Source organism: Epinephelus fuscoguttatus, linkage group LG18, assembly GCF_011397635.1.
Source record: "Epinephelus fuscoguttatus linkage group LG18, E.fuscoguttatus.final_Chr_v1".
In the NCBI taxonomy this organism is placed as follows: Eukaryota; Metazoa; Chordata; class Actinopteri; order Perciformes; family Serranidae; genus Epinephelus; species Epinephelus fuscoguttatus.
Window position 1 is genome coordinate 32,040,179 of NC_064769.1, and position 60,948 is coordinate 32,101,126.

The 60,948-nt window shown below is 42.4% G+C and overlaps 1 protein-coding gene across 2 annotated transcripts; it reads right to left on the bottom strand.

Annotated features, from left to right (window-relative positions):
• Positions 1-9,069: 9,069 nt before the first annotated feature.
• On the bottom strand, positions 9,070-57,410 carry phf24 (PHD finger protein 24). 2 transcript variants are annotated; one of them, XM_049603517.1, is made up of 9 exons: positions 56,931-57,410; positions 40,226-40,653; positions 36,856-37,041; positions 30,127-30,205; positions 27,723-27,925; positions 23,922-24,088; positions 16,373-16,405; positions 13,265-13,342; positions 9,070-10,586 (listed from the first exon to the last, which is right to left on the bottom strand). In XM_049603517.1, the coding sequence occupies exons 2-9, from the start codon at positions 40,649-40,651 to the stop codon at positions 10,490-10,492; spliced, it is 1,269 nt and encodes a 422-aa protein (XP_049459474.1). In that variant the 5' UTR covers positions 40,652-40,653; positions 56,931-57,410; the 3' UTR covers positions 9,070-10,489. The 2 variants fall into 2 exon arrangements, with proteins under 2 accessions (XP_049459474.1, XP_049459475.1); XM_049603518.1 differs by lacking the exon at positions 16,373-16,405 and having other exon boundaries at positions 9,072-10,586.
• Between the last annotated feature and the right edge of the window lie 3,538 nt (positions 57,411-60,948).

Genomic DNA, 60,948 nt, shown 5'->3' on the forward strand with positions numbered 1-60,948 from the left:
GAGCAATATCTAAAGTTCCCTCTTGGCAAAAGTTGGAAAACTTACTCAAACTAAGCTTCTATAAGGCAATGAATATTGCGGAGGGCGTGGCTCATCACATAAAGGTGTATAACATCTCAAGGGTTTCACCCATCACCACGCAACTTTGTAGGCATATGACCACACATAATCTGAGGGGACCCCTCCATTATTGACCCCATCAAACAAAATGGGGGCGCTAGAGAGCTAATTTCTTATCTAGGCCTAACTGCCATATGGATTTTTACTAAACTTGGTAGATATGTAGAACAGGACGCCTCAAGGTGACTGGAGAAATTTAACTCTAACTGGCAACTGGGTGGCGCTATAACAACAGAAAAATGCTTAAAAATGGCTAAAATGTGACCGATCGCTGTGGCTCCCCCTGTGGACCATTGTTGGGTTTGTCTTCTAATTTTTGGTATGACTAAGTCATGGTATGGTATGCTGTACATAATCACGGAAACTGTCAGTGTGTCATTCTGTCAGTCAGTCATTCTGTCTGTCCCGTGTTTTTCTACTCACTGACGTGGTCAATCTATGTGAAACTGCACATAGGCATTGAGGACTGGCATAGGTAGAAGGTGACAAAGCTACCAATGGGTATGGACTAGTTTGAAATTAACTTTGATAAACTGGAGCTTCTGTGCTTCGATTACCTGCTGTGAAACATGACCCTCATCCATTTTAAATGCCTATTAGTTTCTCTGAGGTCACTTTAGTAATAGTAACGCAAAAGTAATGTAAAAAGTAACTTATTATTCTACACAGAGAATAATATTTTAAAGTCACTGATTACTTTCAAATAAAGGTAACTAGCAATATGTTATATACTGCTTCTGCTTCTGGGAGCAGTATGTTAACGGTGTTGGCTCTGTCAGCACTGTTATGGTTGCACGTGCAGCGTCATCAACAGCTCCTCCCACGAGTCATCAACAGCCCCACCCGTTGCGGAAGGCCGCCTCGGTCTGTTTAAACTTTAAGGGTTACGCCAATATGACTACCCTACGAGGCGGAAAATTGGGCATCTCGGATCAACTCGCCTTTCCACCTCTGTGTGTAAAACGCTCACAGCTGGCCAGCAAATCAGCCCAACATTCACGGATAATCTGGCAGCGTAAAAGGGGCTACTGTTAGCACCGTTAGTTGCTTGCCACTGGCTCAGCCAACTCAATGCTCTATGTTTAGAGCCATGCACAGACAACCTCTAAATCATGGATGAGCAAAACATTAGGAACAGACTGTTAAATAAAACAAGAGCAACTGGGTTTAAAGGTGTAACAAAATATACAAAAATGAAACTTGAAGGAAGGTCAGTTGAACTGGTAAAATGTTATAATTGCCCCACACTGGCAGATTTGTTCATTTGTTACAGACTGTAGAAATTTGCAGTGTATTTTAAGATTTGTACAGTCAAACAAAGTGTATTTTTATAAAGATGTTAGAAAAAGAAACAGACAAAAACATATTCTTGTGCCTTCTATTTCTTTATGTGCTGCTGTTTTCATCTCTAAAAGACAGATTCTGCCTTTAATCAACCCAGAGAGTCTTTCGACTTTCAACCCTTTCCAACATTTTGTTTCAGTCGTGCATAGTGTACTGAGCCTTTGTTTGGAGACACGAAGTCTTGAGTCATCAGCTAAGTATCCCAAATGACATGAAGGCTGCATCACAGGGCTTTAAAAACAATCTTTCTCATTAGCCCCGTCATTTGTGAGGCTGTTTGGGTGGGACAACCTTGGACTAATTCAGTAGCTCAAGATCCACATTTGACTCAGCATTTAATGTCGCAATTAGCCCGGTCAAGAACGCCATCATCCAATCTGTTATGAAACAATTACATAACATCCTCATCTAAACGATTTCTCTCCCACACACACACACACACACACACACACACACACACACACACACACACACACACACACACACGCTCTCATCCTTTGTGTCCTTTTATCTCCATTTCCTGTTTTGTCTCTGTGTGACTTTCTCTGTCTCTCTACTGTGTGTGTTTTTCTCCCTCTCTCTCTCTCTCTCTCTCTCTGTGTTTGACCTTCAGTTTAGCATTTGGGGAGATGCTACCGCTGGACTCCATTCAGCAGTAGCATCTTCTATTCTTTGTTTTACTGACAGATAAAAAAGTAAGACACGCTTCAGGGCAGCAGAGGCTTTATAGCCACACTGTCTGATACCATTTTAAAGCTTGACGAGCCTTCAAAGCTGCAAAGCGCTGTTCAAAACACAGTTTCTGTCTCTCCCTGGCGAAGCTCTCGGTGAGAAAGTGACCTCTTGGTGGTATGAGATACTTCTTCATTTTAATTGTTGGCAGGTTGAAAGGTCCAGTGGCCATGATGCTCTAAGAGCCACGTTCTGTCCTCTTGATGTGAGCTTGAGCAGACACTCGGCTCTTATCTGCGCTGCAATTGCAACTTGTGACCGTCCCTGTGCTCCGACCCTCTTGACATTCGTGCTGTATGTTTGAGATTGTATGGGTAAGGTTTTCAGGGAGGGCCCTTTGCCCTTTGTGGACTATATAATCTGGCAATCGTACTCGATGAAGATGACGTTTTCTGCTCCATCCACTTGGAATAGTGAGCAGAAGGCAGTCACACTGAGGAACTGGGTAACCAGCTGAATTCTAAGATTAAATTCCTACTTTATTGCTGCTGTAATTGACTGTTTGTTAATCTCCACCCCCCAGAGTTACAGTTCCTATGCCTGTCGAGCTTTCCAGTCTAGCATGGTGTGCAGTTTACACTTTAAAAGGTGGCAGAATTAAGGTCCGGGGTTCGGCTTTATTGACATTAAACAAAACATGATTGTACAATGTAATGGAGACACAGAAAATGTATGAAGAAGATAGAATATTTGAAAGGTATTCACACAACCAACTGTCTCAGATGCAAATGCATTGGAAAACCAAACTGACATCAAAGGACTAGCGGCGATGAAATGAAACTGTTGCGTCATCTACGTCGCCGCACGTCGCACTGTGTCAGTTGCATTTGAACACACTACATGGACTACATCCAATGGCCAAGTGGCACGTACGTTCTGCGTCAGTGTGAGAGAGAGCGGAGTGAGAGAGCGGTACATCATGACAGTCGAGGGGTTTCCTATCTGTGCAGCCGAGCACCGCAGCACCTTCACGGACTATTACATCCAGACGGTCCCGGTGTTTCCTTGCAGGCTCCACTTCACTCAGCTGCCCGATAAACCCGCTGCTTCTTCCCACTTTAACCTGAATAACAAACCAGAGCTTGGTGCTCCGGTTGGATCCAAACGGAGAGCTGGGGCTAGCTGAGAGACTAGCGGAGGCTAACTGGCTGTGCTTCCCTCCGGTCATGCTGCGGCTAATGCTTCCAGCTAGCTCAGGTTTGTTATGCAAGTTAAAGTGGGAGGAAGCACCGGATCAGTCAGGCAGCTGAGTCAAGTGGAGCCTGAGGAGGAAGCACCGGTTAGCCCCGGTTTCACTACAGGCAGATTCACTCGATACAGTAGCGAGGAAATAAAATCTGAACAGCCAGTCAGAGTGATCTCTTTCACCGACTAGCTCCGCCGCCGATTCAACATGCTCAATCGGCTGAAAAGCTGCCAACGCCGAAGGTGCGGGACACACCACAAAAACTAGGCCGACAGACGCTCACCGACGGCCCAGCTTTGGTCGACGGCCGACCATCGGCTTGGCGTCTCAGGGCCTTAATGGTGCAGCATGATCACCTAATCATTATCAGGTGTGTGACAAAGGTGTGGTCCATTTAACAGATCAGTGTGCGTGGGTCTCAATATGCTTCTTGATTTCAAAGGCCCAAAAGCACTTGTTTTCTACAATCAGACTCTTGGACTTCTTGGACATGTGGGTTGAAAAAATCTTCCAGTACACTGAGCACTACTCTCTACAGAAAAGAAACAGCCATTTGCAAGGAGTAAAGTATTTCGATCTGTCACCCCACACCCCTTAAACATGGTCTACCAAGGAGTCGGTTCCTCAGACTCAGACCTATTTGTCAAACCACTGAGGATTTCGTCAATAAATCAGTGTTATCCAAGTGACTGTGTGGAGGAAGTCTATCAGGGAGCCTTTCAGGAACAAAGAAATAAACTGTTAAAAAAGAATTTCCAACAGAAAAAGAAGAAACACTCTATCACGTTCAGTACAACATATACCCCCGTTTGCCACAGACTGGGCTCTGTTATTAAAAAACACTGGCACATATTATCATCAGACCCAACAGTATCCATGCATTTAAAATAACCACCAAAGAGGATGTAATCTTTTGCTGATGCAAGCACACAGTCTTTGTTAAAACCTCTTCCAAATGGGTGTAGAGGATGTGCTCAGTGGAACAGAATGGTCAAAGGAAAGTATTTTACCCATCCACACACTGGGAAAAATGTTTCATCAACAATGTCATCACATGTTCAACCACGCGTGTAATTTATACGATCAAACGTCCTTGTGGGTTACGCTATGTTGGTAAAACGTCACGTGCACTGAAGCAGAGAACAAGTGAACACATGAGCTCCATAAGGAGAAATGAAAGAGATTACCAACATCCTCCAGCAAATAGCCAGCAAGAACAACGTGACAATGATCCTATCACAGGAGACCCACAAGGAAAATGAGAACATCTTGAAGGTCCCGGGGTTTACCTTGGTCGGTCACATTGCTAATAAACATTGCGGCATTGCTACGTTTGTCCGCAAAGACATGGCCTGGTCAGCTGCTCCACAGAGATCACCCAGTAGTGGTACGTTTCAATGACTTAAAACAAATGTATCTCATCCTGTAGGTTTCAGGGCATTGAAAAAGTTTGTCAATTTATGGTCTATGGTTCATTTGCAATAAGACTATACAATGTTGAAAATTGTGACAGATTTATGAAAGCTGCACCGCTGATGTGTTCATTCATGAGATCAACATTTTTTTGTGAATAATCTTGTAAATAGCATGTATTGTGAAAGCTTGAGGTTTCTAGGTTTTTTCCTATGTTTCCTTGCTCTTTCATATGTGGGATATGTGACATATGGTGCACAGGCTGTTGTCAGTTATTGAGAAACACACCCCAGCTGATTAATTCCCTCACACCTGTGCACACCTGTGCACACCTGTGCGAAATGGGTGGGGCAGTTTCTATTTAAACTCAGTGTTGGACATAATGGCACTCTTGACGAAGGTCCAGGACAACCGAAATGTTAGCGTTATTGAAAATTGGTTGCTTAGGAGTGTTTCATTTTAAAAACAATACTTACATGTTGAAGCATGAGGTAAAGGGTCACAGTTCTGTGCGGGATTTTCTGACTCAATGACTCAAATGAAAATAGAATTAAATATTAACATTGGCCATGGAGTATATAGAAGTAGCACTGAAGGCGGATATAAAAAGGAAAACTAAATTGTTTGCAAGGAAGATATATGTGCAAAGAGAAGACCAATGATAACAAAGTAGTCCAATACAGTACAGTGTTTAGAACAGAGTGTAATCTATAACACAAGATTCTGGGCTGAGGGTCACGAGAAGAGTCATTTATTCATGGTGTGTGCAGAGGATGTGGTGGAGTTAAGGAGTCTCACAGCCTTAGGAAAAAAGCTGCTCTGTATTCTGGTGGTATGGTAGCAAATACCTTATCACTTGCCAGGCAGCAGCAGGGTGAACAGGCTGTGGATGGGGTACGGACTGGCTTTAAGTATCCTTTGGGCTCATCCAACCGCTGGTGCTCAATAGATGGGTACCAATGATGTTCTGGGTAGTTTTAACCACCAGCTGCAGAGCTTTTCCAGCCCTGGGCCGTGCACATCTAATTCCAGTTTATGCTTCCAGTCAGGATGCTCTGCTACAAAAGTTAAGACGAACTTGGTGCAGGGATTTCGCCTTCTTAAGTTTGCTTAAGAAGTTAAGCCGTTGTTGAGCCCTTTTTTTCTTAATCACAGTGGGTATGTGTGATGGTCATGACAGGCCCTTTGTGATGCTGGTTCCCAGGAATCTAACGCTGTCCTTGAAATTCTTTGTCATATCCAGAAAAAAACCCTCAGAGGCTAACAAAGCAGGTTTCTCATTACTCATGAAGACAGAGGTTTTTGTCAACTGAAATGAAGCCTGGTGCTAGCAGATTTTATTCGCTGTAGCTAGCTAGTGGATAGTGTTAAGAATCTAATTCTGTGAATTGGTTGAAAACTATGTCTCTAATTGACCTTTGAATGTCTCCAGTTGTGTTTTAGAACAAAATGCATGTAAAAGAGTCTAAAATGTGCATATGATGGCTGCATACATGATATAATGCTAAAATGAGTTGGACAGCACGGAGCATGGACAACATCAAGACCATCTGTATAACCCCTCTCATCCCCTCTATGACATGTTGTAGCAGATGGGCAGCTCATTCAGCAGATTCTAATGTTATAACTCCATTAAATGGCCATTATCAGTGGCAATAAGCATCATAGATATGGGTTCATGTCCCATGTGAAACCAATATTTATGCCCAACCCTGATCTTTTTTAATTCATCATCGTTCTGGCACATGGGATAGAGAAATGGAAACCTAAGTAACTGCTAACAGCCATTAAATGGGCTGATAATGGGCTTCAGGACCTACAAGTAGGCGTAGCAGGTCCCTACTCACCCATGAGGCTTGTAACCGCTGATAACAGCCATTCAATGGACCGATATTATTCAAGGCAGGTGGCTCATTCAGCCACTGAGTCATCCCACCCAGGTGCAAAACAGAGCGCTCCAGGCTGTCCTTTGTACCTGCTGCTATCAGACCATACAACAGCAGTGGAAACCATGGAAACGATGAACAATTGGTGCTCAAGGGATGGTCAGTTGTATGTATTTCCTTTCCTTCTTTTTGCCATTTGTCTCCATATTTCTGCCAGTTTGCCAGGTTGTATTTGTTCTGTCTGTACCCTTTGCAAAAGAATATAAAATACTGAAAAAGAACAACCTCTTTTTATTACTATAGAGGGCCTCATGGCAAGTTACTTATTTATGAGATACAGAAAATAACTTTGTTTCCCCTTTAGTTACATTGCTACAGTAGCAGTAGTGGACAGCAAGTTCTACTTCTGCATGAAAGCCAACAAGTAAGGAGAAGACCTGTTTATCTTAAAGGGATAGTGCACCCAAAAATGAAAATTCAGCCATTATCTACTCACCCATATGCCGAGGGAGGCTCAGGTGAAGTTTTAGAGTCCTCGCCGATGTCTCACGGTCTCGCGCAAGTGCGCACATGTGAGCTCGGTGTACACAGAAGCAGTTAGAGCTACAGGATACAATGAGGCTTAAATGAGTTTAAAGGACGTTTTTCCAAACAACTTTTTATGTCGGGGCTTCAGGACACTTGGATCACTACAGACGAGCAGTATGAAGATATTTTGTGGTTTCAATTATGTGTTTTTTGGATGTTTTAATCTGGGGCGCCGTAAGCCTCCAATAGGTGGAGTTGTGTTGCTAGCCCCATCTCCGCAAGGGATGTGAGGACTCTAAAACTTCACCTGAACCTCCCTCGGCATATGGGTGAGTAGATAATGGCTGAATTTTCATTTTTGGGTGCACTATCCCTTTAAGAAACAGGTGACAAAAACTGAAAGGTAATCGTCTAAATACACCATCTTATTGCAAATTTTATTGGATGAAAATACTGGGCAATTAGGCCCTGTTTCCACCAAACACTTTCAGTATGGTACCTTTGGAACCAACAGTAACCCTCCAGACATGGTACCTAGACCCTAGCATCTCCACCACAAGCAGTACTCTTAAATGTGGGCGGGGTTGTTGTCACTCACTGCTCTGTCCAGCACTCACTGTATATCCCCATAACTAGTGACCTAGTGACACAGATGGAAGTCTGCCCCTCGTTTATCGTCCACAGAACGAGGCTGCACGCTGACATTTAAACAACAAAATAAAACAGGCTGCAGTGAGAGTCTCTCTCCATGGGATATTCAAAATTAGTGGGTTTCTGCATTTAGTCCTTCTCAGGCAAGCTCAGGGGTTTAGTGTTGCCGGAGGCCACACATGTTTTTCTTTTTTCCGAGTGAGGATTAGGATATATGCCGTTCACATAACCTGGTCAAAATTAGTATGTCTAGTTGCTTTAAGATCCACTCATTACTTAAAGTATATGTCATATAAAAACTAACGGAGTGGTCAAGTTCATTCATTCATTTTCCGTAACCGCTTATCCTCTTGAGGGTCACGGGGGGGCTGGAGCCTGTCCCAGCTAACGTTAGGTAAGAGGCAGGTCGCCAGACTATCACAGGGCTGACACATAGAGACAGACAACCATTCAAACTCTCATTTACACCTACAGTCAATTTAGAGTCACTAATAAAGTAACTTTGATACCCGGAGAAAACCCACGCTGACATGGGGAGAACATTCAAACCCTGGGCTCAAACCCAGGGTGGGGGAGGAACCCTCTTGCTGTGAGGCAACAGTGCCACACAAGGTGTGTTGTTAAGGTATGTTGATTGAATTGCCTCATCAACTCATGCATTGAGTAACATTACAAGGTAACATTCCACCTTAAAAGTCACCGACAGTCAAGTTTTTTTTCTCAGACTCCAGCTGCTACAAGAGGCAGCAAAACCAGCCACAACTCAGCCCTGAGCAGAGTGACCATCCTCTATTGACCAATCAGACTGCAGTGTTCACAGCTCCAGATCTATGTGCTAGGTACCCCAACAGAGGGGGGATCAAAAATGGGGACAGTACGGAACAGTTCCATTGGTACCATCCACAACTTTTCACAGTGGAAAAGTACTTAACTATACTGTAACGTACTGCTTGGTGGAAACGGGGCTTTAATCAATTCAATTAATGCATATTGTCCAAATCAATGAATCCACACACGTTGTAATTTGCCATTAATTTGTATTCAGTGATTATTTTGTGTGTAATTTTGAACACATTTGCAATATTCTGTCATATAGTTATTGGAAAGATACTTGTATTTGTACTGTGGTATCCCTGTGGTAAATGTTTGTTGCTGGTAGAAAAGACACAAACCCAAGATTCCCAAGAAGGAGACTATATGCCATGCATTTATTTCAGCACTGCGACATATCTCTCAGACAATCAAGATTCATGTCATAACCATACTTTATTCACTTTAAGGACCCGGCATAGGCCCCTTCATTACATGGCATAAATACTACATGAAGTTCTACTTGTTACAGAATGTTTCCAGTGACTCTATGGGCAGTTTCATGTGCATTTAAATTGTTGTATAACCTGTAACATTATAGAAATTCCCACCACGTTTTCCATAACAATGTGTTTTTTTTTCTTTTTCTTTAAACAGTGCTTCTGCATATTAACAAAGGACAAATGTTTGCACCAGATCTCCCATTGTCTTTCAGTATTTGAATTACAGTGATTATGTCACACAGTAGTCCATCCGCATCTCATTCCCAAAGTGCAAATAATGGCACTCGAACAGGAGGGCAGATGTTTCCACCTTGTCAAAGTGCAGCTCTGAGCACAACAGGAACCAAATGTACTATATGGCAGTATATGCATGTCATTTACTGGGCGAGCTTTCATTAACATCCTTTTTCACGGTTAGTACTTCAGAAGAACATAGACTCTTGGATGAGACTGGGGAAAACAGATGATACATCAGAGGATACAGGAATAAATACAGCTTTTTTAATGCATAATAATAATTTATACTGGCATGAATAGCAGTTCCCATATAATATCATGTACGCGGATAGCTTTCATTCCCGTTTGGTATACGTTCTGATAATGGCAGCTGCAGGGTTAAATCTCCTCCCAGAAGTCTATCCACTTGTCAGACATTACCAATAATGAATTTGCATGTGCCTCTGTGTAGTGTGATTAACAATTTTGATGGTGAATAACACAGTCCCATTATAGGAGCATGGAACTATTATTAGGACACGATGAGACCCGAAGGAATGAATGTTTGAAAGAGTAACAGCCTGTCACACTAATGTACCCGCATGGAGAGGAGTGTTATGCAGCTGGAGGGCCATAGAGTGTGTGGTATTTGTCATTTAATAAAGTGAGAGCATCCTGGGAGCTTATCTGATAGTGTGCATGATGGCTAGACCCGAAGTTTTCAAAATTATCACTGATTGGCTGACAAGTCGTGGGTGAGTGGTTGTCTTCCTCGTCCTATCTCTCGCATTTGTTGTAGGCCGTCAAGTCAATGGGAGTTGGGACCTGTGACAGCTGCTGTCGCTTGCGTCGTCGGTGTGTCAATCAGCGTGTGTGTGTGTGTGTTGTCAAGTGTTGTGGGGTTGAGGTGACGCAGAGGAGGAGAGATCCTGTCGATGGCTTGATCCGCTGTCTCTCAGTGCTTTATCCAGTTGGCTCAGTCGCCTTCCGCGTGTCATTGTGTCACCACGTTTATCTTCCTCCGCTCATCTGTAGACTATAGGATACACCTTCTCTCTTTCTCCCTCTCTCTCTGCTGAGGTGCAGTGGAGGATCCTGGACTATAGAGGCAGACGGATGTGCATGGCAGAACTATTGGGCCGCGCAGCCAAAACATAGATGGCACTCTCCCTTAAAAAGTCTGCCCAGGTCACTGGCCTGTTGGAGAAGAGAATTTTTGTTTTATTTCAATTAGTCAAACATCACTTTGTACGACTAAAATTAGTGGTATGGATAATGTTAAGGTCAAATACTGAATACAAGAAATGGAGGACAACAGTGAAAAGGCTTTTGTTTGAGTTTTGTTAGTTTTCTTCCTGTCAACAAAAAAACCAAAGCCAGCAATAAATTGAATCTACTAACAAGTATGGCCTGTGTTGCCAAAGCTGGTCTTATTCCTCTGTGCCATACGGCTCCATTTTTGCCAAAAAACTATTAAAAACCCAACAGTGAGCCACACTGTTGCAGTCTGGGACATATTCCTTCATTACAATAAGCATGAGCACTGTAGTTACCTCCGCCAAGGAGGTTATGTTTTCGCCGGCGTTGGTCTGTTTGTCTGTTTGTGTGTCTGCAAAATAACTCAAAAAGTTCTGAACGGATTTTAATGAAATTTTCAGGAAAGGTTGATAATGGGACAAGGAACATATTTGGTGGTGATCGGTTGAAGCAAAGTGGATAAAATAATAAAATGGCGGGAAATCCCAGCTGCTTGGCAGAGATCTGCGCTCTCCGAGTGCTTTTCTAGTTTAGTTAGCATTTTGCAACAACAATCTTGTTTTAATGTGTTGTGTATCTATACATGTGTTGGGCAGTCCATTGTTCTTCAAATAGGCTGGTTGCCCTTTTTGCTAACATTCATTCATTCATTCATTCATTTATTCATCCATAACTACTTATCCTGTTGGGGGACACGAAAAGGCTGGAGCCCATCCCAGCTCTCGTTTGGTAGGAGGCGGGGTACACCCTGGACAGGTCGCAAGACTATCACAGGGCTGACATATAGAGACAGACGAACATTCATGCTCACATTCACACCTACGGACAATTTAGAGTCACTCTTGACTGTGGGAGGAAGCCGGAGTACCCAGAGAAAACCCACGCTGACACGGGGGGACGGGAGCACAGAAGGGATTTGAACCCTCCTTACTACCCTCTTGCTGCAAGGCAACACACTAACCACTGAGTCACCCGCCTTTGTACCTTGATTGTTAGGAACAACACATTTGCTGGGAACATCCATCCATTTTCTAACTGCTTATCCTCTTGAGGGTCGCGGGGGGGCTGGAGCCTACCTATGACATTGGGCAGGAGGCAGAGTACACCCTGGACAGGTCACCAGCCTATCACAGGGCTGACACATAAAGACAGACAACCATTCACACCTACGGCCAAGTCCTATCCCCAGTCTGCGATCCCAATCCCTCCCAGTCTTTGGGACATGCCAACTCCGCCACCCGGGATTGAACCAGGAACCCTCTTGCTGTGAGGCAACAGTACTAACCACTACACCACCGTGCCGCCCTTACTGGGAACAAACCTTCTCAAGTTTAGGGGAGCCTCTTGGGTACCCATTGAGCCCCTTTTCACTGAGATATCTTGACATGAGGGTTCAAGGGACGTCTTTGAAAATGTCCATGCCAGGTGTTGCTTTACAAAAATTCAGCCTAAATGAGGAACAATTTTTAGCCCCCTTCCCGACAAGCTATGTCGACATGGTAGATACTAATGGATGCCTTGGGTTGTCTGATTTCAAAGGATACTTCTACCTTTCCACTAGCTTAAAAAATGAGCACACCGCAGCCTTTAAAAACAGAAATGCTGACCTCCTCGCCACTTAGGGCCAGTGGTGGTGGTAGGGAGGGTGTTAGCAAGTGTATCATGAGGGTCATGGACCCACTTAGGATCGCCACTGAACATTTTTCATGGAATTTTTTTTATCAAATAAATATAGAATAACACCAGATTTCTCTTGACCATACTGAAGATGTAATTCTGACCTATATTTTCCCCACCCCTTATAACCACACTATATATGAACATGTGCAGGTGTTATCCCACACAGGCCACATACACTTTCCAATATAATACAGTAACCACGCAGTAAAAAAAAAGATTCAGTAATATCATTAAGTACCGGCCTCAGCTGTAATTTGCCTCCCGCTGCTTTGAAAATTCATTTATAAAAACAGAGTTTGTCAGACCTCTGTCTGCATGTTCTGCTAATTAGTATTCAACTTAATATGGCTCTCTTGTGTACCTCTCTTTTTTAATTGCGGCTCCCTGTAGTCGCTGCCTGAAGTGCTGGTGCATTAGCTGCAATTATTGCAAAATGTCGTAATGTGGCATGAAGAAAAGTCTCAAATGTCATGATATGTCAAACAGGATTTGTCTTCATTATCGGGTGACAGTTAGAAAGTGAGTTTCAGGTCATTTGCAGCAGCAGCCAAGCACGAAGCAGGAAGGTTGTCGCCATCCACGCCAGAATCTTCTTGGTTGTTTCATTCAAAATTAATCCCACTTTTACCGCCCACGAAAGTCTTGCTGTCTTTGTGCAGCGGGGACTACTTCGGGGACATGACAGCCGTATCCAGGCTGGTCCAGTGGGAGAAGTCTAAGCTTATTCTAATAGGGTTAACAAGTTTATGTAAATTTCTCTGCTAAAGGAAGTCTGCAGGCCTGTAAAGCCTGTTAGAAGCAAGTCTGTGAGACGACAGCTTCACCAATTTGGTATTCGATGCAAGGCTGTAATATTGTAAGGTGTTTCTTACAAGTTTTGTCCACCTCCTCACACACTCACACACTCACACACTCACTGATAATATAAGAAGACAAACCTGCTGTCATCAGTCTTGCTCCTTTCACTGCCAGAACTGGCCGGACTGCTCTCACATATGGGGCCAACATGACTTATACTGTGTCAAAGGATAGAAACAAATTAGTTAGATAGCAGGCTACAACAACAGTCAATGAAAGGACAAGACATTTCTGTGTGCTGGGATAAAAAGAGAAGAACAAGGGGATTAACTTTAGAAAGAAAAAAGAAAATGCATCCTGTCATTCCAACTTTTAGAACAAGGGCATCACACATGGTGAATTAACTGGAATATAAGGACATTTACTGATCCACATCAGCAAGTCTGACATTTAAAATAAAACTCATTTGGATGGTATATTGCTGAGCCCAGAGTCGGTCAATATTTATTGGTACTTAAACAAATTAGAGCTGTAGGCAGAGGCAAGCAAGCCACCATTACTATTAACAGTAATCTAAACCCCACGTGCTATCATATATGTGCAAGGATTTTACTTTACAAACACTTTTGCCAAGGAATTAGTCCGCGAGATGCTGCAGAACTGGTTGCGTGTTGGAAATTAAGTCATCAGATGGCATGAAAATCAACCAAATGTGGTCCAATTTGAACAGACGGCGAGAAGTCTCTCTGGCCTGCGCTGCAATCAGCTGCTCCGACAGGAAACTTCGACATTGTGAAAACTGGGAAGTGAAAGTCACAAGCCTCTGCGCCATTAAAATTCATTTCACTCCCATAAATCTCCATCAGATCTTCATCTTTGGATCGCAGTCTGAGCAGCATGCTGACAAGGGATGGACCAGGAGCCAGACGGTGTAGAGACAGAGTGATATGCCTACACGGGGCCAATGGTGAGCCGCCACCACGCTGATCTCTTGTAGCTTGGTGCTCTTTTACATTTCCTGGCCAAAATTCCACTCGTGGGCATGGTTACACCTGAGTGACTGCTGGCAAGTGACTATTTGTGCTGTGCTGTATTTGTGAGTGAGGGGAGTGCCTGATGTGACGGACATGGAAATGTAGCTTATTTGTACATGTTCCCTTTTCTTACCTTCCATGCCTGTCTCCCTACTAAGGCAGCATCTCTCAAGCAGGGCTGTTTGTAGTTTTCCTGTCAGCTATACTATAGTGCTACTACTACTGCAAACTCAAGGTCTCTGAGGGAGGTTGGTTGGAAAAACCTTGTGCGATTCTTTATCACCCATAGACTTACAGCACTGCGAACAGGCCTACGGAGCCACGGAGAGAATGCAGAACCTCACTGGCCAATCATGATTGTCCCCTCCACAAATACTTCTTCCAATGCTAATTTCGCTCACGTGTGACCATGCTCTGTGTATTTCAGAGTCAGCTAACCTAGCACCACTGAGCTAGCTGATGTGACAGCTCAGCTGAGGAAGACACAATTACTGTTTACATCTCACGCTGCCATGAGCACAAGCCTCTCTTCCATGAGTAGATATGATTAAATGGAACTGCTCACAACAAGGTCTGTGGGTTATCTCGAGTAATTGGGTCATGAACTCTGGAAAGAGACATTGCTGATGAGTTTCTCAAATGTATTTTTCTGGCAGCTTTGAGCACCACAAGCCCATCTGGCTCCATTATATTCAAAAGAAGGCAGACGTCTCAGCAGCTCACACCAAAACAATCTTGACTAATATATATATTTTTTTTCTGTTAAACCCAGTTCAGACCAAAGATTAGCTTAAAGACAAGTTGAAACAGGCAACCACTTGCAATGCGCCATTCTGCAACTACTAAAAACCTGTCGGTTCACACCAACGCAACTAGATGAGATGGTGTATCATCTCTATGCAACAACTCTCTGTACTTCTGATTTCCAGTTTTTCAGGTATATTTTGTGGCTGAATATAATTTGTAGCTTCTTAAAATATGAATGAGGATAGTGATAGTGAGACACTGGCTACAGTTGCATCTGTAGTTGTAATAAAACGGTGACTAATGATACTAGTAAGGAGCGCCAATTAGTTAGTCAATTAAAATGTGTGTGTTGGGGGGACATAAGCACATACAGCGAGCAGCAGCAGTGACCCACAGTGCAACACCGGCACACCATGAGGACGGAGACAGAGGTCTCGGCAAAGATGGAGCGTGAACGAGCCGTCCGCTTTCATTTTGACTTGACCAGCCAGGATTTCACTTTGCCAATTGGCTGTAGAAACAGGTGACGTGCTTGATGTTCCAAAAGCAACCGCCTGCAATTTGACCAGCTGAGTTACAGGTGACACCATCAGCCGGCTTGAGTCGAGCTCAGATCGGCCAGTTCACACCTCTGCAACCTTTCTCTCACAAACAATTTCGTCTTGTTGCGAATCTGTGGTTTAAACTGGGCTATAAAACTACTGTTTCCAAATTCTTACAAAAGACTTCCACACCCAATGTGATTTATTTTTCAGGGTGGATTTCTTTTTTTAATGCCAAATCCATTGTCAAGACATTGTCACTTAACATTTCACTAGAAACCAAATTGACTGTCTTCCCCGCCTACACGAGTCAAGAGTTTTTGATCTTCCAGAGTTAGATAGAATCTCTGCTGATAAACCTTCTGACTGATGGCTCCTTTTCACTCTCATGCTGTAGCTTGTGAGGGTCTGTAATCCTGCAGAGCTGTCTGACTCATTTGATTTTTATTTGCTCTTTAATGAGCACCAATGAGGTTGCATTTTTAGTGTTATGTGTGCACCTGATGTGCATAGCGCACACTCAGACCCCTTTGGTTTGCAGTGTCCTCTTACTTTGATAAGTGAGGCTTTTAAAGCACAGCTTCCCTAAAGAGAACAAAAGGCTTTCTTTTGATCCCTATAATTAGAGGCCAGCCTGAATCTTACCCGTGCCTCAGTATAACAAGTCCTAATCATATGAAGGGCTCACATTCTGCTCATTAAACTTCATTCAAGGGTGCATGCGTCTCTGATTGCTGTATGTTCGGAAAGAGTTCCAGTTTGCCGTTAAGAGGCCTCTCTACCCCCCTTTTTTTGGAACGAGGGTTAAATTACGAATGAAACCTAAATCGAGGGGTTGTCTGAGAATACTTGAGGATTGCAGAGATCTCGAGGGTGTTCAGGTGAGGAAAAGGAGACAAGCCATGCAGTGCTGAGTCACACTCACCCACAATTCATAGGAGAGCAGAGTCCCATGAGTCTGTGGGGAATGCCGCATGTTGAACAGGCGAGAGGGATGGAAATGGTACAGCATTGGAGATTTGACAGCACAAGAAGGTTATAAGCAGTACTGAGCACATGCACACGTATACATACATATACAGACCTCACACAACAATGGTGGGAAGTACGTTTATTCCGGTACAACTCTAAGGTACCTGTACTCTCTGTTAATGCTGCCTTCCAAAAGGAAATGTTTTATCATTTACTTTATAAATGCATGAGTGATAAACAGTAACAATAGTACTTTTAATTTTGATACTGGCATACTTCTACTTCTACTGTTGAAAACTGACATACACACATGCACAATGTCACAAACACACAGTGAGCACAAACAACCGTGACCTCATCAGAGTCAATCAGAGCTTCCTTTCCTTTCATCACCACTCTGATGAGGTCTGTTTGTGAGTATAACACTGAAAGGAGCAGAGATATTTTCTTTAAATATCCCATGTATTGCAAAATACTGAGTGTGATTCGTTATTGCATTTTCTGCCATAAATAATATTAATCATCAAGTAGAGACTACAGAGAATGGACACCATAAGCACAAGAGCTGTACAACGCAATAACCATCCACCACAGACAGCTTTTTTTGAAGGTTATGATGTTGGATTTTCGTTCAGACTTTGTCCGAGGGGTGTTGATTCAACGCTCTGGTCATTTTTGATGCTGTACTTTGTGCTGGAGTTGCGCAGGATTGCGTGATATTGTAAAACGTATCTAACATTTTGCCTCTCCTTTGATCCAGTATGAAAGCTTCACAAAGGTGGTATTTGTTGCAGGGTTGTTGTATTGGATTGCCCTATACTGTACACAGTGTTCAGGTTATTGTGTCCATACCCTTTAGCCGTTTCAGCAGGTCTTCATTGATCTCAGCCAAGCAAAGCGCAAACAGCTCTGTTTTGAGTCTCCTTCAAGAGTTTTCAAAACCAATCGCCAGAATAAATGTTTTGGCTGATTGTACGTTTCTGCAAACCACAGATATGTAATCTTATTCGGTATTATGGATATGCTATGCTGATACTGTTGAAACTTTACATTTCTTTATGTTTTAACAATGCAGTGGTTCGCATGTGGTTTATATCAAGGCACAAAATACTTGGTTATAGTTAGAAAAGATCATGTTTTGCCTTAAAAGTCCATAAGTGTAGGATTTAGGGGGATATTTCAACCCAGTCTCACTCCAAAGTAATTGAAATCCAGTTGCTATGTCAGTGCTTCTGGCATCAAACACTACATAAAAAGCCGTCTTTTCACGTTGGGATGATACACAGCCAGTCACATTATTGTTTAACAACATCTGTTGGCATCACGGGGAAATGCACTGGGATAAGAGCGAAAGTTAAGCCAGCGAAAGTCCAAGTAGGGCCCAAGGGAGGGGTGGTGGATGGGTCCAACAGCCGCCTACTTTCACTCAGAAGCCCGGTAATCGCTTCCCGTAAGACTGTAAAGCCAAACCACATTTCTTCCTCAACAGAACCATGTGTGTTTGTTGTTGAAAGAAAAAAAAGAAAAGTCCCAGAACGTCAACAACCAACACACCCAGGGTGCCTTGCACATCATGTCCATATGGAAAGTCCATGACCAAACGTTGATATGTGATGAGATCAGAGTGAGAATGTGTTGGACGTTTTGGCAGAAATGGAAAATAATAAGTGTTTCTTAAGTGTATAATCACCTGAAAATAAGAGTTTTCATTACCTTAGAATGAGCCCACCATGTTGCACTGCCATCTTTCTACAGAAGCTCAGAACAGACAACCAAACACTGGCTCTAGATAGGGTCATTCTCATTTTTGCATCAGCCACTAGCAGTCTCTCCACAACAAGCACAAAAACACTGATTACTGAAACATGACACTGCTTTATTCAGTGCTTGTACCGGCTTAATTCAACAAGTCAGTTTATTTGGGAGAGGAAGAGACCTTTGCAGATGATTTAGCTTACTATAAAAACCTCTTGAACAATGAGCATGGAGGTAATCTAACTGGGAGAGGTTTCAGCTGGTTGCAATCTTCAATCCTCACCACTAGATGTCACTTAACTCTACCTTAATCTTACATACTGGACCTTACCTACCCACTTTAGTAGCCACCAATGTTTCTAACAGTGGTCCCTGGTGGTCTATAGCTTGGCAGCCATTTCACCTATGTGATGCCATACACCATCTCTCCAACTCCGCTAAAAGCCTCTACCAAGCAATGCCACCCAAATGAAACACAATTCAAACCCCAACAACACACATTACCCTGCAATGAATCGAACTGGTTCAAACTTATTGTGATCAGACTGGTTCAAACTTATGGGGCTCGAAAGGGCACGTGGTTGCGCAATGCATTGTGGGTCGGAAGCACCATTTTTAGAGTCATTGTTGTTTTGTTTACGTTGGTAAGAGAGAGAAGAAGCAAAGTGAGAAGCGAGAAATATCACAACAATAAATGGACCAGTCTAAGGAGAAGTCTGTCCGACGGTACCGAGACAAGCTGGACCCTGTTCCAAAGGCTCGGTACCTTGAAAAAATAAAGAAAATAGGTGGAGCGGATCCCTACAAGCACTAGCCTGGAAATCCAGACTCAAATCTAGAAAGATTTTGAGTCTGGCCCTCACCGATACACCCTTCCTACCCAAGGGGCGGCACTAACTGAGGCATTTCAAATGCCGCCGTACGCAATTGGATAGCACGATGGCCAATCAGAGCAAAAACAAGGTGATGTATTCATTGCACTAAGCCCCATTGGTTTGCTGAACAGTGGGGCTAACTGATATATTATGCTTTTGCTGTTTCACGTCGGCAAACCGGCAAAAACGTCCTTCCTGGAAGCGAAGGCTTCTAGGGCAGTCTCCTGTTCCTCTCTCAAGGAAAAAGATAAGAGTAGTTGGCTTAGCGTTTCTTCCAAAGCTAAACTGAATGGATGCGGTCCTTGATGACAGCTGCCATCTTGGCTGGTTACTTTGACTCCTACGGCGCAGCACTGTTGTCATCATGTTACGCCCGCCCAGAGCCCGCCTCTGTTAGATAGACTGATCTGATTGGTTCGATAGGTGATTCAGCGGGCTCTGCTCGTCAGGGCCAGATCCCTGTGCAGTGCAAATTAGAATTTGCTAGGGGCAGGGCATCTGGATTTCCAGGTTATACGAGCACTGAAACTGGACTCAGAATTTAAATGACCTGCCGCAGTTGTGTGAAGCGAGCTAGTCCTCTATCTTGTCAACGGAATATGCTACTGTACCGGCGATGAATTTAGGAATACCAAGGGTTCATGGTCAGACAAACTTTGAGTGGGTGCAGGACCTCCGAATTTACCCGAAAGAGAAAACTGTCATCATTTCAGAGGTATGGAAACGTTACAAGCCTTGACTTCACTGTGTTTCACCTCCGTGTGGTGCTGCCTGTTAGCTTGCTCAGTTTTTGAATAATATATCTTGGTGTCTGCTGGACCAATTTGTTTCAAACAAAAATATTTTGAAGCCTGAAATCCACTCTGCATTGAAGTGAACTGAAAAACATTTCATACAGTGCCAAAATGTGCCCAAATGGCACATTTGGTGGTTCCGCCTGGACATACTTGGGTTAAAACATCTGTAAAACTGTTCAGGTTCACTTTTTTAGCATCGACTTTTCCACAATTACTCATCAGATGTTACTTTACTAATTCCTAGATGAACTGGGCTACTATCCCATGATTCAAAGGTGGTATTTACTCTAAATAATGTGGGGGTTTTTTAGGCGAGGATAGAAATTTGAAATTTTCTACTGTGTTCCAGATGAATTTACTCTGACACAGTAACACATATCTTGATTCTGACACTTCTGTAGTAATCTCATGGGTCTTAGCTTTCTTTTGAGAGCAAGAATATTCATACAACCCTTGTTGTTGTTGTGACGGTATACTTTATTTATTTTGGGTAAGTCATTTCGGACTGGAGGCAGAAAAAATAGGCCTGGTGATGAAGAGGTTGCTGTCAAAAGATCACGGTTTGAGTGAGTTCCAAGCAAAAGCAACCAGCTTTATCAATCTAATATGTGACAATTTATTAATAGCAGGAATTCTGTCATACTCTGCATCAAACTGGCGAGTAACTGAGTGCCTGCTAACGACATGAGTGGCAGCACAGACTGGCTACATTCAGTCCCTTTGCAATTTCTTTATCAGTGTTGCACCGGTGTGAGCATTCATTGCATTCTGCACTGGACAATGTTTCAGAAGAAAACAATTCTTTCTGTTCCTCAGTTATCTGGTGCAGAAAGAAAGCGTCTCTGCAGAGCGACAGAAAAACAACACTGCTATGCCCTTTGTCTTGTTGCAGTGAATAGGAAGACTTGGAGGTAAACAAAAAGTCCAGTTTGTGCTTCATGACCTTGGGGAAGTTGTTGTCAAAGCAGCAACCTGAAGGGTCGTAGCTATGGTGTTTGATTTGGAACACTAACCAGAGGACGTGTTAAATAATAAACACAACCAGTGGGAAAACTGGAGGACATAGCTGTTAAAATATAACATTTCTATGAGTTTATGTTGTGTATAATTTATGCTGCATATGTAAGCGTGATATGGGAGCTTTTTGAGTATTTATTTTTGTTTACTTGTCTGATTCAAGAACATTATTTTCCCTTTCAGCATATTGGGTGCAAAGCAGGATGGTATGCAAATGATGTCATCAACAAATGGTGTAGTGGTGCAAGATTGCCTGTATTAACTTTAATTTCCTCCTTCATTTCTAAAGCTAACATAAGCTCTGCTGTTTTGCATACAAAAAAAACATTTACCAGACAGCAGCTTCAACAGCTGCAGCAGTTGAGCCCTGCGACCTTGTGAGGTTTTTTAACAACTGATTTATGTAGATGGAGATGAGATTTACTCTACTGTAGTGAAATTACCAAAGGCTACTGTACGGCTGCCTCAGTGACTGACATGAAGCGTTACCCCCTTTATTGTCGTTCAGAGCACTTAAGTGAAATACACTTAGTTGATTAGTTCAGGGTGTGATTTAAGGCCTGTGTTCTTAAAGGGAATTTGTTACTGTAGATGAACAAAATAAATGGCATGCTGATGTATTAACAGTCCATCTTACCAATACCATAATGAGCTAGAGTGACAGATTTTTTTTTTTTTGGCCACCTGGGGGCAGCAGAAACATCTTGTGATCACGGCACTGACATATCGTCACCTCTTGAGTTGCTATGGTGAACTTTTTAGCGAAGTAAGTTGGTGTGAAAGTGCTATATCGTGCTTGCATTGCGTCCATGATATAGCACTTACGATTACCACGACCTGGATGACTGAGAATCTTCAAAATTTTTAGCTAATACTTGCTTTATTATCCATCCTGCAGTTGCAAAGAAACATTACCATTCATTTCGAGTCGTGTTTGTGTCCACCTGAAGAATTTAAGCCCAAAATTTAGTCTCTTTTAGACCTGTTTTTGGTTTGTCCTGTCTCTTTAGCTGCTAGATGCTCCACTATATTCACCAGCTACTCCCTAACTGTGTCTGTGAGAGTGAACCAAAACAGTGATGTTGCAGCGGAAAACTCTATAAATATTAAAATAAAATAAATTGCTTGCACTGTGCAGGGCCTCAGTGTCCCCTTATTTATTACACCAAGGTGGCGGCGTTTCAAGCATTCCTGCTCTTCATCAGACTTTTTATTTGTTTTTTTTTTTGTTTTTTTCAGTCTGATGAAGAGCAGCTGTGGAGACTTCACAACCTTGGTGTAATAAATAAGTGGACTTTTAAAAAAATAAAATAAATAAAATATCTGCTTACTTTTGCCTCAGCGCCTGCCCTCATGGGTTTGTATGTGTGTATGTACTCCTATTTGCTGAAACTCAGTAAAGCCAAGGGGAGTTGCTGCAGTGATAATCCTCTGTGGGTTCAGAAATCAGGGTAAAGTAAAATCTGAGATCTGCATCTAAACACATTATACATGAACAAAATAATACTGAATTTCTGTGTCCAAAAGCCTGCTCCTTGACCCAGTGGAGCAACCCTTAGCATAAGCCACATAGTCTTTGAGTTTTGTTGTTGTTTGAATAAAAAACTTGCCATTCTTTGCAGACTAAAGTCCAGTTCAGACCAATGATTTGTGAGGAGATGAAACCATTTAAGGATATCGCAGAGAAAAGTTGCAGCGGTGTGAACTGGTCAGTGTGAGTTCGACTCAAGCTGGCTGATGGTGTCACCTGCAACTCAGCTGGTCAAATTGCCAGCAATGTTAGAGCGTAAAACTCATCACCTACCTCAACAGCCAATCAGCTTGTAGTGAAGTCCGCTGGTCAAGTCAAAATGACCGCAGACGGCATGTGCGCTTGCTGCAGCAGGTGCTCTGTCCCCGCCGAGCCCTCTGTTTCCGTCCTCACAGTGTGCCAGTGTCGAATGGTGGGTTGCTGCTGCTGCTGCTGCTCATTGTATGTGCTTATCCCCCCCTCACCCACACATTCTCATTGGCTGATTAACTGGAGCTGTTATATGATTGTGGCATATTTATTATGAATAATGTGATGCTTGTTTTGTTTCTGTGTTTCATATTTTAAGAAGCTACAAATTATATTCAGCCACAAAACAAGTCTGAAAAGCTGGAAGTCAGAACAGAAGTACAGAGAGTTGTTGCATAGAGATGATACACCATCTCATCTTGTTGCAGAATGGCGCATTGCAAGTTTGTTTCAACTCGTCGCCAATCTTTGGTCTGAACTGGATTTAAGAAATCTAGGTTAATTTCCAGGCAGGGTCAGTGTCGTCTGGCATTGATTTTGATTCTGGCTCTGGTGTTTTAAACTTCTATGGTTGTTTAAGCTGCTAGATGGAACATCCATTGTAGTGCTACAATCAAAAGAAGGTACAGCTTTCCCATGAGTGGATGTGGCTTCGGCGCATTCAGCAGACATGCCCCCAGCGTCTCAGAGCAGAAGTTGTAGCTTTAAGAAAGAATAATATACGATGTGATTGATGCTAGTAAGCCGAATCTTGGTTAATGTGATCCCAAGTTGTATGAGATATGGTGGCAAAAAATATCAGTATCTATTCAAAGTTCTGAGTTCTGTTACATTGGCAGCCCAGATTAAAACACTAAAGTTTTCTGTTGTCCAGCACTTAAGTCTCAACTGATTTTACTGTACGATATATTGGGTAAATAAAGATGTGTGTCATCTGCAAAGCAATCGAAATGGACACTGTTACTGCGGATTATGTCAACCAGGGGAGGAATCTGTAATGAGGAAAGAACACAGCTTGTTATCCTGCTTCCAGTCTTCTTTCTGACTGTCTCTACTCCCTAAGCAGCCAAACCCTTTTTCCCTCTGCCAGCTGCAGTTTGCATACAGATGAGATCCTGACTCCCCAAACTCCTGCCAGAGTTGTATATAGATGTGTGCCTTTTATCTCAGTCTAGACATGGAATTCTTTCATTTTTACAACATATTCAAACAAATTTTCCAGGTTTGATTTCTCTAACTACTGTTGGGATTCACTGACCCCCTTTTTGGCATGCTCACCTCACATTGCACGACTGCGAGTCTTTGTTGAGCTTGTGGAACCAGGACTGCTGGGCCTGGCGGCACTCCGCTCTCGTGATCACGCCGTCTTCATCCAGGTCCAGACCCAGGAACACTGATCGTGCTTTGTTTCTCTCCTTGGCAGTCAAGAGACGCACCATAGAGTTCTAGGAAAAAAATAAAATCCGAACAGTGTTTGAGATTAGGTGGCCTAGATCTACTCATTAATTTCCTTCCTCTTTTTTGCTTTTGACTGCTGTAATTTAGGGGCCTGGAAAAAATGTATTCTAGGGTCGATTTCTTTGGCCTCAATCATTCTCAATCACATTAGCACTCTCTGACATAATCTGCTAGGGCTGTTTTACCCCAGAGTCACACACAGTCCACAAATTTAATCTCCCAAGGCAAAACAAAGCATAATATTGAAGCTGTTGTGAAGCAACAATAAAAATGAGTAATTCAGGAGGGTGAAGGCAAGCCAACACTTTAGTAGAAATTGCCCCTGCGCCCCGCTATCAAACTAACCTCAACATAAAGTGGTGTTTGACCTGTGGATCTTCATTCACTACAAGTCTGATTAGATAGTATTTAGGCTGACCGGAGAAAGGTATGTCTTTGCCAGACACGCCGACTATGCTTGAAGATTACAATTGCTGATCTGCCCCGCAGTAAAGGAAAGAATGTAAGCACAATTACATCAGGTTATGCCATGGCCACAGAAAATTCTAGACTCTGAATTCTTGGAGGGTGTGGGATCATTTTCACTTTGAGAGAAAGTGCAACAGAAGGGACAGCCTGTGTGTGTGTGTGTGTGTGTGTGTGTGTGTGTGTGTGTGTGTGTGTGTGTGTGTGTGTGTGAGAGAGAGAGAGAGAAAAAGAAAGAGTAAGTGCTACATAATGTTATCTCCGCTGGAAAGATGCATTAATGATAATGTTTGGCCAGATGAAGGGCTATTCTCCTTTGTTAGAGGTTGAGTATGGTCACAACTTGAGAGCGTCTTTGTTTCCTAAACTCCTTGTTCAGCCTTGTGAACCCCTTCCTGTTTAGCTTGATGATGCCTAGCAACACGAACGTTAGATATCCTGGAGCTCAGGAACTGTGTTTCATCATGTTTAAAACAGAAAAGCCAGATTCAGTCTGGCTGTATAAGCAAACAAATAAATTATTTAGTTGATTACATATGGCATCTGTTAGGCCCAATTCCAATCCGATCCCTTACAGACTCACTGACTTAAAGGCGCGTTCATGTGAAGTGCGTGAGTGTGTGAGGGCTGTCCCACTGTCAAATCTTCAAGTCAGTGAGTCAGTGAGTGAGCCCTTTATGCACCCTTACCGTAGGTCCACATCGATGCGGACTTACGGTAAGGAAATTACCCACAGTTCATAGTGTTGTGTGACGTCATATACAGGAGTTGCCCTCGGAAAACCGGAAGTGTTATAAAAAAAAACTGAAAACACGGTCGGTAGATATGCAAACGGTAACGTTATGGAAGGAGAGCGAAAAAACAGATAGATAAACAATGAAACATTAAATTAACAAGGATTTAAGATGGTACATAAACACACATGAAGTCAGAGGAATACCAGTGGTTATATTCCACACACAAAGAATATATCTATCTATCTATCTATCTATCTATCTATCTCTCTATCTATCTATCTAGATAGATAGAGAGATAGAGATATATATATAGAATATATGTTGACAATAACCGATAAACGATCACGCCAAGAGCCGCCAATGTTAACAACATTTTGTAGAGAGGGGGATAAGTGCTGTCCCATTCCTATTTGTAGCATCCGGAGCCCTTTCAGACTCTCACACTCAATCACTTACAGCTGACGTCAGTTAAGTCAGTGAGGGTTCAGGGCTTGAGTCTTTAGGGGCCGGATTGGAATTGGGCCATAGAGAGTGATATAAGCAGGATAATATCCTCCAAGTTTGTATGTTAGATGTTTGTAATTGGTGATGCTTGGCGCCAGATGGTTCTTAATCTCCTCAAGGTCCCCAAATTTCTTCCTAGTTTACTTCAGTATTGCTGTACAACACCAGTGAGGAGGAAATGTCAATATGGTCCAGAGCTCCAGGCACAGGTCCACCTCAGATACTGGGACCCATCCCTATCATTAGGACCCATGGTGGAAAATCACATTATCATGTGTGAAGTTGGAAAATCACATGTATTTACCACACTTACTTTCCAATAAAAAAGATTACACGCCACAGGGCATGCTTATTAATGAGTAAAGTAACCTACTGAATGTATACTTAATAAATTGTATCAACGCAATGCCACTGTACAATTCATTCATTTATTTTCTGTAAGGGGTCCTGGGGGGCTGGAGCCTATCCCAGCTGATATTGCACGAGAAGCGGGGTACACCCTGGACAGGTCACCAGACTATCACAGGGCTGACACATAGAGACAGACAACCATTCACACTCACATTCACACCTACGGGCAATTTAGAGTCACCAATTAACCTGCATGTCTTTGGACTGTGGGAGGAAGCTGGAGTACCCCAGAAAAAAAACACCACGCTGACATGGGGAGAACATGCAAACAAGCACAGAAGGGCTCCCTCACCCTTGGGTTTGAACCAGGAACTCTCTTGCTGTGAGGTGACAATGCTAGCCACTGCACCACAGTGCTGCCCAAAGGTAAACAATATAACCTAATATTTCTTTTTAACCTTATAAAGTTCGGGGGCGTCGGTGGCTTAGTGGTAGAGCAGGCGCCCCTTGTACAAGGCTGTTGCCGCAGCAGCCCGGGTTCAACTCCAGCCTGTGGCCCTTTGCTGCATGTCACTCCCCTTCTCTCTCCCCCTTTCACTCTTGTCTGTCCTATACATTAAAGACTAAAAAAAAGCCCAAAAAATATCTTAAAAAAAAAAAAAACCTTATAAAGTTCGGTAGCACAACGTTAAGCAGCAAATATCTAGTACCAAAGAGTATAACATCATTTAAGAATTAAAGGTAGTTTGCTAATGACATTAGCATAGCTAGCTAATGTAACCAACCTCATGAAGTTACTTGCGGCTTAGCATTACATTACCAGCTTAACTAGTTACAGTTATATCAGAATATTAGGTTGTGTAGTTTACCTTGGTGTTATTGGTGGAGGGGGTGTGGCTTTTTCAAACTGATAAATGTATGCTATTGTATCCTGATTATTGCCTCTGAGACTTCCCCCTCCAAGCAGCAGGGTCCAACAGAGGAGGTGAGCCCAAGCCTGGAGCTCCAAATCTAGACCCTTCGTAGAACTTTGAGGATTGTCAGAGTCTTAGGGCTGCTGTGAAACTACGCCTACTTAGGGCAACACAAAGATTTATCTTGGGTGCATCAAAGACATTCATAGGACAGGTCATTGTGATTTGGTAGTCAGGCTTCTGCTCCTCAGAGTTGATCTCATCTAATTAGTAGCACCAGCTGACTGATTCATCACACCTGGTAGGAATCTGTCTGTATCTATATCTGTTCTGTGAAGCACTGAAGATAGTCAAGGACTGAAATATTTGCTGTTTCTATTCACTATTTTTATTAGTATTCTTTGCACTTTGAGCACCCTTCTTTTTGTGCACAGATGTTCTAAATATTTTTTTCTGCACTGATCTCAGCCTGTGAAACTTTTTTGTGGCCGTCCAGCCCAGTTGCATTGGTGTGCATGTATCTCCTCTGCCGTCCTTTCTAGGATTTTCAGAGTGCTATTGGGTGCTGTAGCATGTTCAGAGAGTGCATAGGCTCCTTTAGAAAAATGTCTTGAGTATATTTAACCCATGTCCTGATTCTAATACTTCACCTCTGTGCGAAACTTCCTCAACACTGCCAGAGACTCAAAGTAAAGGAAGTCGGACCATTCAATGTGACCCTTCTTCTCAGGATCCAGCGCCGCAAACTGGGCCAGGACTTCCTCCTCTTGCTCATCAGTCAGGTCCTTATCAAACTGTTGCTTGGATGCAAAGTGGCGGTACTGCAGCAGCTCGTCTGACACCAGGCATGACTCTACAGCGACAAGGAACAATTCATCACATCAGACCTAATTAGTCACAGAGCAGTCTTCCAGATGTAATTATCTTATTGTGAGTCATTCGCTACAAAGGCAAGACCAACCTCTTACTGTTTGCCCTCCATTCCAAGCTGCGGAATAATACCACACATTTGCTAGTAGACAGTAGTGAGGGCAAATAACATAATAACTCTGACTGAGCAATAAAGTAAATAAAGAAATAAAGGGAACAGAGTGTGCAGTATGAAAATAATTCTTTCACAAACCTGTTTTTTTTAAAGACATGCGGTACGGTGTGGTCTGGATTATACAGAGAACAAGGAGAGTACTCTTCTTGAAGAGGGTAACCAGGCTCTGACGCTTTCATCTTGTATTTTATTCGTGTGGTTTTTTTGGTGTGTTTAATGCTCCTGTCATTTGTGTGCAACACTATCAGGCACTAGAAAGAGGCAATACTGGGATCTGTCTTCAGATTACAGCAGGTTGAGACTGACACTGACACAATGGAGTTGTTGTTGGACACTGACCCTTTTTTTTTTTTTTTCTAAGGAAACTTAGGCTAATTAGGCCTTTGGGAATACACACCAGCCACTTTATTAGGTACACCTTGCTAGTGGCTGCTTGGACCCCATTTTGCCTTCTGAGCTACCTTAATTCTTAGTGGCATGGATTAGGTAGAGGCTGTGGTGTTTAAACCATGCTCAGTTGGTACTAAGAAAATCTCCCCCACACCATTACACCACCAGCAGCAGCCTGAACCATTGATACAAGGCAGGATGGATCCATGACGCCAAATTCTGACCCTACCATCTGAATGTGGCAGCAGAAATCCAGACTCATCAGACCAGGCAATGTTTTTCCAATCTTCTATTGTCCAGTTTTGGTGAGCCTGTGTGAACTGTAGCCTCAGTTTCCTGTTGTTAGCTGACAGGAGTGGCACCTGGTGTGGTCTTCTGCTGCTGTAGCCCATCTGCTTCAAGGTTGGACAAGGTGTTGTTGCTTCAGAGATGGTCTTCTGCAGACCTTGGTTGTGACCAATGGTTATTTGACTTCCTGTTGCCTTTCTATCATCTTGAACCAGTCTGGCCATTCTCCTCTGACCTCTGGCATCAACAAGGCATTTTGGCTCACTGGATATTTTCTCTTTTTGGGACCATCCTCTGTAAACCCTAGAGATGGTTGTGTGTGAAAGTCCCAGTTGATCAGCAGTTTCTGAAATAATCGTCTGGCTCCAACAACCATGCCACATTCTGATGCTCAATTTGAACTTCAGCAGGTCGTCTTGACCATGTTTACATCCCTAAATGGATTGAGCTGCTGCCACATGTTTGGCTGATTAGCTATTTGCATTAATGAGCAGTTGAACAGGTGTACCTAATAAAGTGGCCGTTGAGTGTATAAAAACAAGACTAAGTAATTTGTGATAGTTGAGCAGGTCTGTGTTTGAATCCCGCACAAATCTGCTATGTCTCTAATTTGTCAAGTAAAAACCACCACTGTTTCACCATGTTACCAAACACTGAAGACGTGATGATTTTAGTCCCATGCGAATCAGCATCTTGGAGATTTAGGGTCTTATTAGATTTTTTTGTTTTCCTTGCGCCTCTTTTCTGCCTCTTGCCCAGTTTGAGAATTATGGAGTCTGCATTGGCAACCACAAATGAAAGTTTTGACAGCATTTTGGGCGCTGGAGGCTTATCTTGCTACACAGCATGGAGACCCATTTGCAGAAAGAGCAAGCTCAAATCCATCAGAGGAGCGAAATCTCCAAAGATGATGAGATGGACAACGTGTGACAATGTGTGGCGGAATCAGTTCTGTTTGTTTGACCCACATTTTTTTTTTTAAAAAAAAGGAGGTCAGCATTACACATCATGGCTCGTGTTGCTGTGTTGGGTAGTGGAGTTTCAAATCACTGTGCTCATCATATCACATAGTCAGTAAATTTGAGTGCAGACTTTTGTTCAGCAGTGCATGAAACACAGATGTGGAGTGTAATTTCTAACTCTCATGGAGTCCCCTGGTGATACTAGCATGGTGATACCCATGCAAATGGGGATTCACAGTCTACAGCCAACACTGCCATCCCTAACAATATAATAAACACTCCCCAACTGCTAAATATGTAATGAAACAGCAAACATCACCACCTCCTGCCACACTTTACCAATTTTCTAACCATGATACAACGACTCACCTGGGATGATTTTGCACTGCTTGAAGGTCTCCATGAGGCTGTACATCTCTTCCTCTGTTAGGAGCAGATTCAGATTATCCTGCAGCACAGGGTTGAGACGAGGGCAGAGAATTACACTTCATAAAAAAAAGGGGGGGGGGTGCTCACATAATTTCTTTCATAGTGAAGTGGTAGCCTACATTACTTGACGTTTAATAAGCGAGCGTGGTCTAATTACATGGACTTAGCTCCCGATGGGTCTCCTGCAATTAGCCACAAGCATACTAAGTATTGGATTGTGAATCCATTTCAGCAACTTCTCCGTTTCCCGTGTGATTAACGATGATGTGCTGTTATATCTCCTTTCATAATTGTATCATTAGTGAAAGACGGACAGAAAGAAAAGAGAGATTTCTGGTTCATTTCAATTTAGACACTTACTGTAAGTGTGGAGTGTCATGAGGTTTGATGGTTCGCAAACTTTCATAAGGTGAAAGGAAACTTCACATTGCAAAAACATGTTATAAGCTTTGCTAATACAGAGTATTATGAGTTTTTCATCCTTATTTAATGGCAAAGGGCAGACTTTAATTAATTTAACGTGACCGTCTCCTTACTTAAAATACACAAAATGAAGATTTTAATTGCTGCATATCAAAATTCGTAGCTTAAAAAATAACAAATAGGGCATTTAATCAGTGTCATGGAAGATAAACATGATGAAAGATGTCCGTGATATATAGGCTAAATTTCTTCCCACACAGCAGCAAATCCACAGGCAAGAAAAATCACTCATTTGAATATGTATATTTGTACATTAATTGTACATTATTTATCGCATAAGTGGCATGATGAAGCTTTAATGGTCCCTCCGTGATTACTGAGGTTAGTCAATTCCAGTTTGTTTACATGGGCCTTAATCACCATTACAATCTGTCAGGGCTTCATAAAATCCACATAATGAAATCTAAATGAAAAAAGCACAACCGCCCACCCCTTAAAAAATAAACGAACAAACACCCTCAAGATTAGCAAATAAATGCAAAATAAAAAGGGATATGTAATAACAGGGGAGTGGATAAAAAGCAGATATGTCAGTGTCAACCAACAGTTATTAGAAATGACAATAAACACTGGAATTTCCCTCTGAGTATGAAATAAATTAGACAGGAAGTTCAGATACATCTTGCCTCACCCACATGCTGCCCCTTGCTGAACTCCCTCATCCATCCCCAGCCTTTTCTATGCCGACAAGTTTGATTTCCCCACAAACACTGCCTCATTATATGAGCCACTGGGTGCAAAACAAGCGTGCCAACAAGCTGCGTAACGTCTTCCTGTATTTCTTCAACCTGTCATTGGGATCACAGTAACTGCCATCACCTTGCTGCCCCACTGTCTGCAGCATTTACACATCAGAGTCCGTGTGCATCTAATTATCCATATATTTATTTGCCCTGAATACTGTCCAGTACTTTCTGTTGTTATCTGGGTGCTGCAAGTGGGTGGTAATATTTCAATACATGCAGGAATCTAAATCATATAAAGAAACTCACTTACTCAATGTCCCTGTGCTTCTGCCATGCATTTATTACTTTCTGAAGTTGATTATTCAGGCTTAACCTACACATATCCGCCCCTAATGGCCATTCCAAAGTCATGAAACACTGAACCAGATTAATAGACTCACGTCCTGTCTGCAAAAAAAAAAGTGTAGGGGCGCAGTCTGGGGCACGGTGTCCTTGTTAAAGGTTTGATATATATCATTTCAGCAGAGTGGAACTATTACTATAAAGTGCCTAAGCTGACCGAGAGCTATGACCACGGAGCAGCTGACAGAGGACCATTGTTGTCACATCGAAAAAGCCTTCATGCTGTCTTCCACATTCTCTAGTGACTGCTCTCTACAGTTTTTCGACAGTCACCAAAGCCATTCAAAAGCCCAACACAGATGCAGTTCAGTTGCCAGAGGAAAATGTTGGCATTGTACGGTTCTGCAAACCTCAGATACATCACATTTGTACATTTTCTACATCATATATCAACATTTCTAAAGCGACATAATTCTAATTACATGCTGTTTTTTCATCAGGGAGTGGAAGGCATGATGAATGCCGTGACACTGAGGCAAGATGGCTGCCAAGCTGCAGATGACTGTTTAAGACCAACAAACAACAAATCTGGTAGTATTTTAGCGAGGGTATTTCCAGTGGTGATTGTGCCACCAAGAGAAGGTGTTTTGTAGCAAGACATCAGTGATATTCCAGCAGTGACTGTGCGTCCAAAAGTGGATGTTTTTAGCAAAACATCAGTGGCATTTCTAGCCCTGATTGTACCACCAAAAAGTGAGGGTTTTTTGGGGAGATATTGGCAACATTTCCAGCAGCAATTGAGCCACCTGAAGTGAATATTTTTTTAGCAAGGCATTAGTCACATTTCCAGCAGTGATTGTGCCACTAAAAGTGGGAGTTTTTTTATTGAGATATCTGCAGCATTTCTAGCAGCAATTGTTTTTGCAAGGCACCAGCAGCATTTCCAGCAGCGATTGTGCCAACAAACGGGTATTTTACGACAAAAAAAAGATCTTTTCCTGACAGTAATTAAGTTGTTTTTTGTGGCTAAACATGACCAAGCATAAACCACAGCATTGCTGAAACATGAAGCAACATCAAGATTCAACATTTCGGATACATAATAATTTACATATGTTTGCAGAAATGTACAGCACCAAGATTTATTCTGGAGGTTGGGTTGAAATACAGCATGAGAAGCAAAGATGTAGTACCACAGTGTATCATCCAATTAAATGTTCATAGCTGTCATTATTGTAGGCAATGTATCCTATTTATAATACTATTAAAACAAGTGTGTGTTTCCCATCACTCATGCACAGTATGTTACATTGAAGCTGCTGCAGATCACTTTGAGCCACTGGTTGATTCTACCTTCAGTTCCAGTTTAGCTTCCAGTGCCTGCGTGAAATTAAACGTCATGTTTGTCTTTTACGCACTTCAGGTGATAATTTGACCTGTCCAACCATATAGGTATAATTTTCCTTAGTCATGTGGGAGGTGTTAAATATTGCATCATACTCCAAACATTGTGCTATATCCATCTTATCTCTTTTATTTCTTATCTGTCTACTTTTTTATTTACTACAGGAATTCATAAAGCACCCATTTATCTGCATGTGTCTGTCACTCTAAAAAGTGAGATGAGAATCAATAAGGAACAAAACAGACTGATTATGCCGTCATCAGGAAACTGCTTCCTCTGTTTGTCCTGTGCCAGACGCTGTTTCTGTGCATCTCTAATCTGCAACATCATTACGTTCATCAAGCGTTACCCCTGGTAACACTGACTGTCTGCAAAACAAGGAAACTTGCCATCCGCTATGGATGTTATAATTATATTGTTATGTCTGTCTGATGACATTTTCATCCAAACTTATATTAACGTCATATTCCAAAATGAGTAACCTTAAGAGAGATTTAAGGGTTTATGCAACACTCACTGACAGCATCTGGAAAATGGACACAAAAGGCCCCTGGGGGGGGGGGTATAATAATAACAACATATTCTAATCTTACTCTGGCAGCTTGCATAAATAGTTATTTAAGTCTGTCCTGTTCAAAAAAATGACAGCTTTGATTGTGTCTTCAAAGAGCTTTAAATAACCCACATTTAGGCTCAGTGCTGGAGCAGGAAGTTAAAAAAAATCTCCTTACTGATCTAAAAGCTGCAGGAATCAGTATTTCTGTGTGAACAATGAATCAGGTGACTGTGTGAGGTGACATATGCCACTCGTAGACACATATAACCCAGAATATGTCATAAAATAAGAGAATTATCATCCAATCATGCAGCTCTCCTCGTGTCTATGGAGCCTGTGAGTAACTTTTTGCTTTCTGTTTTGCAAACTTTGCTCTTATTAACCTTATTTTCAACATATTCTTGTGAAAAAGTGAAGCTTCCTAGAAATATATTGAAGCTAAAGAGTCAGAGATGTGTCTCAGGTGTTGCTGGAGACAAACAGGAGCTGAAAAGAGAGTGAATACTGGACTTATATTCATTATTATTGACACCAGGACTCATAATGAGTGCTCATTTTGCTGCATGTCATTTACAGATCCAGCATGTCTGCTAAATTATGAACGCTTTGACTGAAGCATGACCCCAGGATTTTACCTCAGCAGCTAGCAGCAAGCATCAAAAAGAAGTCAGCGCTATAGAGAGGGGTCACTCGTGTTCATGAACTCTTTCTCTGTCTGATTGGCTTCTATTGAGCCATACATGCAGCAGCCTGCTTTGAAGGCTGACTGTAAATTCACTTTCAAGGAAACCCAGTCCATCTGCCAGCAGCAGTCTACCAGTGTATGTGTGAAATTAAATGTCAGATGCAATGGAAGGAGGGGGGATTTGTAACAGCTGACTGACATGTGCTAACAAAAAAAGCTGGTTTCCTTAGCTAAGAGGACTAGAATTTGCAATTTGAATAAAACATTTCTCTCCGTCCCTCATTGAATTGTCTACTTCCGCCCCCATTCCACGCACACCGGAGGAGCCAGCTAAAGAAAGGGGACCTTTCAGTGTCCTTTCTCTGATTGTGTGAAAACACCCCCCCTTAAAGCACAACTTTGGCAAGTGATTTTGCTTCTCAGGGCTGGCAAAAGACAGCGAAGCCCCCTCTCCACTCTGAAGGGTCCTCTAGCAAAAGCACTCTTCAACTGTTTATGCTTGAATTAGTACAGATTGCATCATGCCTCTCCACGATCACCAGAGAGTCATCAGTTTTGGCATAGGCCTTGAATTCCTGATGAGAAGTCGGGCATTTGTTTTATTGCTGCAAAAAACAGTGAAAACTCTCCCAGAATGTTGCCTCATTGTATTTGACCTCTCGTTGAGTTCATTTCTAGGGCTGATCTGCATACCATTTTTTGGGCTGCAGAGATTTGGTAGTAATCAACTGTGAATATTCCATGCAGAAGTTCAGAAACAGCATACTAGCTCCAAGAAGTTTAAGTTTTGAGATTTATACTTATAAGATTCTGTGTTTCTGTGAAGGTTAGACACAGTGCTTAGCTTGAGCTAAGATAGCAGCAGTGGCTAACATCTGACACTAGTCGGGTTTCCATTACAGTTTTGCGCAAAATAAATGCGGTATTTCTAAAGTTTCGACAAAGTACAAGGTGTTTCCATTACAAGGTGTTTTGCGTATGAGCCATAATTCTCGTAAAACCTTGTCCCGCGAGACTCCACTTTGTTTGCGGAAGTAAGATGGACAAAGGCAAAGTCCTTATGTGTGGCAGCGACCACGGATAAAGGATTTCTGGGAGAAGATCGTGAACGAGGAATTCACCAATGTCATGTCCGATTACGAATATTTGCGAAAAAAGTGTTTCTATTACACTTTTGCGATATACTTCTATATTGACACGTCTGAAAACCACCTCATGAGAGCGTAAAAGCTTTTTCTCGATATTGAGAGTTTTTTCAAAACGTAGGTGTTTCCATTACCAGTTTTTTATTGCAATATTTAGGTTTTGCACATTTCTAGAGTTAATGGAAACGCACTTATTGAGCCGTCAAATGGTCCTAACAAACTCACTGACACTAAAAGTGTATTAACAAGATGTAGCAAAAGAAAATGTAAGGCCACAAGTGTTGATTTTGCTTGCTGCCAAGACAACTGCCGTGCTAAAAGTACTCAGCTGTAGCCAGTTAATGTTGCTAACTCACAGTCATTGAGGCCTCAAGGAAACAGAGCCATCGTTAACGACATTAGCTACACATGTGCATTTCCTGCTATGTCTGCTGAGACAAAATGGCTGTTGCATGAGTAATATACTCTCTGCATGTCAGGGTCTGTACATTTACACACTTAACACCCTTTAAAGCTCTGAATCAGGATGTCCAGGATTGCAGGCTGTGACGACTGCCTTTATGAGTGAGTGTAAAGCCATGTTTAAATGTCATGATCAAAGTCGTATAATGGTATATTTACTTTCCCTGACTTTCCTCGAGTTCAATGGTTTAAGATAAGAGCCCCGTGAGGACTTCAGGAACATGCAAAGTTGCAGTTTATCTTATCTGATTGTGCTCCTGTAGAAACAAGATAAGCTTGTGATTATGCTGCGTGTATTTGGTATCACAAATATCGCCTTTTAGTTTCATTTATGGAAAATAATCACAGTTTTAGTTGCAATATTGGTCAAGAAAAATCCAAATGCTACATTTAGGGCATTTAAGAATATAGCGTGTAGCATGTGCTGTTCATGATGCCAAATGGAATCACTCATAGATGTATTTATACAAAGTAACACGGTTAAGTAAAAGGGTTTGCTGCTGATCTTCAGTACACATGGCCATGATTGCTCCCAGCAAGGTAGCTGCCTCACTGTCTTGAGCAAAATTAAGAAACTGAGAAAAACACAGGCTCTGCTGGTGCCAGCTTTTCCCGCCAGTACACCGTCCACACCCATTGGCACCCCCCATGTAAGTAAGTAAACCCTCAGTTTTTGTCGTACTACTGCCTCTGGTTCTGCATTCGAGTCCTGTCTGGTTCACGACAGGCTGAGGTTTGCTGAAATAATCCTCCAGAATTTCCTTTATAACTCACATTCCAGTGGAACAAATTTAAATGCTGAAAGCAACATGTATTTTTTAGTACACGCTCATGCATCTGCACTTATAAGAACTGCGTGTTTGCTGTCCAGCAAGTGACGTTAGCAGTGAGCCGTGCATACTTACACAATAGTAGCAGCTCCAGCCAGTAACAGTGTGGGCCGTATCTCTCATCTCCTGCAAGGCCTCAGCACGCAGGTAGCCCAGCTCCCTCAGGCAGCCGTCGTGGAACACCCGAGTGCAGATCCTGCAGGGGTACAGGTCGTCGGCTGTCCACACCTCACACACGTCGCACATCTCGTCGCTCGTTGGCTGGAAACAGAGTCGGAGCGTGTCACTTACATAAGGATTTTTTTTTGCTGCAAATGTGTTCAGTCATCTTACAAACACACACAAGCACACTGCTTCGTCTCATGTCCATTAAAGCTCTGTATAACAGGTCAGGAGGAAAGATGAGGCACCAGTCCATCCACAGTAGGAGTGTTGTCTGATGGTGGAACGGGTTGTGTATAATGCATCAGTCGTATGTGTTGTGTTATTTGCTTGCAGTAGACAGCACTGCCTTTGATATGAAAATGATATCTGTGCCCTTATCAAACATGTATTCATTTCTCTCCAACTTCTCCGTAGACGTCGACTCCATTTACAGCCAGGATACACTCGGCTGTCAAGCCAGGGAAAATGACTGCTGAATGCTTGACTGGTTAACCACACAAAGATATTGTCAGTATCCATACTTGCTCTTTTTTTTATCTCTATTTCAGTGTCTTGGACCCAGCTTCAGGGCTGGAGATCTCAAAGTTATGGCCTACTTCTTGTGACCTGATGACTCCATTTACATCAACAAGCTTCCTGTGTCATAGACCCAGTCAAAATGAGGATCTAGGGTGCCACGAGGGACTATAACTGATGGAGAAGGTCATTCATCAACTTCTAAGATGCAGTCATTCATCTAAAAACAATTAAAGTGGCCCTACGGGCTTCAATTTTCATTATGCCACACATCTGCATTGGGTGTAATAAACAGCATACTGTCTTGAGCTGTACTGACAGAAAGGTCATGGGGTCAAAAACATCCAGAGGGTTCATCCCCTTGGGTGCATGATTGCTCTAAGCAACTTCCCTTCCTGTTCCCTCCCTGTCTGTTGAAATGTGAGGCATCTTATATGCACAGCTGACATTTTGGCCTGAGGGTAGTGACAGAGTATAGCCGGCTGCATGTCAAAAGTAGAAAGGATTCAGACTCTTAGACGCATCAATGCACTCAGAACAGTTATAGCTTCCTTTGATTTTGATGTCTTGCACATAGACAGGGGATTTTAAAGTTCAAACAACAACAAATTAAAGACCAAACAAAAAAGAGACACCAATGGATTCACTAGTAAAAAGAAGACATGGGCTACATATAAATAAAATAACTCACTATAATAAAATAAGACACCTCAACACAGAATAATGTAAGGATTTCGGGTTTTGTTTGCCTTTGCTGTTGCTGATTTTAGTGTTGACAATTTCAACATCATCTAAAGTACAACTGAGTGTCATCTTCACAACACTGAAAAGTGACACCATGTTTGTGGATGTTGTGGGGAAAGACACACATACAAAGAGAATGAAACTGGTCCCAGAATTAAACCCTGAGGTACACCACACTTAACATAAGAAAAAGTTGCTAATGGAGATACAGATCTTTAAATGTGACAGATACAAGGTAAAACGATTTACTGCCATACCAGATAAACCAGGCTATTCTAATGCAACATTCATATGTACACCTATGACAGGTAATGCACCAGAATTCATATATAACCCATGTGATCATAAGCCAGTAACTTTTACATAACCCATGTAGTCGTGAAGGCTGAGATTACATGACGAATGTGCTAACAGGAGTAAAAAGGAAGAGTGAAAGTTTGTGTCAGGACACAGGTTGGGGTGGTGGTTGGGTCATGTCCCATGGGAAACCAAATGAAGTTTGAGTTATTTTAAGGTACATTGTTAAGTCAGTTTGGTTCATAACATGACAACACCCAACCATTTTTCTTTTCCTTTACCTAACCAATGGAAGTGTATGGTGCTAAATCTAACCTAAATAAAGTTATGTACTAACATAAAGTACGTAACCTGATAATGTCCAACCATGATTCCTTTCCTGTACCTAACCTACATAACTGGACGTTCCTAAACCTAACCTACATAACTTTATTTTGCTAAACTTAACCTACTTACACTACGTTATTTATGTAACTTAACATTAAGTACTTAACGCGACAATGCCCACCTACAATTCTTTCCTTAATGTAACCAACATAAGTGTACGTTCTTAAATCTAACTTATGTTATTTTACTTTCCTAAACTCCCCCACGTAATTTTATTTTACTAAACCTAACCTACGTACCTTTACTTTCCGAAACCTAACTTAACTTTACATTAGTACGTAACTGTGTGTAAAGTATGTAACCTGATGATGCCCAAGCATGATTCCTTTCCCACACCTAACCTTTGTAACTGTACGTTAGTGCGTAACGTGATGAAACTCAACCATGATTATTTCCTTAAACCTAACCTGCTGGTACGTAACATTACTTTCCTAAACCTAACCTATTTATCTTTGAAAAAAGTTATTTGCTAATGTTAAGTACGTAAGCTGACAATGCCCAACCATGATTCCTTTCCTATACCTAACCTATGTTACTGGACATTCCTAAACGTAACCTACATAACCATGTATGAGGATACGTTAAATAAACCCACCCATCAGCAGCATTAACCTGCCAAAACCATCCCATGATACTGCTTTGTGTTCGAGATACCATTTGTGTTCAGTTTCAGCCTTTAAAAAATCCCAAGTACATATCTATTATTATTGCGAGGTAGACGCTTTTATTTCTGTACCTCTTGTTAAAGTGCAGCAGTACAGTAAGTTGCCAGGCAATGTTTACTCTTTGCAAAATAGAAAACCTGATTGTGTCAGCGCCCCTGTGAACTCCATCCCCTGTTAGTCAGCGTCGCCCTGGATATGGTCACCTCTCTGAGCCAGCCAGCCCGCCCACAAGATGCTCGCTGTGAAGAGCCCTCACGCACAACAACAACACATCTCGCAACTAGTGTGGAAATAAAAGGCCTTGCAGAAAGGGAAAAAAAATAAATCAAGCTAATACTTTCTCACCTTCAACAAGGGTGTTTAGATAAAGTTTAAAAGTCCCTTTACAGCCTGACTGAACTGCTTTATCATAATGCCTAACGTCAGGGAGGAAAAGAGATAATATGCTGCTGTTGCCATGGAGATCCTTTGACATCTTGCAGACATCTCTTTAATCCCAGGACTTGGGGATTTATAATGTGTGTTTTGTCAGAGTAAAAGGTGTATGTATATGTATGTATGTATGTATGTATGGATGGATGGATATAGATAGACAGATAGCTTTACATCACACCCTGGCCATGACTTAAGATCAATAGCCGCTGCTCCATATTCAGGCCAACAGTTAATACCTGCTCTTTCTTTTTCAGCTCCACATCTACAGGCTGGTCATCATCGGCTTCCCTTTTGGGCCGCACAAAAGCAGGCGGCGTCAGCTGATGGCTCTTGTCAAGATCCTCAGGCTCCACTCCTTTCCCATCCCGTAACCTCGACCAAGCCTCCTGATTGACCTTACACTCATCCCTCGTCGAACCCGAGGCCTGCTGGGAGGTCGACGGACCGGCGCTGTTGTCTGTTTCATCTTGCTCTGTCTCCTCTGCGTTCTTCTCGTCATTGTTGGTTGAAGGTTTGGCCGAGCCTTGGCCTTCCTCCGTTTCTCCCTCTGCCTGTTTGGGTGGGGCAGGACGGTCCTTAATGCCCGCCTGGAAGGCTGAGACGACAGCGTTGCATTTCTGCACCTTCTCTACCTGCTGCTTTTTTGACATGAGCACTCCCATGGCTGCAGACAGATGGAGAGAGAAAGAGACAAAGAATAGTTACACATTTATGCCTCATTCACAGCAGTACAGTTATTATCTGAGATTAAAGCCCCTAAAAACTTCATTTCAAATCAAGCATTTCAGTTTATTGTTAAATATTCATGACCAAATGGGCAACAATTAAAGTTGAATGTCTAGTGTGTGGGATTTAGGGGCATCCAGCAGTGAGGCTGCAGAATGCAACCAGTAGAAACTTCTCCCGTGTGCCAAGTGTGATGTAGAACAATGGGGCCCAATGTGAAAATGTGATAATACAAATGGCCCTATCTAGAGCCAGTGTTTGGTTTGTCCATTCTGGGCTACTGTAGAAACAACATGCCGGACTCCATAGAAGAGGACCCCCTCCATATGTCGATATAAACGGCTCTTTCTTAGCACGATTCTTATTTGTTAAGGTGATTATATTCCATTTCTGCCAGTGAATCCACCCTTACTCCCACACACTGGGTCTTCAAAGTAAACATCAAACATCCCTGAGTATCATTCATTGAGATAAACTCTCAAAAAGTCAGCAAGTCTGCGTCATCAGGACTCTGCGGGTGTTGTTTGTTTAGAATTGATTGCCAGAGCTGTGCACATAAGAATACAAGCCCACAATTGTCATCAGATGGTGATTCAAATATTGCTAGATCGTGATTGGTGCATGGAAGTATGTGACCTTTTCCTGACTGAGCTCCACCCACTTAAACGTAAGAGGAGCAGAGCGAAAGAAAGGACACAAATACATACATTGTCTCTCTTAGTGAAAAGGTTTTCAGGGCCTTAAACTAACCTTGTTCTCAAGACCAGTACACATTGCCATAGCTACAGTACATGTCAGTGAATATACAGCAATGTACTAGTGGTACCTCCCATCAAAAACAATTGTACTAGACCAGATAAACCATTTCAAGAATGAATACCCTGAAAGGAAGAGCTGTTAGACGTACAAAGCATGGATGATAAATCAGCCGAAGAACTCTCTGGTGCAATCACGTTTTTGTTGTAAAAGAATGCAATAAGGACAAGGTAAGAATTTACTGCAGTCGTACAGATGAGATTATCAACCAATGAAAATATTTACTTGCTTTGCACGTTGCATTTTCGAGTGACAGTGTCTTTTCTCTGTCTGTACTTGCTGAACAGCTCGCTCCCTTTCAAATCTCCCAAATCTCTTTCCATCAGCAACAATGTCCCTGAACTCCTCTCCTTATTACTAATAAACCCTGCCCATCTGCTCCCGCTCCCACATTTCTGTGACTCACTGCTAGTATTTCACTCTTCAGTACACATGAAAATGTGGATATTGACTGAGATTAGTTTTTTGCCTGCATGATTCAAGTGACAAATAGAAAGGTGTAAACCAAGAAAGTAGGTCCCTCATCTTACAGTGCACTGAAACAACACTACATTGCATATCTTTATATGCAGCCGGTTTGAGATTTCAATTCCCAAACAGGGCCCCTGCAATGGCAGTGGATGTTTGCAAAAACATTAGCAAGCGTGGCTGTGTTGCCTTGAAACATACCATTAAGAGTAAGGGATACTGTACATATTGATGCAGAGATCTATACTTTGGCCTAATGTGTCTGCGGCTCCCCACAACTCATGTGTAGGATGACATGCATCTTAACGCCAATAAATACCTGCTCATCAGAGTTCTGCGAAACACTGCCAAACAAAAATCATTCCAGTTTCCGAAGGTTTGGAAGGTCATGTCTCCCCATCATCATGTCTCAAACTGCAGCACACACACAGAGCATGTAAATAACATAGCTACTGGTGATCAGTTTATGTTATGGGTGGGAACCACCAGAGGATCCATGATACAATATTATCACGATACTTAAGTCATGATACAACATATTGCGATATATCACAATTTATTACCTTTTTTTTCAACTGTAAATTAAGTCCCCAGAGGAAAACTTTGTCATTATTAGTTTCATCTATATTTCAATTTGTCCATCTCACTTCAGCCATTTTTTGCATCAACAAAGTGTATCTAGCGAGCATGGTCTCACTCCGAAATCGTCGAAATTCAGTGCTTGGGCAGTGACTTGGGGCGCCAGAAACCAACAAAAAAAGCTATCCTTTAATGTCAGCATGATACATGGGCAATTGCCGGTATAGTTTAACAGCACTTGGTGGTGGGACACCCAGCGGCAAAAGGATGAAAGTTAAGGCAGCGAAAGTCTGAGTGGTGGATGGGTCCAACAAACACCACCAATGACCTTTACCCGAGAGAGCGGTGTTGGCGCCCCATAAGATTCTAAAGCCAAACCCTGCTCTTTTTTCCTTAACCTCACCATTGTTTTATTGCCTAAACCTAATCACTTCCTTTTGTTGCCTGAACCTAACCGTGTTTTTGTTGCAAAAACCAAAACCATGTGTTTTTGTTGCCTAAACCCAACTGTGTTTGTTGCTGAAGGAAAAAAACGTCAAGTCATGGTGCTGTACTGACGTAGTGCATTTATTGTGAACGACATTGTATGTAAACATTAAATTTCATGCAAAAATGGAAGTGTATTTTGAAAGAAGAGATCCTGACATGGTGTTCCCAGAACGTCCACAACCAACGCACCCAGGGTACCTTGCACATTGCATGTCGACGTGGAAAGTCCATGACCAAAATGTCACTATGTGACGATATGGTATTGCCAAACCAAAATATTGCGATATTTTGCTGTATCGATTTTTTTCCCCCACCCCTAGTTTATATCGTACAAAGTTGGTCAGCTGTGTCTTCCAGAAACAATGTCCTAAATACTTTTTGGAAGAGCTCACTGTGAAGAGATGTTGAAAACTGATGAGCATCAACAGATTTTCAGTCAATTCTTATACACATGCTTTCTTTCCCCAGCAATGTTTCACATTTATGAATGCACAAGGGATCTTTGATTTTATGCTGAGCAATATGTTTTCCATCCAGTTTTCCTCCAACCTAATTGCCTAAATTCATCAGGGATTCATGCACATGTGACCTTCCAACCAAAAGTCATCCTCATCAACCTGTGGGCCAGCAAGAAACATCACCTGCTGTCTGATTGGTTAATTAGCTTCCATAATTATGTCAGAAGGCCACATTTTGCTTTCTGTTCAGGGATTTCCAATAAAGTTAACCTGAAATATGTGCACCTTTTTTAATGGTCCCTCAGTGGAAAACAGTGCTCATACACCGCATCAATCTCCTCAACTTGCTGAGTTCAGCCAGCCATCGATATCTGACATTGCTTCTTCTCAATTCCGACTGCTCACCAAATGAAATGAGTCGAGATAAGATAGGATAAGATAAGATCGACTTTATTGATCCCCAAGGACAGAATTAACTTCGCCCTCTCTGCAGGTTCTCAGTGAGTTTCTGCTGGTTATTACAACGAACGCCTTTAGACTGCTAAGGATTTGGCTGAAACCCAAAGACTACTTTGTTTTCACAGAGTTACTGCTCTGGTTTGATTTTGTCAATTAAAGAGTAAGGTCTATGAATTCACAGCATTAAAATGCAATAAGCTATTTATTATGATACTTAATGATGGCGTGACTCTTTTCTTTTGTCATGCTGGAATCTGCAAAAACTGCAGACCCCTGCTTTTGTTAGGAACTCTGTCCCAAATACTTTCAAGTGATTGCATATTTACTCAACATATCAAGATGCCGTATACTGTTCAGTAAAGTAAAAAAAAAAAATGTAGAAGCTGTCTTAGTTCTCACTTCCACTTAAGTGAGACACAACCATGAATTCCATTATTGAAAAAAGGCGCCTGTTTTGGATTCAAGTTGATTACATGGTACTTATGGGACATGTGTCTTTGCTCTCAAATGCAATCCCATCCATCCACGCTCCACATAAGTGCTTGAGTGAAATTCAATCGCATTTATCTGAGGTGAAATGGGAGTCATTCCGTCTCTCTTCCTCCCAGGCTAACACTCTAATAGCCTCCCAGGCCTTATGTTCTCAGGCTGCTGGTGGACTCCAGGCGCTTCATAGACTGTGGAAGGTACAACACTCATTTGTATCGCACAGACTTCAACACAGGCTGCACTGTCTCTGGTTTCATGCATTTAAACGATCCAAAGAATATATATATATTTGTCAGGGGGATGCAAACAGTGAGGTGGCATGTTGTCACAGTTCAAACAAATCAAAAGCTTCTTGGTTTCTTTGTTCTGGCTTGGTTTGCTTTCATGCAGTCAAAACAGAGGCAAAGTGATACTTTATTGATTGCAGCACTGAATATCTATTTTGGCTGGTGTCTTTATAAAGGGAGGTCAAAGGTCAAATCAGCTGAAGCATAGCACTTCTGCAGCAACATATCCTCACACAGCCATTTGTATATTTGTTATCTAAAGAATTAGCACCCTACAGATGACTTTAAGAAGATTTGTAGGTTCACTTTAGGCAAATAAAGTTAGATTAGGAAAAGAAATGTGGTGACAAGGTACCTTAAAATTAGGGCTGCCCCCCTAATAGTCAACCAAACGTTCGTCAATCAGAAAGGCTCCTTGACCTCACATTTTCTAAGTGGTAAAAGACTTGGCATGTGTATGGCCCCTTATTTCCAGGGCTGGTGCCTGCGGTTATTCCACAGGCTAGTTAATAACATCCCCAAAGTGTGGGATCATTTTGAGAAGGTGAAGGACGAACCCAAGGTGATATGTAAACTCATCTTCATTGGTCGACTACAAACATGACGTATCATCTGAAACATGGAAGTAGCTACATGCCCATTAGCCCACAGTGTCATTAACAGGCGGCTCGCTCAGTGTGTGACGTGCACTTGTAGATAAAATATAGGCCTATATTAATGAAGGTTCATTAGTACGGTTTTGTATTTCTCTGTAATGTAGCACAGTGTTAACAATGTTACTGATTCTATTCTTTCTCACACCTTCAACTCAAAACATTGTGTTGCCCCGCCCAAAATATATCCTTTCATGATCAAATTAATATCATAAACATGCGGGCGACTAGTCGACTAATGGTCCTAAATGACGACTATTGGTCGACAGGGAAAATTCTTGGTCGGAGGTAGCCCTACTTAGGATAACTCAAAGTTCACTTGGTTTCACATGGTTCTGAACACTGGCCTTTTAGGGGAAAGTCCTGTGTTATTTGACTCATCCAAAACCCCACCTTCATCATTTCAGAAACTTTCAGTCTTTATACTACTTCTTTCTTTAGTCCCGTCAGCACATTGGTTACATGGCTACATACACAAATTACTGGCTCATGATGACATGGCTTACTTTTCTGAAATATATATGTACAAATAGTGCATGAGAACAGCCTGCCTGCAGCATGTAGGGATTTATGTACTATGTCCAATCACTCATTTTAACTTTGTTTCAAGTGTGACATATTTCCACACTGGAAAAATGACTAAATAAAGTATACTCCCAAATGCCAGCGTGCCTACTAAAATCAGTCAAGTGTGTTGTTGATAGACTGTGCCACAGTGCGAATTAGGAATGCAAGAGGTGCTCAGAGTTGGACAAAAAAAGTGAAAAATTAGCAGATGATGGTGAAAAACCTTCAGTTGCAGGCCAGAAAACAATAAATAATGACAATGAAAAAAACAGCTTTACAACATTCATACTAACTGCTCGGCTTTGCTCTGCTCTGCGGGCTGACTGCCTTCCTCAAGGACAACCACTTCATTTAAAAGGTCAGTCTTCCTAGTTACAAAGCCCTCCTGCTGTCTAATAAATGACAGCAGCATGCTTTGAATATACAATGATTAAGAATACACATATGCAGGCCTGTGGAATACCAGATAGGCTGTTATCCTAACTGCAGGAATGACAATCAGCTCAGTGGGTTTAGCACAGATAAGCTCAGGCTGAAACGTTCAGTTTCATTATTTTAATGCAGGTGCAGTTTGGATTAGTTCTGGGATAACGGGGAAAAGAGGAAATAAGGACATAATGTGTATTTACAATCGAGAATTTTCAGTAACAGAGTCCAAATGTATCTATCTCCAGCAGTACCTCTTACTGGAAAGTATATCTGTTCAAACATGATACATGGTGCACACTGAACAGCAAATTTTTAATGTCCTTTCTGAGCATGGATGAGAGGATGACGTGTAACATGGCCCCAGGCTGAAACTGGAAACAATGATAATATAGGGTGCGTACTGTATCTTAACCTTTCAGCCACCCCAATCAACTACTGCTACACCAGCCACTTTATTAGGTACACCTGTTCAACTGCTTGTTAACGAAAATGGGTAATCAACCAATCACGTTGCAGCAACCCAATGCATTTAGGCATTTAGACATGGTCAAGACAACCTGCTGAAGTTCAAACTGAGCATCAGAATGGGGAAGAAAGGTGATTTAAGTGACTTTGAACGTGGCGTTGTTGTTGGTGCCAGATGGGCTGGATTGAGTGATTCAGAAATTGCTGATCTACTGGGATTTTCACACACAACCATCTCTAGGGTTTACAGAGGATGGTCCCAGAAAGAGAAAATATCTCTTGACGACAACGCCTTGTTGATAGCAGAGGTCAGAGGAGAATGGCCAGACTGGTTGATAGAAAGGCAACAGAACTCGTTACAACCAAGGTGTGCAGAAGACCATCTCTGAAACAACAACACCTTGTCCAACCTTGAAGCAGATGGGCTACAGCAGCAGAAGACCACACCAGGTGCCACTCCTGTCAGCTAACAACAGGAAACTGAGGCTACAATTCACACGGGTTTTCTCACCAAAACTGGACAATAGAAGATTGGAAAAACGCTGCCTAGTCTGATGAGTCTGGATTTCTGCTGCCACATTCAGATGGTAGGGTCAGAATTTGGCTTCATGGATCCATCCTGCCTTGTATCAATGGTTCAGGCTGGTGGTGGTGGTGTAATGGTGTGGGGGAGATTTTCTTGGCACACTTTGGGCCCCTTAGTACCAACTGAGCATCGTTTAAATGCCACAGCCTACCTACTAGTCATATTTTGATGCTTGGGCAGAAGCCCCCAGCGGCAGCCTTTTGTGTTGTATCTTGATGTAGGGTGTTGCCGGTAAGGTTTAGACTACAACAGTACTTGGTTTGGATTAGGAAAAGAATGTGACTGACCTTAGTCACGTCAGCCAACTCGTGACCAATGAGTGATGTTACAAGATAACTCAAAATGACTTTTAGATTAACACAGGGCATGACTATCGGTCTCCTGGGTCAAAGTCCTGTGCTTGTTGGTGCTCCCCTCCCACCCAACCTCAGTGAAGTTTTGTGCTCTTATACTTCATGTGTTCAACGTCTAACGTGGATTGCTTTCAGCTCAGTACAATGTAAACCAAACCACATTTACATTGGACTTAGCTGAAAGCTTGGTTCATCTCATACAGATGCTAAAGGGTACATTGTGCGTCAGTATCTAACGCCAAGGGCCACTGCCTAAGCAATGTTTTTTTAATATCCTGGGAGTGAGGCCAGGCAAATCTTTGCTTAGGTCATGCATGTCCAAAGTCTGGCCCGGGGGCCAATTGTGGCCAGAAGACCAAAGTTAATTGGCCCTCGGCTTGACTTTCAAAATATACCATATGTGGCCCTTTACACAATAATGGTTAATTGAGCAAGATCACATCGCATTTTTAACTTTCACCTCACAATGATAGGACTATCGTACAGTTTGTCGACAGGCATCAAGTAGTAATAAATCATTAAAAGATAAAAATGGTTGCATTTGTCTCACTTTTTTTTAAACCCATTTGATGTGAGAATCAGTTGGCCCCCAGGTATTTTCACATTACTTCATCTGGCACCCATTCAAAAAAGTTTGCACACCCCTGGCTTAGGTTCTTAGATTTCTACCTCTTGGCATACATCTATGAAGGAAACATCATTCAGTGGTTGAACTGGTCATAGGTAGTAGAATATGCAACCTGGGGTCACAAGTGGGCATTGATCACAGAAGCATCACGAGAAAGACTAAAAGGCTAAAAGCCTGTGATGAAAACTAGGAGGCATCATCAAGTCCGATGAATATTTGTGAGAAAAATTTCACTCAAACCCGCATGTGCCAAACTCACTGCAGTGCTAAAGGCAAAGTCAGGATATCATATCCTCTACACGAGCCATGAACATCTGCACAACATTTCATGGCAATCCATCATTATTCAAGTGTTTGTTCAAACCAAATGAACATATAAAAATCTCTTAGCAGGAGCTTCCAAACAGATGCACTGTATAAACACAGGCTACATGGTGACGGCAATACAGGATGGCAGACTGATTATTATAGGGACTTAATTATCCACTGAAGTGACCTTCCCACTCTGGCTTGGAGCAGCGCTGGCACAGACATGAGACAGTAACAGCCTTTAGATGCCAGAGATGCCAACTAGTAAACTGCCGCCTCTCTCACATAAACCCGAGGAAAGGAAAAAAATAAAACAAGTTTGAAAGCTTTTGCATGCTCAGGGCAAGGCTTGAAATAATGGTATGGTTGATGTATTGGTTAGATGCTACCACCACAGCTGGATCCACAATTATTGTGCAGTGCAGATAATGGACCGTGCCATTTTAAATGAGATAATCAACAATAAACAAATTGCTCTTTAATAGCCAGAAAAGGCTTCATAAACACTAGGAGGAAAATGCGAAACAATAACAATAAAGTAAGTGCTATTACAAGCCCCAAGGTCTTTGTAGACTCCATCAAATCAATACCAGCAGTAAATAGCACAAATATATGACCATTATTCTCTGAACAAAAATATATACATAAAACATAATTTTACAACAATTCAGAAACAGGTTTTGATGGAAATTTACACTCATGTACACACAGTTGTATTATATGATGCCAGAGAGGGGATGAAAACAGGATGCTAGAGAATCACGCACCTCTCACAATTTGCATTCTTCAAACAAAGCTGGAAGTAAAGCCACTGGTGATGAGGAAATATCTTAGCACGCTGAAGACCTTGTCATTTTCAGGTTAACTTATGAATTTTAAATAAGGGCCTTGTGTTTTTTTTTTCTCCTCCCTCCGAGTACAAGTCGATTCTGACACAAATGGGTCAGTCCTTGGCTTTGATACCTGAGTTTATTAGATAGCGCTGAGTAACCTGACACTTGGTTTCTTTTGGCGTGTCTGAGATGCTCAAGCCTTTGACCACAATCCTGTCAAACTGCTCAACCCTTCTTCCTGCCAGACTGACAGCAACATTTGTGAAGCTTAACACCCGTGTGCACTTAATACTCACAGGAGAGATAGCTGCCGATGTGTTTGCTTGCCATGCATGGCTGCACTCTAGTGAGTATTCACAGCAAAGACATGTATATGTGTCAATCAAGCTGTTTATTACAATCTTATTTTTTTAATTTGGCTTTATTATTCTCATCTGTAATAGCCTAATAACATTGTACTCCCCAAGTCAACTGCTTAAATCTGAAAACACCTTAAAAAATATGTATGAGATGATTGGAAACACGAGCAGTCAGGCAATCACTCAGGTTTAAAAACATGCCCAAAGTTATTTGAAAGAAAATTTGCAAACTGTAGCCTAAAATTATTATCCTGATTCTCCATTGTAAACACCCATTACAATATACAGATTCACAGCCATACTTTGTAATGTTTTATAATATCTATTTCAGTAATAAGTTGTAGCGTTTATGGTTTGGAATTAAGTTGAATTACAGTCACAAGTCCCAGTAATGCTGCATTACTTTGACAATTTGGGGCTCGGTTTGCTCACTGCTTTATGAGACGTTTGATGGTTTCTATCGGTCTGCTTTGGACTCAGTTGACACACTGATCCAGTAAAGACAGGACTGCCCTACTCTGCCTTTCTCTGCTTCTAAGTGGCTAACCATGATGTTCTTACCCAAACCGTAACCAATTTCACTCCTCACACCTGAACCTAACCAATCCAACCAGCAACGGCAACAAGTTCTAGCCAATCAAAGGGAGAAGGACAGGTCATGCTTTTGCCATCCTAGCAAAGAAAATGTAGAGCCGGTACATATGTCAACTTGGCAAAGGAAGCTAGGCTCTCTTCCTAACTGTAAATGTTACGTAGTTCTTGCTAGCTTGCTAATGTTAGCCCCTGCTAAGCCTACAGTATCACAATAACCATTTGGCTTTGTTCAGAATTGTTAAGGCCTTTGCACACTTTCTTTCGTCCACAATTGTTGCACGTTTAAAAATAATTGCAACCTCACATTGTGTCAATCACATTTGCACACTGAGTCCGAAACTTTCATAAAACATTTCAGAACAGGTTCAATTTTCTGCGTTTTTTTGCATCCGTCAGAAGCCTTTGTAGATATCTGACCAAGAATCAGTGAAGAAAATGTGGCGGCACCCCCCCTTCTGATTTGTATAACAGTTACTCAACCCATGGTCTGGCAAATTTTTAAATTTTGTTTTTCTCGCATTTTTCTTTGAAGAAAATGTGGCTTCGGGACACAGCCATGACAAGACAGAGGACTGGGATGCACAGAATCATTTCATAACTCAGACAGCTCACTTCCAACAGGTCAGATAGTAATATTTAGGTGGATGATGACCAAGAGGAGGATGTGGACCGCAAAACACATGGAGGGAGTGATGGCAGCCAGATAGGTCACTCCAGAGAAGAGAGGCAAAGGAGGGAATGTGTCTTTTCATTTTGTCACGAATAGAACAATAAAACGCATCAGAATCAGTGTGCGAGGTCTCCGTGCGTAACAACCTTTTCCAGGTGACAGATTCAAATGACGCATCTGACTCAGTGTGCAAAGGCCTTTAGGGTGGGACTTTGGAGTGCTGCCAAGCTAACATTGCGCTAACTCCTCCCTGTTACATGTGGTGTCCCTCAAGGATCTGTCCTTGGCCCACTTCTATTCATTATATACATGCTCCCCCTTGGCCGTGTCATCAGACAGTGCGGGATTTCTTTCCACTCCTACGCCGATGACACTCAGCTGTATCTCAGGACTGACCCAACCCCTTCAACTGCTCTACCATCTTCATCTTCACCTCTGTCCACACTCACCAACTGCCTGGAGGAGATAAAGGCACTAAGATCCTCTATACTATTGGGCCAATAGAGCAAGTGGACTAAAGACTTCCACCAGCTGTGCAGCTCACTACTGGTTCATCTCTCCACTAACTTTTCCACTCAAATTTTGAAATCTTATCAGACCAAATGGATCAAATCCAAAAAGTGAAACGAGTCATTTTGCTTACCCCCTGATTCACACCTCTTTCCAAGTCCTCTTTCAAGCCTATGGGAAAATCACATGACGGACCTGGAAGTTATAATTCCAACATTTGGCCACTATGTCAAATCGGCTTCAGAGCCTGTTCTTGGTTCCTTTAACAGGCTATACTGCCACACCATAGGCTGGCTTGCATGTTTGACCAAATCTTTTTCTTTCCCAGCAAATGTTAACTGAAAAATGTGTGACATGTGGATACAAGGCTGAGTGACTAAACTAATGGATAATTTAAGAAGGCTATTAATTTTTCAGGTCATAATTTGTAATGACTGGAACTGAGTGATAAAATTTTTAATTAAACTGCTCAACGTTGCCGTCTTCCTAAACATGTTTCCTGTGCAATAGGGGATCATTACAGACATTTGGTGTGCTCTCACAAGCTCTTGATGATGTAGCTAAACTCTAGTTTGCTTACAACCTGTTTGATCATCTGTCTACTCGTGTTTTCATTTTGTTTGCCCCCTTGCCACATTCCTAGATACTTCTGTCAGTTACTCTGACTGTTGCGATAAATGGCAAATTTTCATTCAAGTGCAACACACATCAAAAAAAGTGATGCCACCAAGACTCAGCAGTCACCCAAATTCACCCCCCATATTGCATTTGAGGGCAATACAAGCTGAGGAGGAGGATGGGATAAAACTCCCTCAGGCTTGACGTTCAGTCGACTCCTGCAGGAGCAGCTGCCTCGGCTGCTCTGCTCTCCTTCCCGGACCCCTCTGAATGATTTAAATGCCCCTGGATAAAAAAAGATCTGGACGAAGGGAAGGAAAACAGGGCCACTCCTTGGGGCAGAACCTGGCATATATGGCAGAGGAAATGTTATTCTGTCAAGCTGCACTGCGATGGAATATTCTCGACATGGTGAAGTATAGCAGCAATTCACTCGTTTTATTTTATGTCTCATGCGACATGATCTCAGAAAAGTGAATCCTTCATTTTGTCTCCTCATTTTCTCTGACACTTTATTTACGTGACTCTAAGAAGCATTTTAGGTTTAATATTCAGGTTCTTGATTTATGTCCGCAATTGAGTGTGACGAGCCCTCAGATGATGAAGCTCTCTGGAGCATCTTGGTTTAATTAAATATTGATGATTTCAGAGGGAGGTGGCACCAAAGTGCTCTTCAAATCCTTGTGATTTTTTTCTGCTCCTCTGAGTAATCCTTTTGTAGCCCATCCACACTTCACTCATTAATTTAACACTACCAGACCATGTCGGGCAAAACACACTTCCTCTGACTGTATTGGTTCACAACAACAGCAGCATCCAACACACTGGACTGACGCTCCATCGTCGCTGCGTATGTGACGTTTCACCTGAAGTCAATTTGTGAATGTTTTGCATCTTAAACAGAAAAAAATATGTCAGTGGATCTGTTTTTGTCAGAGTATATTATTCTTAAACAGGAAATTCATCTTTAGTTTGAACTGGAATGCTTTTTTCCTCTAGGCAGTGCATTAGAGGCCAATGGGGACACCTTAAGGTCTATATTAGTATTCAGTCCTCTGCTGCCCAGGTGTCACCACGGGGATGTTATTGAGATCTGCAGGAGCTCATATAACAGCCATTCATTAGTCTATGGAAAACAGTCCACCACTACTACCACACGTCACTGTCAACACTCGCTCACTCAGTCATTTCTTTTGCTGAAATAGATCGTTCTCTCAGTCAGACTTGTTTATATAACCAGACCTGTTGTCATAGTTGCATTTGGCTGGCCGGCTGCCGCAGAGGATACGGCTGTAAGACGTGGCACAAGTTCACCATGACTACGTGACTGAAAGCCACGTTCGACAATTTAGTTTTTGTCATTTCACCTTTGAAATTGGATCTTATAATGGTACATGCTCCACGAAGAAAACTGATTGTGTTGTCAATAGACTCATATCCACACACTGGCACTGGAGGTTGTCTCTGTAACGTTTTTGGCAAAACAGCTTAAAAATATATTTTTGAATCATCTGTATCAACACAGCATCTCAGTAACACCAGTGGCTTCCAGCGTTTTCACTCGTGAACCCTTTAAACCAAGCAATTTTGCAATCATTCATCACAGGTTAAGTGTGGATTTGTGTTGTTAGCGGTTCAAGCAGAGAGTGTTTTTTTCCCTCTCAGGGTGTATTTTCAGGGTCATGGAGAGGTATCCAGTGCTGCACTTGAAGAAAAGTAAAAAAAAGAAATCTGTAATTGAATTTTTTTTCTTTTTGATCTTAAAGGAGCAGTTTGTAGGATTTCATGGCATCTAGCAGTGAGGGTTGCAGATTGTAACCAGTGGAAACTTTGCCCATGTGCCAAGCGTGAACTCCTGGTTCTGATTCCTTCAGAGTTCAGTGAGCCAAATAATCAACAGAAGTCTCTCTCACTCCCAAACAAACAGACCAGGTGATTAAAACTGATAAAAAGCAGCTTCACTTTACAAACGGGCCCAGCTAGCCCAGCAGCTGCTAACACTTGCTCGCCTTTTTTTCTCTGATAACCTAAAAACCAGGCTTTCAGTAGGTTTTTACCGGGAGCCGAATTATCAGCAGAGGTCTCCTTTTCTCCAAAACAAATTGACCTTGTGATTTAGACCGCTAAATACACTGAATAAAGCAGTTTCATGTTACAAATTAGTGTTTCCCCAAGGCTGTTCGGCTGCTCCCAGACAGGCTGCTAGCCCAGAAGCTGCTAATGTTTGCTCAGCTTTTTTCTCTGGTAACTTAAGATCCAGGCGTTCAGGAGATTTTTACCAGGAACCGAATTATCAGCAGAGGTCTCCTCTTCTCCAAAACCAACAGACCACGCAATTAAAACTGGTAAAAACACTGAATAAAGCAGTTTAACACTAAAAATAAGTGTTTCCCCAAGGCTGTTCGGCTGCTCCCAGACAGGCTGCTAGCCCAGAAGCTGCTAGTGTGTGCTCACCTTTTTTCTCTGGTAACTTAAAAACCAGGCATTCAGGAGGTTTTAACCAGGAGCCGAATTATCAGCAGAGGTCTCCTCCTCTTCAGAATAAAAGGACCCTGTGATTTAACCTCGTGAAAACACAGAATAAAGAAGTTTCATGTTAAAAATCTGTGTTTTCCCAATGGTGTTTGGCTTGTCATGGAGGTGCTGCCACCTACAGTGGCCAACGCAAAAATGCAAATGGCCCTATCCAGAGTCAGTGTTCGTTTTGTATGGTCTGGACTACTGTAGAAACATGATGGTGCAACATGGCGGACTCTGCAGATGAGGACCTCCTCCCTATTTAAATATAAATGGCTCAATATAAGGTAACATAAAAAACGACAATTCTTATTTTCAGATGATTATACATGTCAGAAAACGTACTTATATTCTATTTCTGCCAATAAATCCCCCTAATATACTTTACACCCTTGACTGTATTGATTTTATCTCTGGGATCCCTTGAGTGGACAGGTTGCGTTGCGTGACAAACAATACAGCAAATACAATCATTTAAATCTGCAGTTTTCAGATTTTATTACACCACCAGACAACAATCATAAAAGACCCCATACTCAAGCCACATTTGTCTGACACACAGTTACGTTAATGCGTTTTACATCATAAAAAGCTTGTAAAGGATCCTAATCTGTATCTGGCATCACTCCCATGTTATGTGAGTTAGTGTTCCTCAGACTGTATGATTCCCTTCCCAAAGCTGTTGAATGTCACTGTTATGTGCTGATTAGAATCCCAACCAGCCCTCCTTTTCATTCCTTGTTTCAGGGGAGGATGGGAGGGGGGGGGGATTTTTTGAATGGAAGCACCACAAAGCATGCCTTTTCATGGGAATGAATCCCCCCCTTTAGCCGAGGATCTCACCCACAGACCAGGGAAGCAAAGACCTGGAACTAATTACACTAACGAGTTCACCCTGATCCCTGTAATAGCGAGTGAGTGGAATCATTAACAGCCATTTAAAACACGCAGATGGACGTGCACTTGGACACACAAAGCCAAATAAATCAAATACAAGAGCTTAAGTGTGGTTCTCTCGCTGCTCGCTGGTCAGCTGGTCAGCGCAGAGTCCTCATCTCTTCTGTGTGCATGAAACAACAACTCTTCCTCTGGCATGTCATTGCCTCCTCTCCCATCCTTGTACCTGAGCACAACAACAACCTTCTCCCCCCCAAAAATCATACACTCACAGCTCAACGAATGCATAGGGGAGGTTGAAATTCGGACAAAAAAAAGTGCCTGAATGGAGGAGGAATTTAAATCTCAATGCATCGTTAGACTGGAGACATCATGTTGGCATTCAGGCACTGCCAGGCGGAGAGGCTGTGCCAACCAAAAACGCTCTGAGAGGAGTCTGACAATAACCACAGAGCAGGCGGCAGTGAAGCAGCTCGGACTGAAGGGATCTGTCACAGACTGAGGAGCAGGACTCGCTCCAAGGTTAACACCGAAACTGGCTTGTTTGTGGACTTATGTGGGCTGGGAGATAACAACAACAATAGGCTTGTAAGCAAAGACTGATGGAGGGCTTAATGGACAGCAGCACTCCCCTGTGGGACAGCACTGTGGAAAAGTGGACAGAGCGTCTGGGGACGGAGCAAAGTACAGTATGTCTGCTGCAGAGAATTACCCAGCCATGCCATTAGTTGCAGAATCTCACTGATACAACTTCCTGTGTAAGGTCATCAGCAGCCTGGTACTTTAACACTGAGTCTCCCAATGACGTACATGCACCAAGACTCCAAGAACTCCTCCATTTGCGTCCTATCACTCCAGATTATTGTTACTTCCCCTGCATTGCACTGCTGTGACACCAAAGGGAGCAATGTGGGTAGCAGCAGTGTGAACTCCTGTAGTTTGATAACAACCGCGACGCGCATCCACACCCATGTGGATGCTGACCTAAATATTCATCCCATGCAAGCATCTGTAATGAGGCTTCCCAGCAAGCACCTACACGAGTCCCGTCACAGCCTGTGGTTGCAACAATGACAATAAAAAGGAATCTAGCTCTGCACAGCGTCCCGCATGGCAGTTTTTAGTTTGTTATGTAACCCATTTAAAAAAGCAGTGCAGAGCGCATGAGAAGTGTGGACTCACCGTGAAGAGTAAAAAGGCTTGTTTTTCACCTCGACTTTATGTGGAGACTTTATCCTTTCTGTCTCACGCCCGGGCGTCCAGCATGGCAAGACTTTGCTCGAATGAAGTATGTGCGCCGTTACGCGGCTGTCCGAAGCCCCGCAGAGAGATGATGGCACGGCAGTTTATTATTCCTCTCTCCCACCTCCCTCTCTCTCCTCACAGTCCCACAGAGAAAATTTACAGTCGGAAGCAGCTTCCTCCCTTTTCGCAGGAATAGAGACTTCTCCAAGAGCTGCGGACAGCTCCGGTGCTGAAATCTTTGTGCTTCTTTTTTTTTTTTTGGTCTCAGTCTCTCTCTTCCTCCACCCTCCTTCCTGAGCTACTCCCTCAGCATCTGAGGAGACGCACGCAGCTCGCAGGCAGTTAGAGGCAGGAGAGGAGGAGAAGACCTTGGTGCAGACTCACGGGCGGCCACTGAAGTTCAATCACGGATTTATAACCGTCATATTTGCAGCCCACCCCCCCACCCCCTCCCTCACCCGAGAGCCCCCCCTGCGAGCCAGTCGTGATCATTTGAGGTTAACAACTTGTGGTGCTCCTCCGAGCTTGGACCTGGGAGCGTGTTGATTGGCCGGGACCACCAGGACCCCAAAAATAATGACGTTTGGAAAGATGCTTCCTCAGCAGCCAATTATTTCTCACAGACATTTAAAGCGTAATAGCAGAGGGGATCATTAGGAGAATGGGTGTGCTGCTTTGATTGTTGAAGCCCCATTTGAGTCACATTTTTTGGCATAAGAGAGAGAGAGAGGAAGGGGGTATGTTTCACAGTAAAGGGAGCCTGGAGTCAGAATTTAGCATAAGTGTGACAGGGAGGCATCTTATGCACGCTGAGCTGCATCTGCACAGTACAGATTAAATACACTGCTGTGATGCTGAGAGGAGAGCCTGGGACAGATCTTTAAAAATCTGCTTTACAGATTTAAAATTCAGATTTTAAAGCACTTTAATTTGGAGATTAAACAACTATTTATGTTGCTCTAAAATGTTTCCACATAATTAGTGTGTAAGTCTTGTATTTGGTAACTGTCCCAAAAAATCTAATCTTAAAGGGACAGTTCATCCCAAATTCAAAAAATCTGTAGAGCTATTCATCAGACAAATTATTTTGGTGTGAGTTGAAGATATCGACTGTAGAGATGTCTGCCTTCCCTAGAATGTAATGAAACTACATGGCACTCAGCCAACACATTCTCACTCCGACCTTGGTCGTGGACGTCAACATATGACGTGCAAGGTACCCAAGATGCCTTGGTTGTTGATGTTCTGGGACGCAGTATCAAGTTCTGCCTGTTACATGCACTGTCTGTTCTCAAAATTCTCTTCAATTTTCACAGGAAACGTACAGTTTGCATCCATTCTCGCTCGAAATAAAAACACTACTTCGGTACAACACTGCAAATTGTCATTTATTTCCTTCAACAACAAACACACGTAGTTAGGTTTGGGTAAAAAGAACAGGATTTGGCTTTACAATCTTACAGGAAGTGAGCACTTGCCTCCCGGGTGAAAATCCTATGGTTGTTTGACCCATCCACCACCCCTCACAGACTTTTAGCCCCATTAACTCACGCTGTTGTCCTGCTGCATTTTCCCCTGATGTCGCTGGATGATGCATCATACCAACATGAAAAGACAGCTTTTTGTCGGTGTCTGACACCAGAAGTCGCTGCCCAAGCACTGACATTCGAAGACATCGGAGTGACGGCCTATTTCCACCAGATGCGTGTTGGTTGTGCCTCCACTCCGGCACGGCAGTGGAGCCAATAGCATTCAATTCTAGTCAATGTGTGTGCTTCCACCGGCTGCGGCTGCAGCTGCGGCTGTGCTGCATTCCGGCTCCGTCTCAGCTCCGGCACTCCGGAGCCCTCTGCGACAGATATGCAGGACTTCTATTTTGTCAGACGCCGGAGCACAACACAGCAATTCAGTACGGAGCAGATCGTGCGGGGCAGGAAGTCATGCACAGAAACAAAATAAAACATCCGGTTAATTTTCAAAATAAAATACACAGTGTTCACAGCGGATCATATTTCCCTGCACTACACCTTGAAAACTACATAATAGGCAGAGACAGGCCTGAAGTCAACAGGTCAGAGGTTTTCAGACGTCATTGACACATCTGAAAACGTTGACACCATGGACGAGATATTAATCATTGCAGTGCACCGAGATGTCTTCCGGCGGAGCTGCACCGCACCGCACAGCAAACGCAGCTGTTGGGTATTGACGGATGGCGGAGCACGCAGCGGATAACCAGCGCTGCCGTTCCGCAACGGACACACATCCAGTGGAAGCTGACTCATTTGAAAAACTCAACAGCAATGTCTCTTTCCGGAAATTATGACCTGGTTACTCAATATAATCCACAGACCTTGTTGTGAGCAGTTTCATGTAGGAACTATTTTCTCTCTACATAGCTACACCCACCAACTGTATCACTACACAGAAGGAAGCATGCATCTACTGCTAGGTCCCCTAGCACCACTGAGCTAGCTAACGTTAAGCTCAATTGAGTAGGGCGGCAATCATGTTTACATCTTGGGCTGTCATGAGCACAACACTCCCAGTCATTAGTAGATGCACTCTTCCTTCTTGATACGGTTTGCGGGTGTAGTTCGGTAGTAGTGGAAAGAAAATAGTTCTGTTTAGTTTTTTTTTGTTTGTTTGATTTTTGGGAGTTTTTGGCGCTTTGATCGAGTGCCATGTAACACTGTAACACTGTAACACTGTGATGCAACACCCGCCGAGTGTTGCATCACAGGTAAGAGGTAAAATATGAACTTTTCTAATGGACAGTGGCCAAAATATAACATAATTTCTCTTTGAAAACAAAAATATGTGTCAAAAAAAGGTAGAAAATAGTAAAAATGGCCGACACAATTTCCCAAAGGCCATTGTGACGTCTTCAAATTGTTTGTTTCAGTAACCAAAGACATGCCAAACAGACAAAAACAGCCAATCCTTATATTGAAGAAGCTGGAATCAGTAAATGATTGGCATTTCTGCTTTATTAATGCCTTAAACAGTTAGCACATTTCCCATCAATCTACTGTATGATTAAACATGAATCCCCTCAGTATGTCTCAAATGCTGCTAAATTATAATATGAAAAATGTCTACAAGTGAAAACTTTACCCCAAAATGATATATTATCTCAGTCATATTAACATACAGGGGGGTTAATTTTGCAGACAGTATAACTTTTCATCTTAACATGTTCAATAATTAGATTTTCTTCTCTTTTTCATTATTAAAAACTCTTAATAGCTAGAACACTGACAGTGCAAGTTGTACTATAATAACCTCTGCTTGGTGCTGTGTGCTTTGCAACACACGTGGTTCCCTCCGGCATCAGTTCTGCATGAAACTGATTTACATACAGTGACATGTTTGTGCAAAAATAATGAATAATAAATAATCTATGGGGAGACTAGTAAAACTTGAAATTCACCTGCACGTCAGCATTTTTTATTGCAATCATGGCATCTATACATACAGTATATCAAAGTGTAAATGTGTTACTCCTTGCACATAATAAATAAAAACCCAAGCATAGATAAAATAGGTGTGTATGTGGTGTGACAGCTCACAAACATAAAGAGCTGAGTCAGTATCATTAAAGCAGGTTCCCCAGTGCTTGTCTACAGCCGGGTATATGGTTAATGTATGAACAACTGGTGTGCACCGTGTCCCAGTGCGTTGTTCCACAGCCTGCTGGTTCAAATGGAAGTCCATGCATTATTGATGAAGACATAAGTGCACACTGACCCATTGGTCTTGAGGGGAAGAGGAAGGAATGGCCAGCTATGGCATGTCACGAGGGACACCTGACCCCTCACCTCCCTGACAGTGACACTTTTCCCCTGCAGTCACCTCTGCGCTTTACAAAACAAATAGGATATAGATTTTCTTTCCACACCGGCTAGATTGTGTTAGGCTGCTGTGGACCTCTTGTTTAATGAGAGTGAAGCAT

Coding starts and splice junctions, on each gene's coding strand:
- phf24 (XM_049603517.1), bottom strand. CDS start 40,651: ATGGGAGTGCTCATGTCAAAAAAGCAGCAGGTAGAGAAGGTGCAGAAA. Junction 30,206..36,855: donor GCTGGAGCTGCTACTATTGT/GTAAGTATGCAC, acceptor CCTGTGCTGCAG/GATAATCTGAATCTGCTCCT. Junction 10,587..13,264: donor AGCAAGACTGATGACAGCAG/GTTTGTCTTCTT, acceptor CTTCTCCAACAG/GCCAGTGACCTGGGCAGACT.